The sequence below is a fragment of the Vipera ursinii genome (assembly GCF_947247035.1).
Source record: "Vipera ursinii genome assembly, chromosome: 2".
NCBI lineage: Eukaryota > Metazoa > Chordata > Lepidosauria > Squamata > Viperidae > Vipera > Vipera ursinii.
The window spans coordinates 223,413,040-223,485,128 of record NC_139513.1 but is presented as its reverse complement, the minus strand read 5'-3'; the positions used below and the strand labels follow the sequence as shown (position 1 = coordinate 223,485,128).

General features: G+C 37.8%; 1 protein-coding gene across 1 annotated transcript; it reads left to right on the top strand.

The window, feature by feature from the left end:
• The first annotated feature begins 25,120 nt into the window (after nt 1–25,120).
• Nucleotides 25,121–68,518, top strand: SLC1A1 (solute carrier family 1 member 1). The gene is made up of 12 exons (XM_083352558.1): nt 25,121–25,432; nt 33,795–33,935; nt 56,686–56,778; nt 57,995–58,109; nt 58,917–58,959; nt 59,645–59,749; nt 60,412–60,596; nt 61,875–61,982; nt 62,765–62,887; nt 63,140–63,334; nt 64,588–64,722; nt 66,075–68,518. The coding sequence occupies exons 1-12, from the start codon at nt 25,333–25,335 to the stop codon at nt 66,313–66,315; spliced, it is 1,584 nt and encodes a 527-aa protein (XP_083208684.1). The 5' UTR covers nt 25,121–25,332; the 3' UTR covers nt 66,316–68,518.
• Nucleotides 68,519–72,089: the final 3,571 nt, after the last annotated feature.

Sequence of the window (72,089 nt, the reverse complement as noted above, 5' to 3'; positions counted from 1 at the left end):
AAGAAGGACTTTGGAGTGTGAAGAGGCAGGCAGAGCGATACAGGAGGTCAAGGTGAAGTGGATTTCTGTTCTCTAGTTCAATGGATTTTATGGACTTTAAAAGTGAAAGTGCGTAGCAAGTGAAAGTGGGGGAAGATGGCGGCTAAAACTTCTAAAGTTCTCCGGAGTGCGGGAGCTTCCCCGGTGCAACAGTCCTTGCTGCAAGCCTTATTGCCTCCTGCACCTGCTCCGGCACTGACGGTTAAAGATTTACAGGATGCTTTGGAAAAGCACTCACAACAAATAGCGGATATTATAGATGGAAAGATGGAAAAGCTGGAGAAGTTTACAGCAATGAGGGCAGACATCTTGCCTGCACTTCAAGGTGTGGCTTCATGTATTCAATGCTTGGATGAAAAAATGGAAGATCTCAGCCAAAAGAATTCCAGATTAGAAGCAAAAGTGTTAGAGAATGAAAATGTGATGGATAAAATGGACGGTGATTTGACTCTGGTCCAGTACCACCAGATGGAGTTTGCTATCAGAATCAGAGGTTTAAAAGAGAATCCTAAAGAAGATTTAAAGCAGATAGTCTCTGAGGCTTTGGAAGTGGTACTGGGACAGACAGCAGCTGAAATTGATATAGACAAAATCTTTCGTGTGAATTCATGGATTGCAAGGCAGAGGAAGCTACCTAGAGATGTGGTGGTTTATTTCACAAAGAGAGCAATCAGGAATGAAGTTATCCAAGTTTCTTATGATACTAAGCTTGTGGTTGCTGAGCAAGAAGTTTTGGTTTTAAAAGAGATTCCTCCAAGAATTTTAAGGAGAAGGAAAGATTTTGCTTTTCTGGCACAGGAACTTAAGAAACGCGACATCAAGTTTAGATGGGAGATACCAGTGGGCATGGTGGTGATGCACGAAGGCACAAGACACCGTTTGGTCACAGTGATCCAGGCACGTGATTTTTATAGTAATGTTTTAAAAGCAACCTCTTTACCACTTTTGGAATCTGCAAAGAAAAATGGTGAGGGAAAGCCTCAAGATGCTGAAGGAACACAGACAGATGAGAAAGCTACTGGAGTGGATCAAATTACAGCTTCATCGGAAGATGCCAGAGAGCAGAGGATGACGCGTGCTGCCTTGAGATGAGCGAGACAAGAGCAAGAGCAAGACCAGCAGAAAGTTATGGAACCTCCAAAGCGTACCTATAGCGAAGCTGTGGGAGGGGCACGGCCTAAGGAAGTTAAGGGACTCTTGACAGACGTGCTCCAGAAGCTTCAGGCCACCAAGGATGGCGACTAAGTTTTTAACTTGGAATGTCAATGGCTTAAACTCACCACAGAAGAGAAAGAAAGTTTTTCAATACTTAAAACAATTTAAGATTGATGTTATTTGCTTGCAAGAAACACATATTAGGGTTATGGACCAAAAGTACCTATTGAACTCTAGATTGGGTACACAATTTAGTGCTTCTGCAATGAATAAGAAAAATGGAGTGGTTATTTATGTCAAGAATACTGTGACAGCGGAGCTAATAGAAGCAGATAAACAAGGAAGATATGTTATAATAGATTTGCTGTTAGAAGGCAAAAAAACGCTTTTGGTTGGATTGTACGCTCCTAATCAACAACAAGCTGACTTTTATAGTTCATTACACAGTAAGATTATTCAGTTGGATTATAAATCTTTTATTTTTATGGGAGACGGATATATCTTGCATTGATAGAAATTGACTCAGAAACAGAACTTGTTAAAGATTGTATGATAAAGTGGGCTCAGAATATTCAAGAAGTTATCATAATGGACACTTGGGAAAAGATCTGGGTGAGGAACGTAAAATTTACACAAGCTCAAAACTTAAGAGAGAACTTTTACAAAATGTTTTATAGGTGGCATTTAGATCCTAAAAAGCTTGCAAGTATGTATCCGAACTACCAACTTAAATGTTGGAGGTGTGGTGGCGAAGACGCAACGTATTTTCATATATGGTGGACCTGTAAAAAGGTTAAAGCTTTTTGGATTAAAATCTGGTGGAATATGCAGAAGATATTTAAGTAAAGGATAAAGTTTTGTCCACAATTGTTCTTATTGGGCATAATTACAGGTACTACTGTTGTGGACACCAAGTTGATGCTGAACTTAATTACGGCAGCAAGACTTTTAGTAGGTCAATATTGGAAGAAGGAGGAACTGCCGACTATAGAAGAATGGACTCTAAAAGTTTCTGACCTGGCGGAAATGGCAAAGTTTTCGGCTTATTTGAAAGACCATTCGCAACAACATTACATTATGGAGTGGAAAAAGTGGATTGATTATATTCAGAACAAATATGGGACCAAAAAGTTTCATTTAGCATTTGTATAACTTTTTTTTATGTGATATTAGTATTGCTTGTAGTCATTTCATATGAGCTAGAGTGCGATAGACTTAATAGTTTATTGTTGTTAACATATGGTTATTTATGATTGTTTTTACTTTTATACCTTGTATTTAGCTCTGGGAAGTCGGGGAGGGGGGAGGGGGGAAGGGATGGGGGGAGGGTTAGGGAGGGTTAGGAAGGGTTGGGTGGAGGGAGGGGGGGAGGGATTGTTAAAGATAAAATGTATTGTAAAACTTTTCAATAAAAAAAAGTCTCTCTCAATGCTTTCAGATGCGTTTCAAATTTGCAGACAGTTTAAGCGTTTCAGTTTGGCCATCAGGAGTGGCTGCCTGTTACTAGGCAACTAATTGCTTAATGGCTCTTTTATTGTTGTTGCTCAGCAATCTTTATTGCAAAAGAGAGAGAGGGAAAAATTGCTAACTGGCAAACTTTTTTGTTGGAGCTCAACTTTAAAAAACAATGGCTAATAGCACAGGATGATCTCTGTAGAAATGCTTGCATGGCTAGTCATAGATTTCATTTGCAACTGGCAAATTTTTTTGTTTGAGCAAAAATTCAACTCTAAAGACAATGGCTATCAATGAATGCTTTTCTCTCTGTATAACATCCAAGCTTACAAGCTGTTGCACAGCTCGCATTCCTAAGGTGGGGTGAACCACCAAGAGCTGGTTACCAGGACAACAAATTTTTTTATTGTCTATCCTTATGGCCACTTAATAGCTTAGCCAGAGAGGAAGAGTTCTTTTTCAAAAGGTAAATCTCTGAAACTTCTAGAGAAAGACTATTTGAAAAGGCAGGCAGGAAATTTCTTTAAACTTTCTTTTGGTTTCACAAACTTGAAGGTTGCAAACAAACAGTCATTCTAAATTGCAGGCAAGAACTGGCAGAGAGGCAATGAGATGTTTACTAGCCTTTTCAAACAAAAGTTCACAGAATGTTATCTCCAAAGCCTTTGTTACCTCTGCCTTGCTCAAAAACAACATGCACATGAAGGATGCAGAGAGAAGGAATTAAGATTGTATTTCCTGACTGTTTAAACTTGATTGTAGAAACGTTACAGATTTTAAATTGCAGATTTTAGAAATTAAAACACATTTCTAACTGGACTTTAAACTTGATTGAGGTAAACACATGCAGCCAGCAAGGATTAATTGCTATCCTTGAGTTCTTACTTGTAGACAACACACACAATGCAGCCAGTAAAATTGATCACTGATTTTTCACTTAAGCTTTTGCAGATAACATGCATACACAATGGATTGCAGGCAGTAAAAATTAATAACTGTCTTTCGACTGTTCTGTTACAGGCAGTTGTATTGCGGATTTAATTCCTTGTTAAGACACTTATTGGTCTGTTTAAGCGAATTTAGTCACATTTAACGACCCTTTGCAGACAGTGAACTCATAAAGCACCTGGTTCATCTGAAATACCTTTATTTTGCATGTAGAAGGTGGTTACAGCAGAGAAGGTGTGGTCAGGTGAATCTGGACAGAGCTTTAAGGTCGAAAGACAGTAACAGGATTACTGTCCGCATGGCTTGTGTTCAGATGTTACAATGGAGGATGGAACAGAAGGGAGCAAGAAGAAGGAAGAAGTCCAACCCAGAAGGGGTGGATCCTAGTACAGCATCATGAGCAGGATAGGAAATAGATCACAAAGGGGGAAGGTACTGGCAGACACAATTAGCATATTATAATTTTCCAAGAACAGCCACGTGGTGGCAGCACAGAAGTCATGATGGCAGTGAACAAGGGCAACATACAACTGCTTCCGCAGTTGCAGCTGCTGCAACATCTCCATGCTCACAAGATCGCAATTCAGGCGTTTGGCGATTGGCTCACAGCTACAGTGTCACAGCATCCCACGGTCATGTGACTGCATTTTGTGATTTTCACTGCTGGCTTCTGACAAGGGAAATCAATGGGGAAGCCAACAGAAGATTGCAAATGGTGATCATGTGATCACTGCAAGCATGTGAATTCATCTGATAGTGGCAATTGGGACTGCTGGAATTGTGATAAGTCAGTATGGTCATTTGACATCATACTTTATGCTTCACAACAGAAGTCAATCCCAATTACCATTGGTAAGCAAGGACTACTGTGTCTGTGCTTAAGATACATTGGGGGATCAACTATTTGAGGCTTGCTGGCAGCAAAATTAATGCAAAGCTGGCAGTCAGGAATGTCAATTGCAGTTGAGAACCCAGAAAATCTCCAGCCAAACAATTATGGCGCTGGCCATTTGAAGCCAAGTGGAAAGTCTCCTCCAAGTGGCACAGATATTGGCATTTAGAGGTGGCCTGAGTACTGACACCAGCCCTGCCCAAGTTCCTCTAACTAGCCCAGAGTACCAGTAACCAGCCTGGGTTCTAACATTGAAATGGGGCAAGTCAAAGTGCCAACAGAAGCAACTACAGAGCAAGCAGGGGAACAACACTTAGTGGCAGATTGCCCAGGGAGGGAACAGAGTCCAATTTTATATAAGGGAGACCGATATGATCATTTCAAACTTATTTGTTCTCATCAGTCAGCCATACCCTTCTGAGATTCGAACCTGGGCCGACTGCGTCTTAAGCAGTTGTTTTAACCCCTAGGCCACAGGCTCTCTCTCTCTCTCTCTTTGTTAGCTGAGAAGCAAGGGAGATATGTGTTAAATGTTTGTTAAGCATATATATATATATATATATATATATATATATATATATATATATATATATATATATATATATATATATATATATATATAATTCAGTAAATACATAGATTTTATTTAATTAATAAATAAAGTAAATATACATAGCAATGAGTCATCAGCAGACCAGGGAAGTGATCGTGGACAATCACTAGCCTAAAGGAGATGAAAATTAATTAACATGACTAATGTGTTATTTCTTTAACTATGCATAAGTTACTTTGGTAGAATTTTCATCTTATAGGCAGCCATAAAACATTTTTAAAACAAATAAGACTTCTAGATGTTATTACTGGTCATCACCAATGCTCAAATTGAACAAGCCACCTTTTGGGAAATTTTCAATTTTCAATTATTTTTGTAGTTAATTGGTTTATTGTATTTTAAAAAGCAAATAACACATTGTGTAATTCAGATATTAGACCTTACAGTTTATACAATATAAAATGAAAACTGTTGGCACTACAATAATTTAGGTAATGATTTACATTTAAAGATAATACTTTAAATGTAAAGAAAGAAAAGAAAAAAATGAAAAGATAAGAAAGATAAGAAAAAAGGTTTTATGTCAATGTTAAATATAATTCTGAGATACCACGTAAGGTTGCATAAACTGTACAATTAAAACTAAATATGGCATTGATAAACTTTTTAGAAATGCATTCATTTGTTTAATTATCTCGCAATATGATAAGGTTTTCTTATATTATTTTAAGGTTGATACCTTTAGCTTGATAATACTGAGATCATTGATCGATTATGATTGTGAATGTTGATTGTGAATATTAATAAAAAGAATAAAACAAAAAATAATTTGTAAGTATTTGTATTTCATTACTGCATGATATATTGTATATATGGAAAGCAGTTTTATTAAATTTCTATTGCAGATATATCCTGTTAAATCTTCCATTGTTATCTATTCTCCAAGTTTATCATTCCAATCAAATATCGAAGGTCTTGTATCTTTTTTTACAATATCGGGCAAAGTTTATTCTTGCAGTCATGAGTGTATATCTCAGTAAGCTATTATATTTCTTGTTGATATTCTACAATTATACCTAATTAAATAACTGATTTTACTTCAAATATTATTTCCAAAATTCTCTGAATGGTATTAAAACACATACACACACACCCATAGAAATAAGAGCATTTTACTACATGATATGGACATGTAAAAGAGTCAAAAGTATTGGACAGATAGAGATATAGAGATAAAGATATATGTTTTCTGAGGTTTTCGCGGGTGTTTGTATGTAGATCTTTGGTCATTCGGGTTTTTTCCCACGTAGAATTGGAAGTATCAGGGCAACGTTTCGACGGATGAGATTTCGTCAAAACGTTGCCCTGATACCTCCAATTCTACGTGGGGAAAAACCCGAATGACCAAAGATCTACATAGAGATATATAGCTATAGATATATAATCTCCAATACTTCTGAGTCTTTTACATGCTCCTTCTATTTCATGGTATTTGAGATACATATACCAATCATTATGTTTCTCATGCATAAATTCCTCCTATGTAACAAACACAAATGTAGTGCAGCTAAACAAAAGAAAGATGGCAAAAAAGCAGCTAATTTTCCTACATAGTAGCAACACCAATTATAACTTTGTTTATTTATTTGTTTATTTCTGTTTTAAATAAGAAAGATAGTCAGCAAGAAAAGTATACACAGTGAGAAAATGTCAGTATACCACTCCTGATACCTCACAATTTAAACACTATAAAAGCTGGGTTATTTTTTTCTGAAATATATGTATGTGAATATGCTACTATTACAGTACTATACATTTTTATTAATTGGCAACATATCCAGTACTGTTCTAGTTTATTGAGTACGGTACTTCAGTGTTGAATTTTCTGCCTACTTTTAAGGAGAAGAAACAGGGAGAGCGAGTTTTTGCATCAGGTCCAGACCGACTGCCATAGGTGGCATTCAAACAATTGTACTCTTCACTCCACTTCAGGGCAGATTCTAAAGTATAATGATAAAGAAGGATTGGCAAGACAATGCAAGATGCCTTCCTGGTTTAAATGAACGGGTGTTTTTTCACTTAAGTCCTTGAATGTATTACTTACATCTTACAATATTTTCCTTGCAATTCAATAATTTACTTGGTAATATAACAGCAATAAAAAGCAACAAGTGGACTATGTGTTCTATGATTGAATAATTTATAAATGACGTTCCTTTTTTCTTCCAGTCAATTTTGTTTGGTTCTCTGAAACTGCCTAGACATGAAGCCCTCTTGGCAAGCAAGAAGTAGCTTGGCAATGTGCCTCCTTCCCAACACTGAGATACACTGACTGGCCCAAGGTTACCCAGCTGGCTTTGTGCCTAAGGCAGGACTAGAACTTACAGCCCTACAATTATAAACCCTGATGCCTTAACCACTACACCAAACTGGTTCTCTACATAAATAATTTATGGTATATCCTAAAATTAGCTTGAATTACGTTGATTTTAATGTTTTTGTTTGTATACTCCTCAAGAAATGCATTTCTTTTTTATTCATACATTTGTAAGCCACCCTTCAAAGGGACGTGGTGGCTCAGCGGGTTAGGACGCTGAGCTTGTCGATCAGAAGGTCGGCAGTTTGGCGGGTCGAATCCTGAGTGCCACGTAGCAGAGTGAGCGCCTGTTACTCGTCCCAGCTTCTGCCAACCTAGCAGTTCGAAAGCACGTAAAAATGCAAGTAGGCAAATAGGGACCACTACGGTGGGAAGGTAACAGCGTTCCGTGCGCCTTTGGCGTCTAGTCATGCCGGCCACATGACCACGGAGACGTCCTCGGACAAGCGCTGGCTCTTCGGCTTTGAAACGGAGATGAGCACCGGCCCCTAGAGTTGGAAACGACTAGCACGAACCTTTACCTTTACCTTTAAGCCACCCTTCTAAAGTCAGGTTTCTTTTAAGTCATTTTCAAGATCATTTATCATATCAACAATAATGTATTATGAACTAGTGTTAAATTTCATCTTCCTCCAGGTCTTACAAGACAGGAAACTTCAGAACCAGGTCATAAGTAGCTCTGGAGAGTTATAGTTCCTGAGCAACCAGTCATAAGTTGAGGACTACTGGTAAACATGGTTTTATGACTGAACAATTAGTATAAATCCAGCTAACTGTAGATTATTTCATAAATCCTGGTTCTCCATGTGATGCCTTCAGGAAACAATATGTACCTCTAAATTTCATGCCCACCTGGTTTTAGTTTAGCTTTCTTTAAAAATTATATTCTAGCATGCTACAAAGCAAACCATTAGTCATAGGTATGAAGATTATTTACAAGAATAGTACCTATCCCTTATATAGGGTTGAAATATTCTTAGAAAATCAAATTGCTGGATGACTGCAATCGTATGAATTGTGTACTTATTGAATTTGTATTTTCTCACTTAGTTAAATAGATTCCCAACATAGTTTATAAAAAGTAAAGAAAGAAAAAGAAAGAAAGTATTGTAAAACAAAAATATTTTAAAAATCAATACAAGAAAGCAATAGAAATGAAAACAAATACAACATGGCCCAAAGCACTGATATTACAAAGGCAGGTGTCAAACTAGGAGAATATTTCATAATTGGGGCACTAGTGTATAGCCATCACCAAAGAATAGCCATTAAACTGTTAGTTTAATTCTAGTGACATACCTCTAGAATATAAGAGTTTGTGAAAATTTATATCTCCAATTCCAAATATATTATTTAAAAGTGAACTGCCTCCTATTTTTAGATCAATATGTTGTATAATACATTTTGCACCAGTAGTTCTTTATGATTAAATGTGTGAACACTATTATGTTATTTAAAAAAAGCACTTGAGCACACAAATATCTACAGAGAGGAATTAGCTGCTATATATTTTAAATATTTGAAAGTATTTGCCACCTGTAACATATGTCAGGTTTATAGTTAAGCACTAATGTCTGAAATAATGTCTGTAATATCTAAAAGTTCATTCCTCATTTATAAAACATTTACTATTATTTCAGAAGCATCCGATGGTTTCTTTTGGCTTGAACCATCTTAAGGGGTGGTAGAAAGGTTATAACTACAGTAATTTTCCAGGCTATATGATATATCAAAGTGATTGACTATGTTATAGAAGTATTGGATTGGACCCAGCCATTCATAGATTAGACCTATTAAAATAAACGGAACTTACGTTAACCATTGAAATCAGAGATTAAATCTGAATCTGATTTATATTTGGTTTCCAGATTTCTCTTTTTTCCCCTTCTCTGTGTAAGAATTATCACTATATCTTTCATTTTGCAATCTTTCATCTGTCTTATTTTGCAGAAAAAGCCAACCAACCTTAAGTAGTTGTTAACATTTTCCACTTGCAAAAAAAAAAGACAGGACAGTCTAATATTTTAACATCCATAACTTCTTTAAGGGTAAGGCTGTCAAATGTTGTTTTCTAAACCTACTTGTCCAGCTGTCAAGTTATCTTCATTGTAAGAGTAATTACTGTCAGTGTACTGAATTATATTGCACAAGATGTTTGAAGAGGAGGAATTTACAAACTGTGCTCCCGGGTTGTATTCTATCATTTTTCTCAGATGGATCTTTCTTGGTTTACTTATCACACAGACAAAGTCATTTAGATGTATCATGTGAATGTAACTCTATGACTACCAGACCATTCATTCTTAAACTGCTTTGGCTGCTGACCATTCCAAGTGAGGTATTTCAAATGGTCTTGTTGTCCACATTCACACAAAAGTCTAGGCAAAGGCAACTTTTAATTTCAATAAAATAAGCAGAAAACTTGGCCCTGCTCCAAACGTATGATCAGTGCACTTTTGTGTTTTTCACTCACATCTCCTAGCATGCTTATTTTGTAGTTATGTTTACTCTGTTATTCAATATTTTGTTTATTTAGTCTTTAAATTCTAGCATTACCTCTTAATCAAGCCAATCCCACATTGACATTTGTACAAGGGACATTAAGAGGCCTGGATGCTTGATACTTATAAATATAATAGATATGTAATTGGAAAGCAGAAGTGTACTGTTAAAAGTAAATATATAAGACATTTGAAGTTTTATGTCCTCATAGTCACTGCACAAAATGCTAAACAAACATTAAGCATCGTTATGTGAATTAACACCAAACTAGCAACAAGTCTATACAGTCAGTAAAAACAAGACCAGGAGCTGACTGTGGCTCAGACCACGAGCTTCTTGTTGTAAAATTTAGGCTTAAACTGAAGAAAGTAGGGAAAAGCACTAGGCCGCTCAGGTAAGAATTAAATCATATCCCTGACAAATATACAGTAGAGGTGACAAATAGATTTAAGGAATTAGATCTCATAGACAGAGTGCCTGAAGAACTATGGATGGAGGTTCGCAACATTGTACAAGAAGTAGCAACTAAAACGATTCCAAAGAAAAAGAAATACAAGAAAGCAAAATGGCTGTCTGAGGAAGCTTTGCAAATAGCTGAGGAAAGGAGGGAAGCGAAAGGCAAGAGAGAAAAAGAAAGATACACCCAATTGAATGCAGAATTCCAGAGAATAATTAGAAGAGATAAGAATGCCTTCTTAAATGGACAGTGCAAAGAAATAGAAGAAAACAATAGAATAGGGAGGACTAGAGATCTCTTCAAGAAAATTGGAGAGATGAAGGGAATGTTTCATGCAAAAGTGGGCATGATAAAGGACTAAAATGGCAGGGACCTAACAGAGGCAGAAGAAATTAAGAAGAGGTGGCAAAATTACACAGAAGAACTATACAAGAACCAGCTTAATGTCTCTGATAACTATGATGAGGTAGTCACTGACCTCGAGCCAGACATCCTAGAATGTGAAGTGAAATGGGCCTTAGGAAAGTTGAGCAACAACAAAGCTAGTGGAGGTGATAGTATTCCAGTTGAGCTATTCAAAATCTTAAAAGACGATGCAGTAAAAGTGCTACATTCAATTTGCCAACAAATTTGGAAAACTCAACAGTGGCCACAGGATTAGAAAAGATCAGTTTACATTCCAATTCCAAAGAAAGGCAGTGCGAAAGAATGTTCAAACTATCCCACCATTGCACTCATTTCACATGCTAGTAAAGTTATGCTTAAAATCCTACAAGCTAGACTCCAGCAGTATGTGGATCAAGAACTACCAGAAGTACAGGCAGGATTTCGAAGAGGCAGAGGAACTAGAGATCAAATTGCCAACATACAATGGATCATGGAGAAAGCTAGAGAGTTCCAGAAAAACATCTACTTCTGCTTCATTGACTATGCTAAAGCCTTTGATTGTGTGGATCACAACAAACTGTGGCAAGTTTTTTTTTAAATTCCATTTATATCCCGCCCTTCTCCGAAGACTCAGGGCGGCTTTACAAACTTAGCAGTAGCCTTCATTCTATGTATATGCCTGCTTATTAGGGATTTCACACACACCCCAAGTGGCATTATTACAAAGTCAGCTTAATTGCCCCCAACAATCTGGGTCCTCATTTTACCTACCTCGGAAGGATGGAAGGCTGAGTCAACCTTGAGCCTGGTGGGATGCGAACCTGCACTAATTGCAGGCAGCTGGTGTTACTTAAGGAGGCATTAGCCCACTGCTCCACCAAGGCTCTTAAAGAGATGGGCGTACCAGACCATCTTATTTGTCTCTTGAGAAACCTATATGCGGGCCAAGAAGCAACAGTGAGAACTGGACACGGAACCACTGATTGGTTCAAAATTGGGAAAGGAGTCTGGCAAGGCTGTATACTGTCGCCCTGCCTATTTAATTTATATGCAGAGCACATCATGAGAAAGGCAGGGCTAGATGAATCAAAAGTTGGAATTAAGATTGCTGGGAAAAATATCAACAACCTAAGATATGCAAATAATACCACTCTAATGGCAGAAAGTGAAGAGGAACTAAAGAGCCTCTTGTTGCGGGTGAAGAAGGAGAGTGTAAAAGTTGGGTTGAAACTAAAGGTTAAGAAAACCAAGATCATGGCATCCGGCCCTCTCAATTCCTGGCAAATAGATGGGGAAGAAATGGAGGTAGTGACAGATTTTGTTTTCCTGGGCTCCAAGATCACTGCAGATGGGGACTGTAGCCAAGAAATTAAAAGACGCTTGCTCCTGGGGAGGAAAGCCATGGCAAATCTAGACAGCACACTAAAAAGCAGAGACATCACCCTGCCAACAAAAGTGTATAGTCAAGGCTATGGTCTTCCCAGTTGCAATGTATGGCAGTGAAAGCTGGACCATAAAAAAGGCTGAGCGCCAAAGAATTGAGGCCTTTGAACTATGGTGCTGGAGAAGACTCCTGCTAGTCCCTTGGACTGCAAGGCGATCAAACCGGTCAGTCCTAGAGATCAACCCTGACTGCTCTTTAGAAGGCCAGATCCTGAAGTTGAAACTCAAATATGGCCACCTAATGAGAAGGAAGGACTCACTGGAGAAGAGCTTCATGCTGGGAAAGGTTGAGGGCAAGAGAAGAAGAGGACAACAGAGAATGAGGTGGATGGATGGAGTCACTGAAGCAGTAGGCGTGAGCCTAAATGGACTCCAGAAGATGGTAGAGGACAGGAAGGCCTGGAGGAATGTTGTCCATGGGGTCACGAAGGGTCGGACACGACTTCATAACTAACAACAACAAAGCAACAAGTCTGAGGTATTTGCAAAACATTGATAGCTTTCTTTTCTGGAACAAAGGTTAGTAAGCAATCTAAAATCCAACCCAGGTCTAGGGTCAATATTTGGTATGCCAAATGCCATGTAATGTTTTCACAAGAAAATATAATAATATAATATTTTTTAAAAAATTATTTAGCCAGGTACACATTTTAGTGTCATTTGCAAATCATGTTGAGGAGGTACAGAAACAGCAAAGGTGGGCATATAACAAAATGGATTTGAAACACACCTAATTAAACAACTACTAGGGAAAATGTGACAAATAGCAAGAAAATTTCATAAATTTACTTAAGTAAATTTTATGGGCTAAATTTAAACAAAGGGAAAGCAGAACTTATGGTGGCTTTTTTCTGAATAATATATGGGATCATAGCATAGAACTAAGGAGCACAGTTGAACATGCAAAAGCAACCTTTCAAAAAATAAGTGAAATTGTAACATTGGTATATGGTTGGAGGAAATTATGCCTTTATGTGTTGTCAGTTATTTTGTGATGTTCAAGAAATATGGCCTAGCAGGAGATTACATGTAAATCTATGTAAAGGAAGGCTTATATATTATGTATAGAAAGAGACAAGTATAGGAAAGATAAGTGCCATTGTTTAAGCTCTAGATAAAGAGATATCTGTTTAACTATAATAAGGATGTTTGCTATAACCTTAAGATAACAAGATAAAGAATATAGAAGGAAGGAAGGATCATATAAGAGGAAGATGTGTGTGCCGATAGAGCAGAAACTATTGTAATAAATTAACATTCCATTGATAATGATTGGGTAAATTTTTAAACTAAAAATCCCTATAAAAATAAGACAAAGGGCAGTCCTGCAAGGCTACCCGTCGAAAGCTGAAACTTCTGATTGAATAAAAATATTTCCTTTGACTCTTCAGTGATGATTTTGATTATATTCCCCGCTAGGCAAACAGAGAAAAAAAAGAAAGGGTTTTGTTCTTCTGACACCATTCTGATGCCACTACTATTTCTCACAATTGTGTGATGGGATTTTAATATTTTATTATATTTCAATATAGGCTGGCAAACAATTTTTATTTTGTGAAACCCTCAGAAAGGTTATCTTGATGAATATCCTACACTTCACTTATTTAAGAGATAGTATGAAATATAGTACTATATAGTATTTTGCTGTTTAGACTGCTTCCATCCATCAGAAGACCTGATTCCACTTTCTCTCTTGTGTCCTGAAAATGTATTCCTGACCTCCTCAATCTCCAGAACAAATCTGAGGACATGTAAGGTGCTTCAAGAGGATGAAGACAGGAAAACATTCCATCATATTAATAGATGTCAATTTATCAATAAATGAGAATATTTGCAGCTCAGGATTGAAATGAGATATCTTTAGCGCTCTCTGAGCATACTTGATTTCTTGCAGACATTTCATTACCAAACTATGTAACGTCATCAATATTACAAGGGAGTGGAGTTTGCTTATTTTTATATACTAATGGCTTGCCCTGTCAGTATTGGTGGGAATGGACTTGGTGGTTCCTTGATTAGGCTGTTGTCTACTGTTAGCTTGTTTGTTTGCATTGGTAGTTCCTTGATTGGAATATTGTTCATTTCTTGATTGTTGCTCTAGTATTAGACTTTGTGTTAATCTCTGTCATACGGGTGTCCAATGCCAACAGGGAAATGCTTTGGTCTTTTGTTTCCCTTTTGGCTTTTTGATTGTCTCTTTGGAGTGGTATGTAGATGTTGTTTATCTCTATGTCCCTCCTGATAGCCGATTTGTCTGAGTGCCAGGCTTCCATAAATTCTCTGGCATTTTTGGACTTTATTTGATCAATTATTGGTTTACTCTGTATGTGACCCAACACTAGGAAGTGTTATGTATGAAAGCAAAATTGTCAAGAGGAAAAGACCAGCTCCTCATCAGAAGATCCAATTAAGCTGATTTATTGCTAAAAAGTCTATGCACAGGAATCTTCTCAACTAATAGTACTTGCTTAGAGTTAGATAAGGGTCAGCTGAAGTCAAGAGAGTGATGGACTTGGTCCACTTGTAGCTGCATGGGGATTCAAGGCTCTTTTAATTCCGCCCCCAGATTTTGTCACTCCTTCTCCTACAGTTATAGTTATAACCCTATGCTGCAATCTGTACTCCAAATCGAAATAGATGATACTTATATTTATCAGTTGCACAATTTTTATTACACCATTTCTTCATAAAGATTACATGGATTACTGAGCATTCAAATCACTCTGCAATTTATAATACTGCAGACAATCTTAAGGCGTGGCTTTGTACAGATAATGATAATTTCCTGAACTGCACTTTCTGCTATTTTTGTACCAGGAACAAAACTAGATAAAACTGATGCAGGATAATCAGATACTTATTTTTTTTATCAAATAAGTTAATGCTTATCAGCATTGTTCAAGATACATTTTCAATCAGTAATATTTTATACTAATGTCCTGAAAGCCACATTTTTAGTTGGAAAGCTTAATCAAAATACAAAATCTCTGCTCCACGTGGCCATATTCTTTGTCTGAATTTTCTAGCCATGTTCAAGCCTACCTCAAGGATGCTAATATTACAAACTTATCCTGTCCCTAAACTCCATAGCATCCTCCTTTGGCATACAACCACCCACTCATAGCTATCCTTCTCAATGGGAAGCTCACACAAATTTACCTATGCAGTGCACTGTAAACTCTTTCCCACCTTCTCCAGCTTCCAGCACCTTCTATGTTGGAAGTTGCAGACAGTTTATACTGGCTAAAATTTGTAACTCAAAAGTTCGTAAAGTAGAATAATGTCTGTAAATTCTTCTGATGATAGCTTAAATACACTCTTCTCAGCAACTCCTAAATTCCAATTGTTTATTTTATTTCCCTGCCACACAAAGACAATTAGAAATAAGGATCCAAATTTATATAGCAAAGATACAGTATAAGCATTTTAGAAATGAAGCATCCTTTCTGCTTCACAAAATACAGTCAGAATACACCCATCCTTTGTCCCTGTTCAGCTGTTTGCCATGTAGACATGTTCTAAAATAAGTTATTCTAGGATTCTGTGGTCTAACTAGGTAAATGTTTTGCACATTTGAGCTCACAACAGTTTTGAAGCAAGGCATGAGCTAAATGGTAAAACAGAAAAGAAAAATGGGTTAATCATACTTATCTAAACTCACGCTTTCTGCATCATATTTAAGATCCAACATGAAGAATGATTGTAAATTAATCTGAACACCTATTTAACAAATTATTCCAAACTGGAATAATTAATTCAATCACAATGATCAATAGTTGAAAGCGGAATGCTAGTAGCAGGAAGAAGTCCCCTCCAGATATTTTGACATTCAACACCCATCAGTCCCAGCTACCATAGTCAATAGCAGGTGGGAGCTGTACTACTCAAAATCCAGAAACTGGCTATCTCTGCCATATGACAATAACTATTTACCTATTCACACCATTTAAATCCTACCATTTACAGATGATCCTTGACTTACAACAGTTCATATACTGACTGTTCAAAGTTACAATGTCACTAAAAAAAGTGATTTATGACAGTTTTTCCACACTTATGACTGTTGCATCTCCATGGTAATGTGATCAAAATGCAGACACTTGGCAACTGATACATATTTATGTCATTTGGGGTGTCCCGGGGGTCATGTAATCACCTTTTGCAACCTTCTGACAAGCAAAGTCAATGGGGAAGTCAGACTCACTTAACAGCTGCAGTGATTCACTTAACAACTGTGGCAAAAAAGGTTGTAAAATGGGGCAAAATTCACTTAACAATTGTCTCGCTTAGCAACAGAAACAGAAACGGAAACAGAACCACTGATTGGTTCAAAATTGGGAAAGGAGTCCGGCAAGGCTGTATACTGTCACCCTGCCTATTTAACTTATATGCAGAGCACATCATGAGAAAGGCAGGGTTAGAGGAATCAAAAGTTGGAATTAAGATTGCCAGAAGAAATATCTACAACCTAAGATATGCAGATGATACCACTCTAATGGCAGAAAGTGAAGAAGAACTAAAGAGCCTCTTGTTGCGGGTGAAGAAGGAGAGTGCAAAAGTTGGGTTGAAACTTAACATTAAGAAAACCAAGATCATGGCATCCGGCCCTCTCAATTCCTGGCAAATAGATGGGGAAGAAATGGAGGTAGTGACAGATTTTATTTTCCTGGGCTCCAAGATCACTGCAGATGGGGACTGTAGCCAAGAAATTAAAAGACGCTTGCTCCTCGGGAGGAAAGCAATGGCAAATCTAGACAGCACACTAAAAAGCAGAGACATCACCCTGTCAACAAAAGTGCGGCTATGGTCTTCCCAGTTGCAATGTATGGCAGTGAAAGCTGGACCATAAAAAAGGCTGAGCGCCAAAGAATTGAGGCCTTTGAACTATGGTGCTGGAGAAGACTCCTGCAAGTCCCTTGGACTGCAAGGCGATCAAACCGGTCAGTCCTAGAGGAGATCAACCCTGACTGCTCTTTAGAAGGCCAGATCCTGAAGCTAAAACTCAAATACTTTGGCCACCTAATGAGAAGGAAGGACTCACTGGAGAAGAGCCTAATGCTGGGAAAGGTTGAGGGCAATAGAAGAAGGGGACGACAGAGAATCAGGTGGATGGATGGAATCACTGAAGCAGTAGTCGTGAGCTTAAATGGACTCCGGAAGATGGTAGAGGACAGGAAGGCCTGGAGGAACGTTGTCCATAGGGTCATGATGGGTTGGATACGACTTCGCAACTAACAGCAACAAAAGCAACAGAAATTGTGGACTCAGTTGTGCTTGTAAATAGAGCATTACCAGTATTATAACTAGAAAGGTTTCGTACCCTACATTCAATATAGTCCGATACAGATCATTCATAAAGATCACCAAAGCAATTCTGGAAGTACATCTTGGCAGAAATCTCACTGAAATGCATCCAAATGATCATTATTTTCCACATGTGCCTAGAGTTACCAGCTTCTCAATCTGCTTGGTCATGAATGGTACATTTGGAAGAGGCTGATACTTTATTCACTGCCTTCATAGATAGGAGGGAATATACCGGTAATTTCCTTCTAGGAAATATTAATTACCTTCCTTAACCATGGGGCCAAATGTCTCCTGATTATTTTAATCAGAAACAGCAAGGATGACAGAATAAATGGTAGCCCTTACCTCTACAAATTTGACTTCCTCATTTAAATTCTTAAGCAGAAAAAGAACAGGTTGTTACCATAGTAGCATCATCATACTTTTCCCTGACCCTGAAGTCCAAGCTAACACAGATCTGAGCAACTTCATCCTCAAAGGATGCTGCAAACCATTCACAGTGAGCCAGTGATTGCTCTGAGAACACACACCAAAAAGCAGACAGAGAGGCCTGTACTGTACTGAGACACAATGGAAAGAAAGAATCAATCATCATAGTCTCCACCAGTTCTGAATTGAGCTCCAAAAGGATTTTAAAACATGCTTGATCTCATTCACCCAAGATTTCTTCTGTGGTCCCACCCACCTCATTGCCTGCAATTTCTCAACTTGGCTCTGCAATAGGAGAGAACAGTAATAATGTCTACTACTGAACTGCCATAACCAGTCAATAGTTGCTCCCAAGTAGTTTCTTCTCTCCCAGCTCACATATTCTTCACATAGGCCCAAATAAACATTCATAAACATCCATTAATCTAGAGAAGGAGGGTTCACCTTTCTGCACATACTCCTACATTGATGCAAACAAATGTCTATCACAACCACTCTGTCAGAATGGAAAGAGTAAAGTGAACTCAGCCCTCAGACCTAACAGCTTCCCAGAGGTATCAGCAGCCAGATTTTTCTAACGACCTAGCAGCTTGAGGAGCAAATGGCATAAAATTTGTTGGGCCCTTGCTGTTCTCTGAGCTTGGTAGTTTTCTTGAAGACATTTCATTACCTAACTAGGTAACATCACCAGTGCTACAAGGTGCTTCTAGAAATGTCTTCAAGAAACCAACCAAGCACCGAGAACATCAAGCACCTCACAGTTTAACCCTGAGCTACAAATATTCTCTTCTGTTGGAGTAAAAATCCCTGACTTGGACTGTAAAGACAGGATGTTGACCATGAGCAGCCAAGGATTCCAAAGCTTAAACTACTTCAGAAGAAAACCTGAATAAATAACACGGCAGACAAGTGGCAAGTCAAGTCTCCTTCCAAATCAACTTTCCTTATCTTCTGAGATTGCTGCAAATTGCTCTCTGCTACTTCTGAAAGATAGCAAGGCCAAGAAGCCTAGGCTATGGAAAGGACTTGAAAGGGAATATGAGCAAATCTAGAAGGGTTACAGTGGCTTTTGTAATTTTCCACATAACCGATGCACCATTAAGGCTCCATGGCTGCATGCAGCTCCCCTAAATACCAGGAATCTTTCTCTATTTTAAAAAGGAAACTGGAAAATGAAATAAATCTACACCAAGTTTTGTCCTGTCTATTACTGTTCCTTTTCCTTGTCCCACATACTTTTAGGAAGCCACACCATAAAAAGTCCATGAAAAGGCTCCTGTTAACAGGTAGGCTACATCCTAGAATAAAAGCGTAGTGCTTTTGCTGTCCAAAAACAGCAAGGTGAGCATTTCACAGACAATATACATTAAATACACCTGATTCGGCAATATCAAAAATTGAAATAACTTTAATTCAAAGACCAAGCTACAGATCATTGACAGAGACTATCAGCTGAAGAACTTTGTGTTTATTTACATGATCCGACTTTGGGTTAATTGAACCATGGTTTATTTACCCAGTATTGAGGTTTGAACAACCATAAACTAAACAAAGTAGCTGAGTTTGCAGAATAACCAACTTGACTAGCTTACGTTTTATTTTAATTTGTGATCCCCAAAATTTGGCTCAGTTTTTTATAATCTTGGCAGGATATGAACTTTCCTAATCATTCCTAATAATTTGGCAGATATGGCTACTTCTAGCGCAGTGTTTTCCACGTGTATTATTTTTGGAACTAATTCTCTAAGGTCTTTGTTAGAGAGAAATGTTAAGAGGAAATCAATTCTATATAAAGATTTGGAAAATTCTTAAAAACAATCAAATAAAATATTGCCTTTTGTTTGCTGACCAAGTATATTCATTGAAGATATGATTTAGATAGTTACAAATGTTTCCAGAATAAAAGTTTTCAGGTATTCTTTTTCATTATTGTGTTAATTTTTAAACAACCTCAGCAATTTTAGGACTGGTGCATTGGTTTGTGATACATTTAATTCTTTTTCATTTGACAGGGACATATTTATTACAGATTTGTATTTGGTTGCCCATACAGAAACTGCTAAGTTGAATCTTTACCAGGATAGGTGCCAATATCTTTCAACCCCCATATTAAAACCATTTTTAAAAAAGAACTGCTTATTCATCCAAATGTTTCAAGAACACTGTTTTGAGTTTGGAATTTTTCTCCCCATTCGTAGTTGTTGTCATGTACCAGAGAAAAATAATATATACTCTGATGGAATTCACGTTAAATTGTAAGAAATAAAAGCATTTTTATCCTTGTTATTTATATTCATCTGTGTTTCGCCCTTTTCTTATTTTGAGATAATATATGTATTCCTCCAATTTATCTCACTTATCTTTCGTGACTTTATTTTAGTTTGTCATCAGAACAGATTAGTAGATTAAAAGATAATTATTATCACAGTTCAATTCAATAATCAGTTCAGCAGTTCACAGTTCAATTCAATTGTTCCTGGTCAAAATATTTTGCAGTGTTCATTCCATTCTAGCAGTTCTCAAAATGAGCAGCTTTTAAGGGGTTAGTATTATAATTTATTTATTTATTTATTTATTTATTGTGCCCTTGAATCAGTGTTGACTCTTGGCAATTGCTTAGACAAGTCTATGCAGGTTTTTTTTATTGAAAAGTTTTACAATACATTTTTTTAAAAAGACAAAACCCCTCCCAACCTCCTCCCCTCTCCCCAAACCTCCCCAACACCTCCCTCCCCTCCCACTCCCCACTCCCCGGCTTCCCAGAGCTAAATACAGGGTATAAAAATACAAACAATCATAGTCTACCTTATGCAAACAACAATAAAATATTAAATTCTACCGCACTTTAACTCTTATTAAAATAACTACAAGTAATTTATATATCACATCAATACTTATTCAAATGCTAGGTGAAACTTTTTAGTCCCATATTTATTCTGGATGTAATCAATCCATCTTTTCCACTCCACAATATATCTCTGTTGCGACTGGTCTTTCAAGTACGCTGAGATCTTCACAACCACACCTCCAACATTTGGGCTGGCAGTTCGGATACATACTTGCTAATTTTTTTAGGATCTAAGTGCCACCTATAAAACATTTTATAAAAGTTCTCTCTTAAATTTTGGGCCTGTGTAAATTTTACATTTCTCACCCAAATCTTTTCCCAAGTATCCATTGTAATAACTTCTTGAAAATTCTGAGTCCACTTTATCATACAGTCTATGCAGTTTTTTTGGCAAGATTTCAGAAATGGTTTTGCCTGCCTCCTAAGGCTGGGAGAGAGTGACTGACCCAAAGTCACCTATCCGGTTTTATGCCTAAAGGGATCTCTGAGGTTTTATGCCTCACGGTCTCCCAGCTTCTAGCCCAGACATGTCAAACACAAGGCCCGGGGGCCGGATCCGGCCCACGAAGTAGTTTCATGTGGCCCACGAAGCCATCCTGGAAACAGTGAGGGAACGGCCCCCACTGCCTTGGTCCTGGCCCAGAGACCCTCCTTCTGCCAGAGACCCTGAGATCTGTCTCACTCCTGCCCAGGCCCCCACAGGCACCCTTGATGTGAATGATGTAGAGCTGGCCACGCCCACCCAGTAGGCAATATGCACTCTAGCCACGCCCACCTAGTAGGCCACGCCCACCCTGGCCATACCCACCCAGCCCCCTGAGGGCAACCGCAATGCTGATGTGGCCCTCAATGAAATTGAGTTTGACACCCCTGTTCTAGCCTGATACCATAACCACTATGCCTAACCAGCTCTCCAAGTATTGTAATACTACAACTTTACTGGTTTATTCAGTTCATCCTTGCAATATACAGCATGTTTGAAAATACATGCTCATGTATTTTAACTTCACCCATTCCGATTTTCAGCTTAAAAGATGATACGAACATACTATTAAGGTTGATGTACAATCATATCTGAATTCACTAAATGTATGCAGCAATACACAGCTGTAGTACTGTATGACCTATATAACTTTAAAATACAGATTTTTTAAAAGATGGAAATAGCTGTAGATTTTTTTTACATGCCAGTCAAAGAAGAAATAAGCTAAACAAATATTTTTCTTTTTTTTTCTTCCTCAAAGACCAAAAAAGAAAAAAAATGCATATGGAATGGCCTTTATGGAAAAGAAGGTAAAGTGTCAGTTAAGATGGGGTGAATGACAACTTATGTCATTCTTTTATATCTGCCAAAAACATCATAGTAACAGTCTGACGAATAACAGCACAGATTTCTCTCCAATATCTTTTTGTTTTAATAAACTCTAATATTGTGTGAAATAGGTGGGGGGAGGGAATTCATTTTCATCAGTATTATAGGAATAATACACATGGTGGCTGGGCTATTCAGCAAACAGCCTGGTTCACAAAATACGGCTTGTTTGGGGGTTGTAATGAGAGATGAACTCTAGTGTGTGTGTGTGTGTGTGTGTGTGTGCGTGTGTATCTCCTCTCTGAGTCAAATCACCATTATTTAGTCAATAAACCATTGTTATAAATGATCATGATTTATAATTGGTCCATCAGCTCCCATCTATGGTCCTGATCAATCTTGCCCTTCTATTTATTTATTTTATTTATTTTATTAAATTTATATACTGCCCTTTCCCGAAGGACTCAGGGTGGTTTACAGGGCATTTAAAACAGCCAATACAAAAGTTAAAAACAAATTTTTTTAAAAAAATTAAATCATCCCTAGAATTAAAAACCCCAGTTAAAAATTCTCAGCCTGGGCCAGAAATCCTGAAGAGCCAGCTTTTCAGGTCCTGGCGAAATGTGCGGAGGTTGGGGGCAGTCCTAAGCTCCACGGGCAGCTGGTTCCACAGGGCAGGCGCACCCACAGAGAAGGCCCTTCCCCTGGCTGTTATCCGCTGACAATCTTTTATCGGCGACACCCTGAGAAGACCCTCCCTGTGGGAGTGCATTGGACGAAGGGAGCTTGATGCCGGCAGCAGGTGTTCCCTCAGATATCCCAGACCCAAGTCATTCAGGGCTTTATAAGTCATCACCAGCACCTTGAATCTCACCCGGAGGGCAACCGGAAGCCAATGCAGCTCGCGGAGTAGAGGTGTTACATGGGAGTATTGGGAAACCCCCATCACAACTCGCGCGACCACATTCTGCACCAGCTGAAGCCTCCGAGTGGTCCTCAAGGGCAGCCCCATGTAGAGAGCGTTGCAGTAGTCTAGACGGGAGGTCACAAGCGCATGGGTGACTGTGCGTAGGGCATCTCGGTCCAGATAGGGTCGCAACTGGCGCACCAGGCGAACCTGGGCAAAAGCCCCCCTGGCCACGGCTCCTATATGATCTTCAAAATTGAGCCGTGAATCCAGGAGGACGCCCAAGTTGCGAGCCCTATCAACGGGAGGTAACACCTCACCCCCCATCGTTAAAGGTGGAATAATCTGGTTAGCCCAAGATGCCGATACGCACAGCCACTCAGTCTTGGCGGGATTGAGACGAAGCCTGTTTCTCCCCATCCAGACCTGAACCGCCTCCAGGCAACGAGACATCACGGTGAGGGCATCGCTGGGTTGGTTCGGGGTGGAGAAAAACAGTTGGGTATCATCAGCGTACTGATGATACCCCACCCTGAAACCACAAATGACCTCACCCAGTGGCTTCATGTAGATGTTGAACAGGAAGGGAGAGAAAACCGACCCCTGAGGAACTCCACAAGCAAGAGGCCTCGGGGTGGATCTCTGCCCTCCAGTCAACACCGACTGCGAGCGTCCCAGGAGATAGGAGAACCACTGAAGGACCATGCCTCCCACTCCCAACCCCCTGAGACACCGCAGAAGGATACCATGGTCAATGGTATCGAAAGCCACTGAGAGATCTAATAGGACTAGGACAGAGGAGCAACCCCTGTCCCAAGCCCGCCAGAGATCATTCACCAGCGGTCTCCGTCTCTTCTAAATACATTACAGTAGGCATCTTCCAGATACATTAGACAAAAGTGTTCTGATTTATTTCAGGTAGTTACATCAACGTATCTATGTGGGTTTTTGTTTTTTGGCAAAAGTACAGGGATCATCCAGAATGTTTTAAACTCGTTCATTTAGTTTACTGCTCTAAGATTTCAATAGAAAAGAATATTTATAGCTCAGGGTTGAATTGCGAGGTACTTGGTGCTCTCTGAGCTTTGTTGTCTGCTTGCATACATTTCATTTCATTGTGGCACACTGATGATATTATCTAGTTGGGTAATGAAGTGTCCGCAAGAAAACAACCAAGCTCACAAGAGCAACGAGGCCCCACAGCCCTAAGATTTCCTGTTGGTCTCCCATCCAAGCAGTAAGCTCTGACAAAGACGGCCAAGATTATCACAGCCTTTTCCAACTGGGAAAGAAGCGAGGATGACTCTCTCTTAATAGCGTGGGGAGCGGGGCGAAAGAAAAAAAGGCCAGCTCAATTTCCTCTTCGGCTGCTTTTCTTCATATTTTTATTTTTTATTTTTTTAAAAAATTCCATTTATATCCCACCCTTCTCCGAAGACTCAGGGCGGCTTACAAGCTTAGCAGTAGCCTTCATTCCATGTATATGCCTGCTTATTAGGGCTTTCACACACACCCCAAGCGGCATTATTACAAAGTCAGCTTAATTGCCCCCAACAATCTGGGTCCTCATTTTACCTACCTCGGAAGGATGGAAGGCTGAGTCAACCTTGAGCCTGGTGGGACTCGAACCTGCACTAATTGCAGGCAGCTGGTGTTACTTAAGGAGGCATTAGCCCACTGCTCCACCAAGGCTCTTAGACAATAGATATAGATATACCAATTTACCTCAGGAGAAGGTTGGTTTGGGAAAAGCCCTACAGCCCTACGCCTCGAATTTGCTTCCTCTTTGTGCACTTTCAGCCGTCGCAAGCACGCGGAAGCGAAGCGGGTTGGGTGCCGCCGCCCCCCCCTCCCACTCTCCGCAAACAGGATGGCGCAAATGGAGCGCAGGGCAGCCGGGCAAGGGCAGGGCGGGCGCCTCAGCCCGAAGGCGGCAGAGCGCGGCCGAGGCGAGAGAGAGAGAGAAGAGCGCGCGCGCGCACCAGAGCCGCTTCTCCGCCTCTGCGTCGAGCAGCCTCAGACAGCAGCGGCGGCGGCAGCAGAAGCGGACGAGACCCGCAGAGCTGCGAACGCGCCCGGCTGCCGCGAGCACGGCTGAAGACTTGACGGCCCCACGCGCCTCCCCAAACACGCGCCCAGACATCTCCGCGCTGGAACGCGACGGCAGCCCGGGGAGCGCGAGCCGCAGCCTTGCCGCCGTTGACGCCTCGGCCCCTCCGCTCCTCCACCTGCCCTCCGACGCCGCGCCCACGGATCGCTCCGGGTCCCGCCAGCCTCCCGCGGCAGCCTCTCTTCGGCGACAGCGGCTAAGCGGAGACACCATGGGGAAGGAGCCGCCGGGCAAGAAGGAGGGATGCGACTGCAAGCGGTTCCTGAAGAACAACTGGCTGCTTCTCAGCACCATCCTAGCCGTGGTTCTGGGTGAGTCGCGGGGAGACCCTTTGGGAGGGAAGGGCGGGCGGCGAAGGAGATTCCTTGAAAGACTATGCAGGCTGGACGTTTCCCTCTGGCACTCCGGCTGAAGAAGGGCTAGGGCTCTTGGGAGCAGAGGAAGATCAGTTAGCAGGCTGGGAGGGTTAGGCTGGCTGAGGAAGAGGTGCCCGGGTGGTGATATCACAGTCCGTATGCAGGACGTACATTAAGGAAAGTTCATCAGTCCTGTTGCAATTTGTGGACAAAACTAGATTCTTCGTTTTAAGGACCCAGATTGTTGGGGGCAATTAAGCTGACTTTGTAATAATGCCGCTTGGGGGTGTGTGTGTGAAAGCCCTAACAAGCAGGCATATACATAGAATGAAGGCTACTGCTAAGCTTGTAAGCCGCCCTGAGTCTTCGGAGAAGGGCGGGATATAAATGGAATTTTTTTTAAAAAAATATCCAAATTGCCGGTAATGGTGAAATACTACCAAGCACTGAAGAACTAGTTCAGCACCGCCCTCTGTAAAAGTTGTTCAAATTAAGAAATCACAGCACTTAAATGGCCAAATCTTTCTGGTCTGCTTAGAGATGATTCTAAAGCTATCTGTTTAGAATTGTGTCCCATAGAGTTCAACAGCTCCATGTCTACCTTGGTGTCAGGTGTGATCCAATTTAGAAATGGAAACCTTTTCACAGGACTAGTCCCATTGCTGTTAGTTAACTGAGTACCGTATGTTTATCTAAAGGAACATTCCTTTCTGTTAAAATGTTTCTGCCTTCCCCCAGTCTTTCAACTGTGGGTCATGTTAATGATAAAATTACGAAGGTTTCGGATCCCTTCCGATGTTTTAGAAATGCCTTCTCTAATCTAAAGTGAAACTGGATGAAATTTGTTTTTGGCTAAGTAGATGTAGTAGGGTTGTCAGTGGTGAGAGATTAACTGTGTTTATTTAGAAACAGGTTGTTCTGTGTCTAGTAGCACTTATACCCAAGTAGGACTGCAGAAACCTAAGCAGCAGCATCAAAGTGAAGTTGGTTGTGTAAGATAGTCAGGGTGGATCTAGTAGTTCCTATTTGAAAGGAGGGCAATCAAGACATTGGAAGGCAATAAGCTGTTGGAAAAACATCACAGAAGTAGGTAGTAATGAGCCACTTCCATATTGGCAAGAAAACAATAAATGTCCTTATTTAGTCACTGGGAACATGACTTGAGAATATCTTTAGCTTTTACAAACCAAACCAATGTTGGGAAGAAAATAGATAAAGGAGTATGGTCTCTCTACCATCAGCAAGATAATTGTCTGAAGGTGTAATAGAATGAGACAGTATTTGGTGTGGTGCAGTATTTTTCAATCTTGGCAACTTTTGGATGTATAGACTTCAAATCTTCCCCTGTCAGCATGCCAAATTTGCCAAGTTTAGTATGGAAGATGAAGTCAGCAAAAGAAAGCAAGTTTGAAAATGCTTTCTTTATGGGAGATGCAGTAAAGCAGCAAGATGGAATATTTTTCACCCCCTTCATTATAAGGCTCCCTCCTCCCCTGCGGTCATGTGGCCCAGAGCACAGAATTGGCAATCTGTGTTGTGTGCATACTCAGAAACATTCACTAATGCAACTCAGGAGGAATGCAGAAACTCAGAGACAGCCTATGCACTCCACTGTGATTAGACCCTCACACATGTGCAGAGATTCAATATACAGTATTGAATTAGTTTGCAACACACAACATTGTATTTGTTTATTACGTGGAAATGTATGGCTGCTGATGGTAAAGGAGTTGAAAAGCTTTCAAGAAATCATGGTTGGAATGCTTTAGGATGTAGGTGACCAAAACTTTCATCTACTTTCCATTCCTGAAAATGGTGCCATCACTTTCTATGCTATCCAAGCCATATATAGCACAAACTGGTTTTCCAGCGTGACTGACTACTAGAGATAGATGCTTATTTTCGAATATACCATACAACTAATTTCAGTTTAGATTTCCCCAAATATTTATTATTTATTTATTTATTTGTGTGTGTGTGTGTGCGTGTGCGTGCACACACACACACACTCTTGGGACTGGGGCATTAATTACATACTTATCCATCATATTACTACTTTATGAGAAATGCAAAATTATGAAAAGTTCAGAAAAAGGAAGATAATAAGCCATAATAATGATGTCATGAAGTGGAGAAAGAAATAGAAACATACCAAATCTGCCTTATACTGACATATACTGCGCCATACTTTTCTACCTTTACAAACTAACTTTGTTTCATATACTACTTCATACATTGCCTTTTGTTCTTTAAATGTCTTACTTCTTTCTTTCAGGGTATCTTATTAATCCCATCCAACCATAGCTTTTTGGTCTTCCCTTTATATATTTGTTTTACATGTTGACCCTCATTTGTTCCCTCTGTATGGAGGAAATCTCCTGAAAGTACATTTTTCACACTGGTCACTTATATTTATATTCAATTCCCATTCATTTATTATTCATTCTGCTTCTTTTACTACACACACTTCTTACCTAACCCTTCTCATTGTATTCAATTTATTTTCACATTTTTCCTGAGATACTCAATTCTCAGTTCTATATAGCAAAATGTGTAGAAGGAGAATTTTATTCTCACCACTTTTTACTTCTGTTATGAAATATTTATTCCTCACAACAAACTGGTATTTGTATAGTTTTAAATTTGTCTCTTTTCCCAACTTTGTAATAATGCCGCTGGGGTGTGTGTGTGTGTGAAAGCCCTAATAAGCAGGCATATACATAGAATGAAGGCTACTGCTAAGCTTGTAAGCCGCCCTGAGTCTTCGGAGAAGGGCGGGATATAAATGGAATTTTAAAAAAAAAATTAATAAATTTGCTCTTGTTTTTCACCACATATATACAGTATAATTTCATTTCCCCTGTCTTATGCAGCTACCTTTATCTTTAATGTTAATTTCAAATCTCTATTGCTCACTACATATTATTTGTTCAACATTCCCTATAAATCATTAGTTTCTTAGCTAAGAATCTTTGCATTTCCTTATCATGGAATTTGTTCTCATTCATGTTTTATTTCCATCATATGTTGCTCTCATCTTCAGCCATCAACATTCAACTTCATAGTCAGGAATAATATTCCTTAATACAAGCTCATCCACTTTATCAAATGCTTTATCATTTTTTTTACTAAGATGGTAAACAGCAAACCACACTTCCCTAATTTTGTTTATAGTCAGAATACTGCCATCAAATATTATTCCCTCTTGGTTTTTGCATTCTTTCCCTTTTTGTAGTGGAACAATTATTCTGAACTATCAGTTACTGGGCACAGATTCAGAGTTCACATGTATCTTAAATGTTATACAGTCTGTTTCTAAGTAATATCCATTTTTTACATCTATATAGGCTACACCTGCAGCCTTACCATTTTTTTAAAATTCTCATGGCATTTATAACTTCCATTTCATCAATTTTGTTCTTGGATATATTGTTCTCATTCCCTTACCTAGAACATTAGCATTCTTTCATTTCATTATCCTGTACCATTTCATCACATTTAGTTTTAATTCCTTCATTCTTTTGGAGATTTTTTGTTTTACATTCACTCACATCTAAAATTTTTGTTTCACTCTGCATTTTAATGCACCTTTTCCTTACTGTTTTTGAATTCATTGCTTGCAACTATTTTACACAAACATACACACACACTCACACACACACAAAATGTACTTTATCTTTCAGTTTCCTTTTTGGCAGAATTATTCCCTTACATGTATTTTTTTTTCATCCATAGCCAATATCACCAAAATAACCAAGCATTATATTCATATACTGAAGACTTGTTTTAATGAATCAATTGCAGGGATGGTTTTCCATTATTAACAAATGTCCAGTAAATCAGCATGACATTACAGCAACAACTGGGTGATTATGAAAAATCATACAAATTACATAATTGTGACAATTTACATTATTAAGGAAATGACACAAATTGCAACAAATAAGAGTTTGGATATGTGCAAAGTCTATTACATCAAGGTCCCATGTATCATAGTTTCATTATATTTCCTGTTAATTTTCTCAAACAGAAACATTTTTATTTGAGTAGATGTGCAATGACTTATTACAATCAGCAGTTGGTCCCATTTTTCTTCTCAAAAGCAAAATACTTTGGTCTGGCAAAAATTATTTTTAAGGTAACATACAAGCAAAGCCCCATTTATTTAAATGGGAATGTAACTTTTTGTAACTCAATGTATTATGAAATCTGCAAATCTGTCAAATTTCAACTTCACCATACTTCTTTCAGACTAAAACTCAAAATATTGTTTATTCTTTATTTCCTTAATGTTAGTGAATAGCAGCTTAAAGTGAGTTAGTTGAACATTTTATTTTCCAGATGCAGAGTGTGCATATTAAGTGTGCACTGATGTGCAACCTCATGTCATTATCATTCTCACTATGTTCAAAAGGATTTGCTGATACATCTATGAATACATTTGATTTTTGCAATACTTCATTGCAAAGTATAGTGTAATGGTAGATTTCAAAAGGATAAATTGGCCAATGATAGCCAGGCACCTCCCTCCTCTATCTTTCAACTAGGGATATGAAGGCTTGAAAAGAATCAGGTTCTTTCCAGTGATGAAAGCCTGGAGAAAAAAAACACACAACTCATCTTCTGTCTACTACAAAAAGTTTATAGTTAGTCCTCAGGTAGTCCTCACAATTGGGATTAGAATTTCCATTGCTAAGCAAGATGGTTGTTCAACAAGTCATACCCAATTTTATAACGTTTTCTGCTGTGACTGTCAAGCAAATCACTGCAGTTTTTAAGTGAATCATGTGGACATTAAGCGAATCTAGTTGCCTTCATTGACTATCCCAAATGCAAATAGTGACCACATGACTCTAAGATGCGGCAAACACCCAAAATTTGATCTTGTGACCATGGCAAGGCTTTAATGGTCATAACTTCAAGAACCAGTCATAAGTCACCTTTTTCATTGCTGTTGTAACTTTGAACAGTTGTTAAACAAATGGTTGTATATCAAGCTCCAGTCAGAGTTTGTTAAATTCTTCCTGGAAATAAAAGAATCCTCATTGACCCCAAATTACAATATTGAAGTTGCCTACAGGTTTTTGCCTATAGTGTGCTGAATGCACTTCTCCAAAGATTTATATACAGTACCCTTAACATAATTGAACTACAATGTTTCGAGGGGCATTTGTCTAATTATACAGAAGGAAGGGAACAGAAAACAGAAATATTTAATTGCAGAGTAGAAAATACATTCTTTAGTTATATAACTATATAAACAGTCATAGAGTTCCTAAAAACAAAATATATTCAGAAGGAATTTACTAAAAAATAGGTGTTTATTCTGCATATAATCTTATACTCCTACACAGGTAGTCCTCGACTTACGACTATAATTGAGCCCCAAATTTTTTTGCTAAGCAAGGTATTTGTTAAGTGAGTTTTGCACCGTTTAACAATCTTTCTTGCTAAGTGTTAAGTGAATCACTGCAGTTATTGTTAGTAACACAGTTGTAAAGTGAATCTGGCTTCCCCAATGCTTCATCCACCTTGTTGTGGAAGATTTGACAATTGTAACTTTGGAAATCAAAGCATAAAGAAATTGGGATAAAGAAATTGTAAGGAAATACAGAAAATGGGGTGGGATTGAACGTGAGTAATTCAAAACTCATCTGAGACGTTCTATAGCTGTTTATTTTATTTATTTTATTTTATTTTAATTCCATTTATATACCGCCCTTCTCCGAAGACTCAGGGCGGCTTACAAGCTTAGCAGTAAGTTTACAAGTTTACCAGGATGTCAATTGTTTTCTTCAGTGTCTCTACTGTATTACTCCTTGTTATTACATTAAATGAGGTTTCTATGGCTCCTCAGGTAGATAATGCTAATCTCAAAAGTATAGCTGTTCAGTTTTTACTGAAAAGTAAATTCCTTGTGCTTCTTCTAGAAATCCAATGAGCAATCTAAACTTAAACAAAGGTTAAATCATTTGATACAATTTCTAAATATATTTCCACATCATGCATGCATTGTCATGGTTTCTGGTTTTTTTCATCTTAGCTTGCTTTAATTCTCATCCTTTCAAAGGCTTAACAAATCATTGATGAGAATTCTTTCCTGTTATCAGGTAATTCTCTAGCAAAGAGGAAACTTGCTAGAAAGTAGAAAGGGAAAAGGTGAAAAATATCGCATAGTGGGGAGAGTTATATTCATATCCTTATTGCATTCCACTTGGAAGAAGGAGGCTGGGTTAATTATTTGGTGATCTAGTTTTATGATCAACAGAGTGATATACTGTCCATGATGAAACTTTGATTTGGTTTACATTATCATAAAGAAGTACATATCTTAAATACCATGGTTTACCTTTTTTCAGAATCTGAATTAAAAGTATAGATTTCTTTCATGAAGTACAAAGTCAGTTAGATAAAGAAGTATTTAATAAAAAATAAGCATTTATAAACACAAAACTCCTATTCTTATGTTCCTATTTAAGAGAGAGTCAAGTCACTGTCATCTAGTTCAGTGCAAATATTAACAAAGTAGTTTACATTTATAGCTCTTTAAACAATTGAAACAGTTAAGGAAAATATAGGTCAGTAGAACAAACGTATGGTATAATAAAAAAATCAAGCTGCAGAGATGAAATCTGTGTGTCCATAATGGGTTTTCTAAAAGATATTTTGGCATTTTACAGAATTTATTCTGAGCTATTGCAGTTTCCACCTTATAGAGAGAGTTGGTACTGAATAAACATTTAGTTGACTGTTAAAACAGAGTTACATTTATTGAGTTACAGCTATCTGTTAAAGATAATAGTATGAAAAATCCAAATAGCAACACTTTAATTCATTGTGCCGGAATTAATCTGACTTTAAGCAAACATATATACTTAGGAAAATCCTATGGAAATCAGTCAAGAAAATTCCCAGAAAAAGTGTTACACAGTTGAAACTATATCTGTCTTACACATCTGTCCTGTACCTTTAAAACCAAAAATAAGTTAGCAGTACAAGTATTATCTATGACTAAATTTAGTTAGCTGGATCAACTCACAGACAAAGTGTGTTATTACTTAATGGCTGAGTTAAAAAGAAAAAAGAACCCCACAGATCCAAATAGGGGGTTATATGTAATTTCACAAAAGGTACATTAATCAATCCTCTAATTACATTATAAGTATAATGCTGTAAATTTCAGAGATTTCGGATGAAGCCACATTAAAAAAAAACCATACATTTTGGCTTAGCATATTGTCTGACTCCAGCTATTTTAGTAAACTTGGGTTCCTTTTATAATGAACCCAGTGACGAGGAACCCAGTCTTAACACCTTGTCCCATACTTCCTGCCAATGTATTTTTCAGCAAGAGACACCTACAACCACTGTTAAAATATGGTTCAATCAAACATGCTATTGTTAAATCTACATTCTTTAAAAATAGCCAGCCAAAATAACAAATGTTTTAAGTTAATCTATGTCTGTATATGTGCACACAACCACACACATACCAGTTGGAATGGAGATCTTAAGTTTAAAATCTGAAAACTATGAGATAAAGCAGTAATTTAAAGGTATCCTTAACTCTCAAGCTCTGTAGTTTGGCAAACATTACTTCCATCTGCCCCAGGCTACTAATATTGACGACTAAATTCTCTAATGGCTCTGAGCAAAACTCTCTGATCTCTACCACACATAAGGATCCAAATGGGTGGCAGGAAATAACACTCAATACAAATGATCACGCTAATCTTACTGCTCAGTAAACTGAACATTTGTATAATTCATTTCCCCAGACATAATGCCTAGGTCTGCAACCCGCGGCTCCGGAGCCGCATGCGGCTCTTTCAGCCATCTCCTGTGGCTCCCAGTCATCTGCCACGTGCAGTAAAAAAAAAAGTGGGACTAAAAAAGTTCAACCAATCAATTCAAATATGCAGGGTAGGTGCATATCTCACCTTGGCTCCACTCTTCAGTCAAACCCTGTTCTGTGCATGCGTGCATGTACGCACATGCGCACACATTTTTTGCGGCTCCCAGTTTTTCCTTTTGTGAGGGAAACGGTTCCGAGTGGCTCTTTCACTGTTTCAGGTTGCTGACCCCTGGCCTAGGTGATAAAGCATAATGGTAAGGCCATATACCTTAATTAAAAATTGTTCTTCATATATGAAGTTACGATCTGTGCAGCAAATGTTGCTGCCCCTAATAGTGTGACTGTTTGAGACTGAGGTGGGAAAAGGAGGGGGCAAAGTCACAGTCTTTAACAATCAATCCTTCATTTCCTTTCTCTCTTTTTATTAATATGTCTTATTTTGTAATTTATTTCACATTTTAGGAATAGGACTAGGACTTGCTGTTCGGGAATATGGAAAGCTCTCCAACCTGGACAAATTTTACTTTGCATTTCCTGGAGAAGTTCTGATGAGAATGCTCAAACTCATCATATTGCCATTAATTATATCAAGCATGATAACAGGTAAGAAAAATGGTGTTTGCATTTGTCTTTTTCTTAACAGAGGTTAAAAACTTATTTAGTTAAAAATATTACATATTTAGACTTGTTCCAGTCTGGTACTGTGTCTACTTTAGTAAACGTTTCCCAGTGAATCAACTTTGTGAGGATGAGTTGTGTTATTGAAAAGTATTAGAAAAATCAAACTCTTTCAAAGGCAAGTAAATGATTTCTAAATAATCCAAACAAAATCTTAGTCTAAATATCCAGCAGGTCTGAAAAGCATATTTCTGCCTTTTAAAAATATGTTGCTAATTGAGTCATAGCACGATTGTTTTTTTGATATTTTTAAAACAAGCTTCTAATATATCTTGTTAATTTGTTAAAGAAACAGCACATTTTACAAGAATGGGATGCTTGAGGAACTGTTACAAGTAGTCCTCAACTTACAACAGTTCATTTAGTGACCATTCAAAGTTACAATGGCACTAAAATAAGTGACTTATGACCATTTTTCACACTTACAATTGTTCTCGATGGACATCTGGTTAAAATTCAGATGCTTGGCAACTGATTCATATTTATGATCACATGACCCTGGTGTTCTGGAGTCATGTGATCACCTTTTGCAACCTTCTGACAAGCAAAGTCAATGGGGAAGCCAGATTCACTTAACAACCGTATCATTAACAACTGCAGTGATTCACTTAACAACTGTGACAAAAAAGGTAGTAAAATGGGGCAATACTCACTTAACAAATGTCTCACTTAACAACATAAATTTTGGGCTCAATTATGATTGAAAGTCGAGGCCTACAAAGTCTCTCTTTGTTAATATTTCCAATAAAATGGAATTTGACTATCAACAATTGAAAATAAATACTCAATGTAGAATAAAATCTGGGTTCTCTTCCCCAAATACTTAAAATAAGAACGCACTCAGTGGTAGAAATACACCCACACACTGAATAATCCTATTCCTGCTAAAATAACCAGGGACTTTAAGGTTAGAATAGGTTTAAACAATTAAGGCTTATATTCACAGTTTAACTTCCTCTTTTCCAGACAAGAAAAAATGGATTGGTAAATGGAGAAGATTAAAGCAGGGGTATACAAATTTGGTGGGTCTTTATTAGTCGCACATGACTAATAGATTGTACATTTTTACTTTAAATGGATTAATTTCAAGTAACACACTTTCTGTAGTGGAATGGGGGTGCAGTATAGTAAATTGTAACATGGCTTCTTACCACAAAGCAAGGAACTATTAGACTTGAAATAAACCTGCTGGATTCTGAGTATCTCCTACAACTTTGGTGTTATTTAACGAGGACAATAAAAATTCTATGTAATAAATTGCAATTTATGAAAACACAGATGTGAGAGAAAGAAAAAAGACAATATATAAACCTTGTGATTGAAAGCAAATTAGGAGCAGCATAACTACAAAATTATAAGGTTTGCAATATATTGCTAATCACATAGATGAGGGAGTGGACTCATTCTCTATTATCCTAGTAGACAGAAGGAGAATTGTTATTGTTGTCATTATAGGATTTAGAAACTGCTAGACTCTATTAGGGCTCGTGGGAGTTCACCATGTAAAACAATCAACAAATATTTTTGGGACTCAGTTGGCTAACTTCCTTAACACTAAATAGGTTCTAGCAGGAGGAACTGTCTGTCTATATGAGTTGTCAGCAACAGAACAGGTTGCCACATGAAGTGATTTGCTGGAGATCTTCAGAGGCAGAATGACCATCTGTCAAAGTTGAAGTCCTTCACTTAGCAGGGGCATGGATTAGGTGAATTCTAAGGTCATCTCTAACTCCACAACTGATAAATGGATAGTAATTGGTACTAATCCCACAAGAACTGTATCTGGGTGGGGAAAACCATATATAGTACAAAGCTGTCAGCAGAAAGAAAAAAAAATGAAGCAGAAAAGCTATATAGCAAGGATGATTCAGGCCATGAACTCTAGTAATTCTAGAGTTGGGAAATCACAGAATCATGTATTAAGGCTTGAAGTTAATTAACAATGACTACTTGAAAAAAATATTTGGGTTGCCTTTTTGTAAATATTAATAAGAAACCAAGTCATTCAAATAAATGTGAATTATGGAAGAAAGCTGCCTATGAATACAAGATTGCCAGGGTAGGAACTAGAGAAAGGCAGGGTGTCCGTATGAGTCTCTAGAAATATATTTATGTTGACCCACTTTGGCACCTTTTAATTGGCAGCACTGGAAGGAATGTTTAATAATATATTTATCTTTTGGCAGCAGGAATGGTTTGTTTATCGTGAACGTAATTGCAACCTAAGGTTCTGCAGGCACTTATTTGTCAAATCTAATCTATTAAATCTATAATTTACCTTTACCACATAATCATATAGAATATTGCTGAAGTAGCAACTTATTGGTTTGATGATTTTATTCATTTTCCTTAAGTTGTAATGAGTTTTGATCTGAGCTGCAATTAGCACCAGCTCCTGTTCTTGCTGACTGAATAGAGCCTTTTTTTACTGTGTTTGCAGAGTATATGGTCAGTTTAATGTTGATAGTATGCATCCAGTAATATCCACATATAGATTTGTCTTTTAAGCTAGTGGAGTAAGGTATGGTATATGCTATAAAGACTAAGTTTTCTTGGTAGATTAGTCTGTCTCCTCTTTGTTTTGTAGGCTGGGAAGATTTTTTCCATTATTCTGAAGTCATTTTACTTCCATCATTAACATTACATGAATTAATTAACAATACAGTGTTTAGTATTACATTTGGGATGAAATGATGTATTGACTACTCACTGTAATCCAGCTGCACGTTCAAGTTTTGATTCCTCTGGAATTTGGAGTATTGAATATTGGTTAGCCTACCTTAGATTTTGAGATCATTATATCATTTCTGGGATTGTTTCAGAGCACTAACTTTGATACTCTTTTGTTAATAATGATTTCTTCTGTGATTTTCTTGCCTGCAATAAAAGAGCTGAGGCTATGAAATGATCTATTTCAATCCATTCCAGTTTGCTGAATACTAGAATATTTTTATTTACTTACTAACTTATTTCAGTGTTTAATGTTGATCTTTCTACTGTGAAAACTTGACATTTGCTTTAATTCATGGTTACATAAAGGGACGCGGTGGCTCAGTGGGTTAGGACGCTGAGCTTGTCGATCTGAAGGTCGGCAGTTTGGCGGGTCGAATCCCAAGTGCCGTGTAGCAGAGTGAGCACCTGTTACTTGTCCCAGCTTCTGCCAACCTAAGCAGTTCGAAAGCACATAAAAATGCAAGTAGAAAAATAGGGACCACTACGGTGGGAAGGTAACAGCGTTCCGTGCACCTTTGGCATCTAGTCATGCCGGCCACATGACCACGGAGACGTCCTCAGACAAGCGCTGGCTCTTCGGCTTTGAAACGGAGATGAGCACTGGCCCCTAGAGTCGGAAACGACTAGCATGCATGTGCGGGGGAAGCTTTACCTTTACCTTTACCTTTACCTTTACCTATGGTTACATACCAATGCAGCATTGAACTTTCCTTTTGCTTCTGGGCACATCCAAAGTACTACTCATACTTGCTTATTACTCCAGTATCTTGTTCCATATTTCCTGAACTGGTGTGGGGGGCTCATCTTTTAGTATCATGTTGACATTATCCTGATTCTAAATGCCCATTTATTATTTTGGACTTATTTTCTTCTTTCTTTTCCCCCATTTACATATGCCCCAAGCCTCTACAGTTGAGTGTTGGAAAAAGTTGGTGGCTTCCAAATCTGTATCAACCCTCATAGCTTTCAATGAACATACAACATATTTGCAGCTAAGGAGTTTTGCTGTCATACAATAACACAGATAAACACAAAAACCTGTAGTAAAAATGGTGTGGGGAACAGGAAGTTACAATTTAGTTGTCCAGGTTGAATTGCTAAGATGCCTGCTAACTTCTATCACTACTCAACTTGCCATAAAAACTGGGGGGAGGGGGAGGAAGCGTGAGAAGGAAACAGGAGTCTAAGAAGCCATCCACGAACCATGAGAGCCAAGGTCACTAACGTAGTAGGTGTCTGACAGTGAAGTGGACCATTTTCATAACAAACCAAAGAAGTATGATTGGGCAATGTGAACACTTGGTGGGTGGGGGTTATGGGAAGCTATCGTTAACTAAGCAGATTTTCACGTGGGAAAACCAGAACTGGTTTTGCTTCTTCAGTTCTGAGATGTGTACTCAGTAAAGTTTTATCCTTTATGGCATTTCAAAGCCTTGAAGATTCCTTGATTTTGAGATCGCTAGTCAGGCGGTTGACATTAGTACTTTCCTTTTTCTGTGGAGGGGATGGTGAGGGAATTTTTGTTACTCCAGGAAGCCTTGCCAGTCAGTGGGTGATGGTTTTTATATACTTCCAAGCCAATCAGATGGAGGAAGGACATGTTCTTTCCTGGCTTTCAACATTCCAGTGTTGGCAGAGGTGAAGACAATCACAATGGCAGCTTCAAACTGGTTTGGAGAGGTTAAGAATAGACTCAGTGTTGTGTGGAAGTGGCCATCGTCTAAAGTAGCAATGGGCAACTCATGGCGTAAAGAATCCTGACTGCTTTTCTACCAGATCAGGTTGTTTTTTCTTCTTCTGCTAATGTAACTGTGAAACAAGCCTTGTTAAACAGGATCAGTGGGAAAAGGTCTGTCTCCCTTAGTGGTCCTGCTCAAAATTCCTGGTCTCCTAAGCAGCAAATGAGAAACATCTTCTTTGCTTTCCTCTATTATTGTCTAAGATTGCAAGTTTCCTGCTTCTACTAGTAACAGGATTGTGGGAAGGGAATGGGTATGTGTGGATATTTGTAGATAGGTGTATATCCTGTCATCCAATGCAGCCATTACGAGGCATATTATTTAATTTTTAGATGTTTTTAAAAGGTAAATATTTTGGAAAATTGTGGACAAACTATTTTTTCTTTGTTTTTTTTACAAAAAGGGGAAAACAACTGTCTTAGAAGAATTCATTATATTTTACTAGCCAGATTCATTGTTCAAAAGACAGAAAAAGAGTTCCTCAGATTCATTAACATTTGATCTTCAGTTTCTCACATTTAGACACTGTTTTTTCATCTTTATGAAATCCTTTCCTTTAATATATAATTTCCTTTAAAATTTCTGTTTGTTTTTATATCTATAATTTGCATAACATAATTTAAATGCTAATATTGGGACTTACAATTTCCAAACAGCACTATTTGATACAGTGTTAAAATCAGAGTCTAATAAAAACTCCATTGTAAGATAGTTAAATGTTCAAAACTCTTTTGCTGTGGGTCACTTCCACCAACTGAACTGACCAAGCTAATTTCTGGCATATGTCTAAAACTCATACACTTTTGAAGTTTTGGGCAGGTTACTTTAATGTTGTTGTCACCTCGGGGGCTACACAGTGGTGGGATTGAAATATGTGAACAACCGGTTCTCTGTGTGGATGCCACTTCCGGAAGTCCTTTCTGGGCCTGGGCAACAAAAAATTAGCTACCAGTTCTGCCGAAGTGATGCGAATTGGCTGAATCCCACCACTGGGGCTACAGGACCGCTATTCTAAGCGTTTAACTCCAAGAAGATTGACTAAAACAGGCTTACTCTGAGTCCCTTCTCTTAGGTCAGGGGTAGGCAACCTTGGCTCTTTTATGACTCCTGGACTTCCACTCCCAGAATTCCTGAGCCACCATAGCATAGCATAGCTGGCTCAGGAATTCTGGGAGTTGAAGTCCAGGAGTCATAAAAGAGCCAAGGTTGCCTACCCCTGTCTTAGCTGGTCAGTGTTTCTCAATCTGAGCAACTTTAAGATTATAGAATTTAACTCAGGCAACATGCTGGCTAGGAATTCTGGGAGCTGGTCCATGCATCTTAAAGTTGCCAAGGCTGACAAACACTGTCTAAGGACCCCTATAAAGCACCTAAGAAATCAAATATTTTCAGTCTCAGCCCTCTTCTTTGGAATAGTTTATTTCTCAAGATCAGATGAGCCCCCATTCGGCTGAGTTTTAGGAGAACTGTACAAATTTGGCTTTTTAAGAAAACCCTGCAAGGAAATCTGATATATGTTGGAGCCTCCACCCTCGGTTTTGTTTGTATTTTTAATATTAATCATAGTCTTCATTTTTATGTTGTTTTTTCTTTCAGTTTCCACTTTTCCTAAATTGTTTTACTATTGTCATCATACTGTAGAAAGTATTTCTGGGATGGAGTAGCATATAAATCTCTCTCTCTCTTTTTCTCTGACATGTGTATTTTGTGTTTGTGTATTTCAAATCTATGAGAGGTATGTGTGCATGCACACACACTTTAGGTAGATAGATAGATAGATAGATAGATAGATAGATAGATAGATAGATAGATAGATAGATAATAGATAGATAGATAGATAGATAGATAGATAGATAGATAGATAGATAGATAGATAGATAATCTTTATTGTCATTTTTTTATTGTGAGCACACTGGCACACATTAAAAATGAAGTTCTGTTGCCTGCTCTCAAAAGTGTACACATGCATAACACATATATAAGCATGCTATAAACAATATATGTATATACTTACACCCTTACATGTAAATATATATAAATATTCATCACTGTCCATCTTGAATACATAGTAGAAAGAGGAAGCTTGAGAGATCATAAGGTTAATACTGTATGAAACAAAACTGTGACTGAATTTCGATGTTCTGCTTTGGATACCATGAAGCCTCCTCCCAGAAAGTAACAATGAAACCTTTTGAGTCAGTGTTGACATCTAGCAACTGTCTGAACATGTCCCTGCAGTTTTCTTGGCAAGGTTGTTTTCAGAAATGGTTTGTCACTGCATGTTTCCAAGAGCTGAGATTGAGTGACTGGCCCAAGGTCACCTGGCTGGCTCTGCGCCTAAACTGGGACCGGAACTCGTGGTCTTTATCTTTCTTCCTGACACTATAACCGCTAGACTCAACTGGCTGAGCTTCACTTTTTTTGGTCCCCAGTTTTCTTGGTAGGTCTACCTCAGCTCAGCCAGAGGACATCTTCAAAAAGCTTGCTTTCAAGTTGACTGGCAAGTGGGCAGTCATAAAATTGAATTAATTGATGAATTTCATTTCATTTCATTTCATTTTATTAAATTTGTATACCACCCTTCTCCCGAAGGACTCAGGGCGGTGAACAGGGCATATATAAATAGCGAATACAAAAATTAAAAGAGAATTAAACAAGTGCCCAGATAAAAAACAATAACAATATAAAAAACCCATTAAAAACCCTAACGTCCGCCATCAGGCCAGACCAGCTTGTTCAAATAAATGGGTCTTCAGACCGCGCCGGAAGGAGCGAAGGTCCGGTGCCATCCAGAGGTCAACCGGCAGTTGGTTCCAAAGAGCCGGAGCACCCACAGAGAAGGCCCTCTCCCTGGGGGCCACCAGTCGACATTCTCTGACCGGAGGCACCCTGAGGAGGCCCTCTCTGTGGGAACGCACAGGGCGGAGGGAAGTTGACGCCGGCAGCAGGTGGTCCCCGAGGTACCCCGGACCCATGCCATGTAAGGACTTAAAGATCATAACCAAAACCTTGAATCTCACCCGGAAGACAACTGGTAACCAATGTAGCTCGCGGAGCAAAGGTGTAACATGGGAGTACCAGGAAACTCCCAAGACAACTCTCGCGGCCGCATTCTGTACCAGTTGGAGCCTCTGAGTGGTCTTCAAGGGAAGCCCCATGTAAATAGCATTGCAGTAGTCCAGACGAGAGGTCACGAGCGCATGAGTGACCGTACACAGGGCATCCTGGTCCAGATAGGGCCGCAACTGGCGCACCAGGCGAACCTGGGCGAAAGCCCCCCTAGTCACTCTAAACAGACTTTCTTAATTGATGAATTCAAGTCTTACATGCTTATAGGATATATAAGTAAATATTTATATCTCTCTGGCATTAGTCACTGAAACGTAGTTTGCAAAAATGAGTCAGCCACTCTTGCTATCTAATGAGCTTCAGGTAATAGCTATGACTGTCAAGCTTTCTCATGTAGGAAAGAGAGAAAGGCGGTTGTGATTTTTCATTCAGTCTTGGCTGTTGGGAATTTTTATTTTCACTCAGACTGGTACTAAATTGAGGCAGCAGTTGGCCCTTTTATTGATGGCCTCTATTTATCATCAACTGGGGCCCATTTCACAATTATTTCTGGAAGAGTTACCTCCGTGGCTCTGTGAATTTTTTTTTACTAATTTGTCCGTCACACCTTTGTGGGGATTATAATATGTGTATTGATCCCTCACCAATGGCACAGGAGTTCTGTTCTTTAAAAGTATGGTCTAATTTTTTCATCCTTTGATTTATCATTGTCTTCAGTTGTTTCACATTCCCTGGAAGTACTTTTGTCCTTTTGGTCTTTCTTTCTTTCTTTCTTTCTTTCTTTCTTTCTTTCTTTCTTTCTTTCTTTCTTTCTTTCTTTCTTTCTTTCTTTCTTTCTTTCTCTCTCTCTCTCTCTCTCTTTCTTTTTTCTTTCTTTCTTTCTTTCTTTCTTTCTTTCTCTTTCTTTCTTTCTTTCTTTCTTTCTTCTTTTCTTTCTTTCTTTCTTTTTTCTTTCTTTCTTCTGGTATGGATGTACTACATGATTACTATGTTGAATGCTCACATAGCTCATTTTCAGCTTTTAGAACTGTCTTCACAGTTCTGGGTATTGCCAAATTTTTCTCATCCTGTCTCTTTCTTTTTTGCAAATTCTAGTATTGTGGCTTTTTTAGCTGCTTTGTTTACTAATAGCACCATAACGTTCTGGGTAGGGTTGTTCTTTGTTGTAAATTTATTTTGAGGGCCAGGCTTATCTACCACAGAAGTCTGCAACTGTGAAGACCAAAGAGTCCTGGTTAAATGTTCACAAGGAGATATGCACAGGCTGTGGACATGTGCAAAATAGTCTTTTTACCTTCACTCTGAACAGACTTTCTTTCAAGCTACTATTCAGTCTTGTGGCAAAGCATTATTAGGTTTCTTCCACCTTCTGTCCTTTTTTTCTTTTTCCCCTTTTTATTATACAGATGCTTCCTTTTTTATTATTATATTGTAAAATATACATAGTACATTACAATATTGAATTGGTTCAATATGAATTAACATTTATTGACGTTGTAATGTTTAGAGTGAAGGTAAAACGAGAGAGAAGTACTATTAATATTCGTTAAAATTTAAAGTCACTCTTAATGAACATGATTATTTAGGTGTTTCAGGCAGATTCGAATATAATAAAAAAGACACTGCAGATTGCATCGAAGTATTTGTTGTGCAATAAAAATTTCTATCTTAAACTGATTACTTAGTATTAAAGCTTTCGTTGTGTTGATATTTAGCATTCTTTGTGAATGTTTTTAAAAAAGGAAAGAAAAAAAGATGAACAAAGCAAATTTGACAACAATTAAAATATAAGGGAAAAAAGAGAAGGGTTTTCAATATCATTGTTAAGCTGCTGATACTCAAGTCTATGGGGTCTTGATGACAGCGCATGGTGAGCCATGATGTAAGGCAGGGGTGTCAAACTCAATTTCATTGAGGGCCGCATCAGCATTGCGGTTGCCCTCAGGGGGCCGGGTGGGTGTGGCCTGGGTGGGCGTGGCCTACTGGGTGGGCGTGGCTAGAGTGCTTAAGGCCTACTGGGTGGGCGTGGCCAGCTCTACATCGTTCGCATCAAGGGTGCCTATGGGGGCCTGGGCAGGAATGGGACAGATCTGGGGGTCTCTGGCAGAAGGAGGGTCTCTGGGCCAGGGCCAAGGCAGTGGGGGCCGTTCCCTCACTGTTTCCAGGGTGGCTTCGCGGGCCACATGAAACCACTTTGCGGGCCGGATCCGGCCCCCCGGGCCTTGTGTTTGACATGTCTGATGTAAGGTTTATTAGCTTTTGATCTTAAAGTCCTCTCATTATCACCACAAGATAAATACTGTATGGATAAAACAAAAATTGTGCATCTTTTCCACTCTCCGTTATATTTATTTTTATGGCTTCCATATTGTTCCAAATTCCTCTCCTTGCAATACATTATTGGGAGTTTGGTTGATATCAGTTGTACCTACAGTACTCACTGATTTTACAGCATGTTTTGCACATTTTCATTTGATGAATATTTGGAGGGCGACCAAGGAAACTATGGTATTACTGGTGCATGCTTTTCTTTTTCGTGCTTATATTAAAAAGAATAATTTCCCAATAGGTGTTTCCAATTCAAACCATAGTCAGGAACATGGCTGTTCAAAGTATTGTGTAGTTTCCAGGCCATTACTTTGTTTTGTATATTGCAGAGCTCATCAGTGATTCCCTATCTGGACAGAAAACAGAAAACAGTTCAAGCTCCTGATGCTTATATTTAGAGCCTCCAATCACAGGTCTAGGACAACTCGCCATGGCCATCTCACAGCAGCCATCTGGCCGTGGCCAACTTACCGCCGGGTAACACGCTGCAGGATAATTCCACCTGTGATAATACAACATGATAAATTTTGTAGAAGTTGTCCATTTCCACAAAAATGGGAATAATGTTGAAGAAACAGTGGCGTGTAACATTTATCAAGTTGAGTTATCCTGTGTGGAGTTGTCCCATGGCAAGTTAGCGGCAGCAAGATGGCCACGGCGAATTGGCTGCAGCAAGTTGTCCCATTCCACCAATCACAACACTCCACCTCCCCTTAGCTCTCCCTACAGCCTGATTATCCCCATGGCAGGGTCTTCTTTCTCTTTTTGGTCTTTTAGGAATCTGGCCTCAGAACTTTAGCATCATCTTCTTTCTTCCCTTTGCCTCTGGGAATATTTTATGTCTTTAACGAAGCCTAATGACCTTTTTTTTTACTAGCAGGAATGTGAGATCCACCACTGCCTTGGTGGAGCAGTGGGCTAATGCCTCCTTAAGTAACACCAGCTGCCTGCAATTAGTGCAGGTTCGCATCCCACCAGGCTCAAGGTTGACTCAGCCTTCCATCCTTCCAAGGTAGGTAAAATGAGGACCCAGATTGTTGGGGGCAATAAGCTGACTTTGTAATAATGCCGCTTGGGGGGGGGGCAAAAGCCCTAATAAGCAGGCATATACATAGAATGAAGGCTACTGCTAAGCTTGTAAGCCGCCCTGAGTCTTCGGAGAAGGGCGGGATATAAATGGAATTAAAATTAAAAAAAAAAAAAATTTACCCTACTGTCATTAGCACTGGTGGTTTGTGTGTATGCTCTGTACTGTTGGAGAACGTTGCTTTAAATATGCGTGGAAGCTGTGCGTCGTTTGTTTTGGTTTTCAGTATTTGTTTTATGGGTTGATAGGTTTTGAACTAATTTTATTGGGTAGAATTTTATATCTTTATATTTATGCTTTTCTTTTGAGGTGAATCCTGCATGGGTAAAGGAATGTAATAAATATTATTTTGGTTGGTCATAGTTAACCAGTTGTTTAGACTGGATTTAATATTTTTGTCCGGCTATCAAGTCCATCCCAAGGACCTGGAATAGACAGATGTGGATGTTTGATGATGTTAAAGATATCGTTGCAAGGATGTAAGCTTTTCCAAATAAAGCTGTCTTTTGCAATTGACTTGTGGTGAATTTGTCAATGCCGATGGTGTTCAAGTGTTGTTCCAATTGTTTCGAGATTACAACAAGACACCTTTTACTACTGGTACTACCTTTGTGTTTTTTTGCCACAGTTGTTCTATTTTTATTTGCAGGGCTTTGTATTTTATTACCTTCTCCAGTTCTTTCTCTTCTACTGTCTCTGAGTTGCCCATTTTACACAAAGTAACTCTAGATAGCATGCAATAAAACCCACAGTTTAAAAAGTTCTACAAAACCAGTTAAAAACACTTGAAAAAAAATAAACACAAATAAAACAAGTTTCCAAGTAGGAAAATATTACATAGAACGTAGCCAACGTCAGGCTCCGTATTACCAGGGGATCACCAGACAGGCTGAAAAACATCACATTTTGAGTGCTATCTGGAAAGCCAAAAATGTTTTGACTAGCCTGACTTTTGGAAGGATAATGTTCCAGGTGGTGGCACAAAAGGCTCATCTTCTAGGGCCCATTAGATTGAATTGTTTTGCAGACAAGACCCACCAAATGCCTCTCCTGCTGGACCTGATGGATGGTTGGATATAATTGGGAAGAGGCAGTTCCTCAAGTAACCTGCCTTACATCTGGAGGGGAATCTGAAGGCCACAGTAATGATGAAAATTGGATGGAAATGTTTTTTTTACCCTTGAAGAGAGTGATAGGATTTTTCAGTTTCTAAAATGATGTTAGACGTATTGTAGGGCTTGTGCTATTGTTTTAAATGTTTCATGATTCAAAATAGTGAGACATTGCCACCAGTTCTTTAAGGTCTACAAAGAAAAGATTCAGGGATTATAGAGTGCCTGTTCTTAACATGGGGAAAACAAAATCTCCCCTCCATAATTTGTTTGTTGTCTTTCTTCCCTTGTTCTCTATTCCCCATAGAATATTATTAATGATTTATAAGTCACTACAGTATTTTTAAAGATTTATTGTAGCTCCCTTTTGTACATTCAAGAAAAGAAGAAGTTGTTAAAGAGGAACCAGCCTCTCAATCATATTTTCAGCAAAATGTATTGCTTCTGTCTAAAATCACAATAAAGATGTTAAAAGATTGGAGTATTGTTTCTATTTAACAAGTAGTAATATCTAAGATGCAATTACACATCTACTAACAATTTACATTACGATTGCAAAAAAAAGAGATGCAGATCCATATTCTTATTTCTTAGAGTATATAGGTCAGACTTTAATGTGGAGTATTCTGAAATAACAACAACAACAACTGCACTACTCGGAATATCTTACATTTTAAGGAGATACCTGGTTGATACCTAGGATGCTGGCAGCAACCCATGTCAACCATTAGTGCCAGTCAATTTGAGTGTTCAGTTGACTGAGTTTTATGTTTTAAGAATAAATAATAATAATAATAATAATAATAATAATAATAATAATAATAATAATAATAAGAAGAAGAAGAAGAAGAAGAAGAAGAAGAAGAAGAAGAAGTTGGAAGGGACCTTGGAGGTCATCTAGTCTAACCCTATACCATTTCGGACAAATGGCTGTCCAATCTCTTGCCTAAATGTAGAACCTTACTTTTTTCACCATTGAATTTCATTTTGTTAGATAGCGCCCAGTGAACAATAGTCAACTCTCTTACAGATTTGGAGGACAAACATCTATGAATAAGATGATATATGGGCATCACATGTGTGGTTTGGTTAAGTAATAGCCACATGGACAAAAAAAAGTTACATAACTACTTAAGGACTCATCTTTTGCCTTGATTTCAAGCAAATGGCACAACCTGTATATCTGTCCTGATAACTGGCCAACTATGCAATATAAAATCTATTTCTATAGAGAAAAGCTTTATGGTTTGACCATCAAATATTGTAGTATCAGAGGGAGTAAAACATTTTTACTAGTTTTGTTTAATAGCCGATTTATTGTGTGAGTTAAAATTGAATCAAGAAAGAAATGAATTTTATCAAATTCTCTCTCAGCTAAGTGACTTCTTCTGCTCTCTCTAAACTCTCTAAGAAAGGAAAGAAGAGTGCTGATTCCTATACAACCATGACTTTCAGATTTCATCATTGCTTAATTTCTGAAAACAGCTAAATTTAATTTCAAATTTGCCTAAAAGACACAAAGTTCAACATGAAAAATTAAAATCCTAATTTGAGAAGTGGATAGAAAGTTCTCATGAAGAAAAATATTCAAAGTAACATTATCTTAATAACTCACATTACACACAATTGAAGTTTGCTCAATTAATTCTTAATGTTTGATACTCAGCCTTAGGTTTTTTGGAATTAAATGGGGCTTTTAAAATGCTGAAATATTAATGCCTGACCCTGTAAAGCAGAGGTCCCCAATCTTTTGGGCACCAGGGACCGGTGCCATGGAGAAAGGTTTTTCCGTGGACCAGAGGGGACGTGGTTTTGAATACTGCCTGCATCCCGAGGATGGAGCTTTGCTTGTTTGTGCAGCCCACTTACTGGCATGATGCAGTCCATGGACCAGGGGTTGGGGACCCCTGCTGTAAAGCAATATACTAATGCACTTGCCGGTAATATAGAGCGTATAGCAGGGGTGTCAAACTCAATTTCATTGAGGGCCGCATCAGCATTGTGGTTGCCCTCAGGGGGGTGGTTGGGTATGGCCAGGGTGGGTGTGGCCTACTGGGTGGGCATGGCTAGAGTGCGTGTGGCCTACTGGGTGGGCGTGGCCAGCTCTACATAGTTCGCATCAAGGGTGCCTATGGGGGCCTGGGCAGGAGTGGGACAGATCTGAGGGTCTCTGGCAGAAGGAGGGTCTCTGGGCCAGGGCCAAGGCAGTGGGGGCTGTTCCCTCACTGTTTCCAGGATGGCTTCGGGGGGCCACATGAAACCACTTTGCGGGCCGGATCTGGCCCCCGGGCCTTGTGTTTGACATGTCTGGCGTATAGCATTGAAGATTCAACTTAACTTGCTCTTATTGTATAGAAGAAACTTTGAGCACCACCCTCACAGTTTCAGTTACAAACTTGAAATAAGGAGAATTTGTTAGAAAAACAAGGGACAGATGAAATCTGCCTATTTCTCAAAAGATAGTAGCTTCTAACCCATTGCCCCTTGGGGACAAGACAAAAACATACACCTTGCTTTTATTATAAATAGGGCTTGCATTTGCTGCTTAGCAGTCTCTGGAAATCTTGTGTAACAGCTTCCTGTTTTTTTACAATTAACCTACTTAGCAGATGATTGTACTTTTCAAAGCCTACTTCTGCCTTCTTCCAGTTTTAAGTTGTTGATAGGAACCTAACAGAAACCTCCCATTAAACTGAACTGGCAAATGCCTCCGTGCAATTCAAACATCCTATTAAATTGATCTTGGTTTGGAGGATAGAATAAGACAGGATGGTCTTTGCCTTCTTGTGTAATATTGTTTGTTACATAAAAGAAGAGTGCCACAAATCAGCATTGGTATAACTAAAGAGTAAAAAAAGGAAAAAATGTGTAAGTAAAACATAATTTTTAGCTATTCTTGAAAGAAATGCGACCATAATAATACATTTGCAATGGTGCTTGTGTGTGTGTGTGTGTGTGTGTGTGTGTGTGTGTGTGCAATCCAGGTTGAGAATGAAACAGAACTGCAGCAATAGTTCAAAAACAGCTGCACTTCTAAGCAGATTTATAACTAGTAGTGTGAGGGATTAACAGCATTTCTTTGCAGTGGAATTAGGAGATTTGCACTGATTTAATGTGTTAGAGTTTTGTTCCAAAGCAGTGACGTACCAAGATCTTGCAAGATCTATAGCTGCTGTCTCAAATTACATAATTATATATTGGCGTTGTGGCATGAGAATTGGGAGTAAGATTTTGGCTATTATAATTTAAGTACTTGAGGAACTTTGTTGCTTGAAAAAGTTGCTGCCTATTTGAAAAATCATCAAAGTAATAGAAAAATAATAATTATATAAATATGACAGTACAAAGAGCCCTCAGCTTACAATCACAATTGAAACTGGTACTTCCGTTGCTAAATGATGCAATCATTAAGCCAGATGCACCTGATTTTACTACTGTTTTTGCCACAGCTGTTTAGCAAATCACTGTGAGGTCATGAATTTGACTTCCCCTATTTGGATGGAAACTGGCTGGGAAAGTCACAAAAGGCTATCACATGACCCTGAGATGCTGCAACTGTCGCAAATACATGCCCTTTGTCAAATTTTGATCATGTGATCACAAGGACACTGTACTGGTAATAAATACAGGGATCAAGTCATGTCACTTTTTCAGCACTATTGTAACTTCAAACAATCATTAAACAAATGGTCATAAGTTGAGGACTACCTGTAAGTAGTTGATATTTTCTGACTGAAAAATCCTTGTAAAATTTGAAAGTTGTAGTTACTCATAGTTTGTTTTGAATGGCATTATTAAAGTTATAGGCTGCCAAATAACATATCAACCTTATCTAATGGAGCCATTTATTAATAAATGGGGAAGAAAAAATACAGAAAAGTGAAAAAAAATGGTTCTTGGCAGTTCATGAGGTTGCCTGGCATATTTCTATGATGCACTGTTCTGCTTAGCCTTGTTGTTCAGATCCAGGCTAGCATTTTGAGATTCTAGCAGGTTAGTAGGAACAATGAATCTCTCTTCAATGCTAGAATGTGGATTGTCTGGAATAAATAAATGTAAGTAGCTCTGTGTGAAATGGTTACTCTTCTGCTTATTTCTGACGGACTGCTTCCTGAGGTTCCTATGAGGTTTTCACATTACTTGGAGGGAAGCAAACTCTGGAGCGTAACTAGGTATCTACTCTATGTGAGACTCAGGTTTTTGCCCTGATCAGATCATGAAGCCCCTCCTTCATGTAAGACTAAATCATGTGATGAACTGCAGGACTGAAGCTTCTTTTCATCCTGATGTTATCTATTATACAGAAGGAGCCCACACCCTGGGAGATCATAACTCATTTATAATGGAGCTGTTCTTATCTCACCAGATGGCAAGAAGGATTAACAAATAAATATCGCCACCTCTGTGTTGCCCAGGTATAATTGGGAGTAGTCCTCCCTGCTGAGATGGTAGAAAAGCAACTTTATAAACAAGATCTTTCAACAAGTTACAGAAATCTAGTGGCGCCATCTCAGTTGTTCCAGTTAAAACCCAGTGGCATGAGTAGATGGGATGGAGCTTAGGAGTACATTGTGAATAGGTCAGTTAAGTAAAACCCTTAACTGTCAAGTAGCAGATAAATATTCTTGTTGAGGTTTTTTAAGGGAAAGCTTGACTTGGCCAGAGCAGTATAAAGCAATGGATTTCCAAACCATGCTTGTTTATCAATTTACTTTTCTGATTAAGGATCTCAGTTTTGATTGCTGTAACCCAGGGATGTCAAACTGCTGTCCCGTGGACCGGTTTCATCATACTGAAGCCGCACCCACCCCATTGCCAGCAATGCAAAAAGAGTCGCGACACATCGCAACACGTCACAAGACATGACGAGTTTGACACCTGTGCTGTAACCCCTACACTATTTTGACAAGTCAGATCTTCCTGAAAAAAAGAGAAATATGAAACTGGAACTTCTTTAGTCACATTTTGTCCATAGGTTTGACATAAGGCAGAATCAAACGCAGACAGGTAGAACCAAGAAGTTAACAAATTGGTTATAGGGTACCAGCATATCCTTACTTGAACTGCTTTTTACAGGTTACAGGTTACACTGACTATCCCGAACTGTGCTCCCTTCTTGATCCTGCAGGATTTACTCTTGACATATTTAAAAGCTTAACAAGTCCTTCTGGACCTATAAGGCCAAGTATAAGCTCTTCCATGCAATATCTCCTCCTGTGGTCTACTGCTTTGTTCTTTTTTGTTCCTCTTCTTTTGCCAAGGAAGCCATCCTAGCTAGTTTGAGTATGTGTGGAAAGTGACAGCTGCTCTCAATCGACAAGCCTTTTTTGGTTGGTCATTTCCACTGTAACCTCTCTGGTAGTCCCTTTGCTGCCAGGCCTCTTTGATGGGCTTCAACCATGGGGCACATTTGGTAAGGCCAGCTGTGCCCCCTACTGTTCTGCCACTGGACCTCAGCGACTACTACTGTACTTACTACCACAGGATGCCCTTGGTAGTGTCTCCTGTTGGGCCTCTGACTGCTGTCCCTGCCAAATCCAGCAATTTGGCCATTTCGGAATTTTGTTCCTGCTAGGCAGTTCTAAGCCTGATTGCATCCCTGTCTCTGGGCCTCTTCCTGGCCTCTCTTCGATCTGCTTCAGCTTCTGCAAGCTTTAGGTGTGCTCAGCCAGATCGCCTCATCAAGTGGCATTTGGTAACTAAGCATGGCCTTATCACTGTTCACTAGTGTTCACTGAGAATATAAGTAATTCAGCAAACATTAATTAATTATTAATCAATAAATACATAATTTCTTGACATTCTGTCCTCATGTTCAGCCACAAAATGCCAACTGCTAAGGAGGCTCTAATTATCTTCCATTGAGTATGCTACCCGCTGAAAAGAATTATGCATAATATATTGTTTCAAGAGTCAGGAAGTTTTACAGCCACTTTTATGGTTATGCCCTTGAAATTTGTATAACTTTGCTGTGGCTTTTCTCATATAATAAACCTATATCATCATTCTGTCATCCACAGTACAGAGGTGGAGCCTTAATGCTTTAAACAATAGATTTGTCTACCAGCCATGGTGAACAATTGCAAATATAGTTACTTTCGAGGTGTCTCCTTTTTTGCTTCCAGATTTTAATGTATCTTTTGTACGGAAAAAGCTTATATTGAAATTTTTACCCAACCTACCAATTCAAGCTGATCAGATTGCAAGATGACTTCGGACACCGTAGTAGCTCCTGTGGATGTGAAAAGGATGTTCTGCTGGGGAATCACCATAGCAATTCTTGTCTTTCAGTAGCCAGAAATGTGGTCATTTTGCTTTGTTAGACTTTAGAACGGAGTTTCCCAAACTGTGGTATATACCCACCATTTATTTATATTGTTACAATAAATCCATCTTTCTCCAAGTTTCCTTTATTTTCATTGTTCATTTTGGTGTTTGATTTTTAGGGGAGGTATATACATAAAGATTACACTAAAGGGAGGTGTAATGGCAAGAAGTTTAGGAATCCCTGTTTTTAGAGTGACTTTCTATTGGATTTCCAAAGCCTTCGTATGGGATACTCTTGAAAATCCTACCATTGACCAACGTTCGATGTTACTAATATGCCATTTGTACAACAAAACCATTTTTAGGGTTCAGCGTTGCATAGGAGAGCTGCCAAATTAATTTACACCTGCAAACAGAGTGAAGCAAGAATATATCCTGTCTCTATTTTGTTTATCATCCCTTGACACATATAGAAGCTGGATTTGCACATGCAAAGTTGACAGGGGAGCAGTTGTTACTTCATGCAGATGCTGCAATAATCTTTCACTGAACCAAGTCAGCTTCAGGAAGTTCCCCAGAATCTTGGCTTGGTTTTGTAGGGAGTTGGAATCTGTCATAAATCATCAAAAATGAAAGTAATGTTTTTCTATAGGAGTACCAAAATCCACAAATGATATATAGAGAACCAAGCAACTAAGCTAGTGAAATAGTCGAGTACGTAAGATACTTGAAAATCCTTAGTAATGGTGCCCAATCCACCAATATTGCCTCTATGATCCAAAAGAGTATGGCAGCTCTCCTAATATTCTATCACAGAGGGAAATTTTATTTCAGCTGCCATACTCCTAACGACCCCTGAAACTATTGCACAGCTTTTTTAGAGGGTATACTTGGACCTTTGTTCTAACTACATAGCTTATGAAAAAATAGAGAATAGAAAAGTAAGAACGGTTTTCCCCCCCTGATTCCTGCATGTGTGTTCAGTATGACCTTAACCTAGAAGTTGGACTGCCTACAACAGAAACTAGAGATTGATAATCTGTTTACAAACTGTTTACCTGATTAAGCCTTAAATCTAACCCCTCTGTGGCAACTTGCACTCATCAACAAAAGAAACCTAGACTAAAATGTATTAATTTATGTATGACGTAGATTTCAACAACTCCTGATTCTGGTTGATTACAGGGCCTTTACACAATAAAAATAATAATAAAGCCAGGGCAATAAAATAGAGAAGCAGATGGCATGCAACATAACATGAGTCCAAATAAAAAAATTGAAAGGGCTCAGCCACTACCCTGCTCTAGGGCTTAGAAGAATAGCTGCATTTTCAGCATCTTTTGGAGCATAAGCAGGATGCGAGCTATACAGATGTCTAGGGCAACGCCGTTCCAGAGTGCAGGCACTGTGATAGAGAAGGCATTCCCTCCAAGGCTCCCTTCGGTGACATGGCTTATTTGAGAGAATCCAAAGTGTTCCCATTCTGGCAAATTTACCAGACAGGGGAAAAGATAAACAGTTTCCCAAGTAACCAGACCCTTTACAAACTCTTTACCTATATCCTTTATAGGTAATAAGCAGCACCTTGGATCGCATCTGGAAGTCAGTATTGCTCATAGAGCAGTTGTGTCAGTTGGCATACTGTGGCATACTCAGTACTGCCTGCCTCACTGCCTTCTGGACCAGCTACATAGTCTTATGTAGGGTTAGATGGCAGAAGCGAATAATACTCATATGGTGTGTCCGATGAGTTCTTGTTATTATTAGGCCTAGATAAGGCCAAGATAGTTAATACAAAAGAAGCCAAAGGTACTTAATCATACAACAAATAGAGTGATAGTGTTGTTAGTTTGTTTCCTTCTAAAAAAAACTAGTTTTAAACATTTATTACTTGATTGGGCTTTGAATTAATTAATTCTGTTTTTTATGGAGAAAAAACTGACTAACAGCCATCTAAGTAACTTGCTACCTGCAATTTTATTGGATATATAGATGAACTAATATTCTGGTTTATAAAATGATTTCTCTGATCTCTTAGGCAGTTTAAAAATTATTAATTTCCAGAGGCACAACCGTGTTGGTCTGTTGCAACAAAAGTCACCCTCCTACTCTCATACACAGAGAGAACTTTACAGTAATAGAAAGTATGGGTAAAGATGCTTGGTGGAACGACGAAGTTAAATTGTAGAGGAGAAAAGTGTATTTAAAGCCTGATTGCTGCAAAAAATGAGGATGTATAATGTGCATTAAAATATATGTATAATGATGATAGAAATAAAATGTTTGGAAAGCAGAGTCAAAGGGCTAAACACACAGCCTCCACTGTAGTAACTGAATTTTAAAAGGAAATGATAAAATGGAATATTGGAGGGAACGTGTTAGAAATTTGTAGGGAGTAAGATAAAAATGTATGATGTTATTTAATGTATTTAAGGACAGTGGCAAAAAAGAACATGTCTGGTGATATTAGAGCTATGTTGGTTGGGGGCATAAATATGTATACACTTTTGTATGCAAATAATGCTATATTTAGGGTGAGAACCATCTGCAGTAGACATTACATCATACAATTTACCTAACAAGGAGTATGAACCTAAAATTAGTGCATGAAAGACAAAGATTGTTATGCTCAGCAGAAAAAATGTGGTAAACAATAGTAATTTACATATAAGCTGTTGTATATATCTTGGTTAGATGTTTCCTAAAGATGGGAAAATGAGTGAGAAATTTTAAGACATGCAAATGTGGTAGGAAGGTAATGAATAGTATGTGGTCTGTTGAGAGTAACAAATATTTGTCATAAGAAGGAAAATTATGACTGTGCATTAGTGTTCTTCTCTGACTTTGTTAAATAAAAGTGGGAGTTGATCATGTCAATTGGTTATGTTGGTAATCAACTTAAAAGTAAGTTGAATACACTGAAAATCATTTAAGAATAAGGCCAAACAAGAGGAGTTGGGTGAAAAATGGATGATGAATGAATTTAAGTGCAAAACTAAATTACCACAAGGAAATATGTACATTGAGGTAGATTGTTGACATAGAAAAAAATATTAATCAGATTGCAAAAGATCAGACTGCAAAAAACAACAATGTGAAGGAAGAGTGAATGGATTTTAGAGGAAGAGAAGACCAAGAAATTGATGAGATCTTTAAAAATTGAGGGGTAATAAGTTTGAAATACAAAAGACAATATTTAATACGGTTTATGGCATGGTATGGACATGAAGATGGAAAGGTATGAAGAGGTATTGTGAATAAGCTGCGAATAACCACGTTGCTATAAACTATGTTTAGCTATTTTTTCCTTATTTTTGTACCTCATGCCTTTAAATTTTTTTTCTATTTCTGACTCTGTTACTAAATTTAATATAATACAAGTAGTCCTCAACGTATGACCACAATTGAGCCCAAACCTTCTGTTGCTAAATGAGAGATTTGTTAAGTGAGCTTTGCCCCATTTTATGACCTTTCTTGACACAATTGTTAAGTGAATGACTGCAGGTGTAAAATTAGTAACATGATTGTTAAATGAATCTGGCTTCCCCATTGACTTTGCTTGCCAAAAGACTTCAAAAGGTGATCATCACGTGACCCCGGGACACTTCACCCATGATAAATATGAGTCAGTTGCCCAGCGTTTGAATTTTGATCACAGGATCGTGTGGATGCTGCAATGGTCGTAAATGTGAAAAAACAGGCATGTGTCACTTTTTCCAGTCCTGTTGTAACTTTGAACAGTCACTAAATGAACTGTTGTAAATGGAGGACTACCTGTATAGCTTATCTTGAATAATAGCATGATGGGAATATACATACTCAAAGATCAGCACATTTATTCTGATTTAAGTATTTTGTGATTCATAATAACTGATTGCATTAACGTTCTTTAAGGTTATTTTGATTTTTAAAAAATTGTTGGCTTTTCTCCCAGCAGGTTAAAAGGATAGTATTTACCACAAACAATAAAATATGCATATTGTAAGTGCACATGCACACTCATAGATACACTAGAATACAACAGGAAAGAGAGCCAAGTATTAGATTTGACAGTACAGTCAGATCCCCCTGTTTAGAACAATGTATCTTTGATTATCCATGCAAGAGATAAGCAAGAATGATAGCCATAATATTCTGCTTGTGAACTTAAAATTGATTGTATAGTCAGCAAATATTGGAAGCAGCGTGCAAGTCTACTTGGATTTATGACCCAATCCAGAAAGGTAATTCTTATTATAGGAAGATGAAGAATGCAGTTAAATATATCACAACTATATCACGTTGCGTTTATTTATAAATATATACACTAAAAATTCTCTTTTTCCTTAAAATCTTCCCAGGGGTTGCTGCATTGGACTCCAGTGTTTCTGGAAAGATTGGCCTGCGAGCAGTTGTGTACTACTTCTTCACTACTGCCTTGGCTGTAATTTTAGGTAATAAGTAGTTCATCCCTTGAGTAATTAAATCCTTACATTTGAAATGTAGTGGGACATTTTTAATAAGTTAGCAAACTAGCCATAAATAGTCAATTTTTGTCTAACTTCGATTCACAGAGAACAGACTTGGATATTATCCATCTTAGAGTGTCATGATAAACAGTAAAAGAACTAGAACCTCTTGTCCAGGTTTTAGTCTCCTTGTTCCATTTCACAAGCATACAGGTTTCTCTTTACTATCAAAATTAATATTTAACCATGTGATTGGATATCTGTTTTGGAAGTAACAACTCATTTTGCTTCCTGAAAGAGATTTTATCAAGTTATGTTACAGAAATGGGATAGTTAGTCCAATCATTAGATAACTGGTACATATACTATAGCAAAACTCGGGTACTTCTAAATGGAAGGCTTCTAATGTTATCAATCAAAATCAGTGCCCTTTCTGATTAAAAAAAGAAGCAAAGGTTTTGAAAATTATGAGGATTACTAACTGAAGTAAATTACTGTTAAGCTTGCTAAAGGTTTTGTGAAAAAAGCAGGATGGTTGCACAATAAAAGCTAAGTGGAAAGCAACATGGCTATTTTCTAATGGTTTTACCCAGTGCTTTTTTTGTAAAACAAAAAGGTGCCGGAACTCACGCATGTCATACAACCCACCTTGCCTACCCTACAAGGTTCCATCCAAAAAAGGTGCCGGAACTCCGTTCTGAGCATTCTATGACAAAAAAAGTCCTGGTTTTACCAAATGACAGAGGGGAAACCATAAGGATAGCTGAAACCCCCCTTTTTTTTCCTGTCGGCTGTAAATAACCACATCATTTAGCAAAATAACTTAGGTTTGTCTGCAGCTCTGATTTAGTAGGATTCCTAACTTGTAAGATAAAGAATTGATTATATGCAGTGGTGGGATTCAAATATGTGAACAACCCATTCTGTGTGCGGATGCTGCTTTCCGAAGTCCATTCTGGGCCTGGGCAACAAAAAATTAGCTACCGGTTCTGCTGAAGTGGTGCGACCGGCTGAATCCCAGAAAATAATAAGCTACATATTTGAAAGAACCAAGGCCTGAATTTAGGGCAAGCGTAATTCTCATCTTTCGTTTATACTGTATATCTATGTTGCAATCTTTAAAAAATGTTTTCTGCAAATTTTCAACTTGTTCAGGCTGTGTTCTCTCTGCCCTTCCCCCTCAACCCCACTCCAATTATAGGGATTGTATTGGTTGTGGCTATCAAACCAGGAGTATCTCAGAAAGCTGATGAAATTGACAGGGTGGGTAGCACACCGGAAGTGTCTACGGTGGATGCCATGTTAGACTTGATTAGGTGAGTCTGTAAAACAATGGATTACGTTCACAATTTTAAAAAATGTAATAATGCCAACACCTCCCTCTAAATATTCTCCTGAGAGATGAGCAACCTATTGAATTGTGCTGTGGCAGGGATAAACAGGGAGATAATGAGAATCTCCGAGTAATTGATAGAACCCTTGAGAATTCCCATTCCATTCCATTCCCATTCCAAAATATATAGCCCATTTTGCAATTTTACTTTACTGCCTGTGTTTTCAGAAAGTTGCTTCAGAATATTTCTTCATAAAGAAAATAAATCAGGTAAACCGGCTTTTCAGTTTTGCTCTGAATTTATTCCTCATTTATTTATTGAAAATGCAGAATAAATGACCTTTTCCCAATTTAAGCCACAGGTTTTTTTTAAAAAAAAAGAATAACATCTGCTATAGAATTGTAGAAAAGATGCAAGGCTGTTCAGGTTCAGAAGGCAGTATATTTCTGCTTTCTTCGTGTCTGCTTTTTTCTTTTATTTCATGAAATGATTCCTCCCTTACCTGCTGGAATTTGTTTTTTGTGTAACACAAAGAACAAAGTGCTATAAACTGAAATTTTAAGGTATACAATATATTTGAGAGAAAGTACAGGACAGAGAAAAGACCCAGGTAGTTTAAGTTATCATATCTTGAACCGTTAAGTAACTAAGCCAAAACTTAAGGAATAATTAGGACATACATATGTTCAAAAATTTCAAGTAAAGAAAAAGACTTATTACCTCATGGTCCTTGAATATATTTTCAACAATTAATTATCAACATAATTATCTCTTTTAATCCTTTTACAGAAATATGTTCCCAGAAAATCTTGTACAGGCCTGCTTCCAACAGGTAGATTCTATTTTTGTATTTATTAACAGAAGTTCTGTGAAATTTTGGCATCTTCATTAAACAGTTATGTAATGATTGGACTGTATATTATTACCTATTATTATATATCCTGATCCAAAAGAAATAACATTTTTACTCAAATAAGCTTTGTTTACAAAAATCAAATGAAATTATGTAATCATGAAATATGACATCATAATTTTGTAATTAAGAATCCATTTCTGTTTCCAATAATCAATGTTGAGGAGATAATGCGAAACACTAGTTGCCAGTCAATAAACATGCATATGATTTCTTCTGGACTCTGTACCTTTTGTATCTTAGGAAAAAATCCCACCGCCTTTAACTTTTCTTTCTTACTATTAAAAAAAATATCTCAGTCAAATCCTTAATTTTAAGAAGAACCAATCATCACTGGATAGTTAAATACTCATAAGTTATCAATTTCTTATGGCTCCCTGTCTACTCCCTATACCCAGATTCTTAGGTTTTTTTATGTGTAACAAGCTCTGTATTCTCACATTTAAAAAAATAAGAGAAAAATAGACATGGTACTGATAGTGTCTTAGAAGTGGTAGTAGTGTGTGTAAATCCTTATGTATTACAAACTTTAAAAAGAGCTTTAAAAATAAGCTTTCCCTTCATCATTCTCCACTAACACAACACATGTATTCTTACCTTCCAGTATAAGACCAAACGTGAAGAAATAAAAATCACAAGCGCAGATAAAAACGGAACCTTTCCTACAGATGAACCAATCACAGCTATAATGCCAACTGAGACTACACAGGTAAACAGAAGGCAATTGTGTCATTCTGTTGTGGCAAAACAGAAAGACTCCTGGACCCTTAATTGCTATTAGTATTTAAGATGTTATTAGATGATTCCTATAAAGTGGTTGCTATTGTGTATTATACAGCATTCGCTGTATAATCTACTGAATAATATAAAAATAATTTGTGTAGTGAAATTCGAGTTGTTAAAATGATGGCTAATAAAAAGAAATTGGGGACAGAAGTGTCTGTAGAGGGGGACAATATCCGCCTGAAAGTGGGCCCAGTATCATGATCAAACTCCACCCTTTTTAAATGGGCTGCCTTGGTTGGTAGCAAAGCTGTTATCAAAGTCCTTTAAGATCAAGCTACAGAAGCCCTATGACCAGTGCTTTTTTTGTAAAAGAAAAAGGTGCCGGAAGTCACACATGTCATACAACCCACCTTGCCTACCCTACAAAGTTCCGTCCAAAAAAGGTGCCGGAACTCCACTCTGGGGCATTCTATGAGAAAAAAAGCCCTGCCTATGACACTGAGTACGGTATATAGTCAAATAATTAAGTACAAACAAATCCCCAGCAAGTTAAGTTGCTCCCAGACAAGAGTTTGTTTAATCTTCATCTTTGCAAAATATGTTACTGCTAGTTGAGCATTTCCGTCTTTCCTTCTTAACCTACAGAACAAAACTAAAGAATACAAAATAGTGGGCATGTATTCGGACGGTATTAATGTGCTCGGATTGATAGTTTTCTGCCTTGTCTTTGGAATCGTCATTGGGAAAATGGGAGAAAAAGGACAAGTGCTGGTGGACTTTTTCAATGCTCTGAACGATGCCACAATGTATATAGTTCAGATAATTATGTGGTAAGTGGGAGAGAATCTTTTCATTAATTCCTTTTACAACTTGGTTATACATTTCATCCCAAAGCAGGGAAAGGCTTCAGAAAGCCTGCCACCCTTTGAGAAGATATGGCTGCTTTGCTCATGCACTTTGCAAAGCTCACCTTTTGAATGTTTTGCATTGGGTAGCTGCATATGGGACATATGTGTGTATGTGTATCTAAATAATTTAAAATATATGTAAGGATCCAGTTCAACTAATAATAATAAAAAATAAAGTATCTACTTGGAAGTTTGAATGGTTTGATCAAACAATATATCCTTTTGAGAAGTTGCTTCTCATGCTAAGCTGAATTAATTAACATGGTCATCAAATAATAGAAGTAACTAGTATTTCAGTAAAACCAATCTTCCAAATTATAAATTAAATGCAGGTTTGATCCTGCTTAGAAAAGATGCATGGAAATTAATGAGATAAATTACACATCAGTAGCCATAGTTGAATGATTTCTAAAGATACAGCAGATTTGGATTTAAGATTATAACTCAGTGAGTTCATTGGTTTATTTAAGGGACATACCCTACTTTTCTGTGGAAAATGATACCATTCTTGTTTAATAAATTGAAGTTGAATAAATACAAACAAAATAATTAGCAATCAGAATGAATCAATTGTTTTGATAGCTTCTGATATATTGGTTTGGATTATTTTGTAAGTTTATATTTATTTAATTATAATGTATTAATGGTAATACTGCCTTTTTAAATGAATGGTTAAATACATTTATATTAGGAATGCCAAAATTGAACAATTGGTTCTGCCCAAAGGATTGGTATAACCAATATCTTTTGGCAAACTTTCAATAACCCTCCTAATCTTTACAATTTCTTAGAAATAATGCTTTTTGTTCCTCAGAGATTCCACTGAAACAGCCAGAAGAAAGCTGTCACCAATTATCTTACTTTGTGGGGAGGGCCTTTTGTGGAAAATGTGCTTTCTTTAGCTAAACAATCTACAAAAAACACTGCATTTAGACAAAGAAATCATTACTACATTTCATCCATGGGATGCATTATACTTCAAATTGCTATCAGTCATTCACATCTAAAATTAAAAATGCTACATCCAGAACTGTCTATCTAGTTTTCCTTTGCAATACTGTAGATGTAAGAAAAGTTAGATAAATATCCTGTCTGAAAAATAATACTGCATTTCTCTGCCCTGTATATTCTTCATATATAGAGAGAATTGCATTGCAAATTATCTTGGCATAAATTGTAATGCTTCTTTTTACATTGTAGGTATATGCCTCTAGGTATTTTGTTTTTGATTGCTGGAAAGATAATAGAAGTTGAAGACTGGGAGATTTTTCGCAAATTGGGTCTTTATATGGCCACCGTGTTGAGTGGGTATGTTATTCCTCTAATTAATAACATGTATTTATTTTCTTTTTAATTTGAATTGATAAATCAGGGTTTTCTATAGTTAGGGGAACTTTCATCATAATGATCCTCACTGTGTTTCAGATACATAGAAATATACTGAATTAAGAATACAACATTTTAAATTTAATTGTTAGCTCTCAGGCAATATGTTAAAAAACAGGTTGCCTCAGATATGAAAGATAAGAGAAAGCACTTGAATCTGAGTATTGACATGGCTGGGGAATTATTCTTAGGCTGCATATTCATGGTCTAAAATCCTTATTAGATTCATGTAAAATTGAATATTGTTTGTGTGTTTCACAAATGGGGAAGAAATTCTGGGAGAATAGAGGATTTCCTAATGCATGTTATTTGCAAATACCTCCAAGTGTGTTTCAAGAAATTTGCTTAAAGAAGAGATGGGAAGGTTGCTTCATTCTTGCTTCTCTGTTCCCTACTGCCACTTTCCAGTTATTTTCATAAAGGACAAAAGAATCCAGATTGATTTACATGCATTTAATGATTAATTAGTGACTAATTGGAAGTTTGCTTTTTTTTAAACTAGTGTTTAACAACATTCTGCTGAGCAATATACCTTATGTTATCAAATACAAAAGGGCTAATTTGTAATCTAGCCTAAACGGCTTTATGGATTCGAGGAAAATCTGCTTCTCTCACTGTTGATAAATTTTGAAACCCATCTACATCTGTTCACTAAGACTCTGATGTTAAATATTACAGTAGTTATTGTACATTTCCTATTTCAGACTTGCAATCCATTCTGTGGTAATTCTACCACTAATATACCTAATCATAGTGCGGAAAAATCCATACCAGTTTGCCATAGGTATGGCTCAAGCACTATTGACAGCTCTCATGATTTCTTCGAGGTAAGGATAACAAAAAATTTTTCCCTATGCTTACATTTAGCTCTTGGATAATATAAATGAACCTACATATGAATTTACTTTATACATTCATTTGATATTAATTTAGTCTTTATCACATACATGCTGTATTTTTTATTGATGCTAGCTTTGTCTTGATCTTCCTGTGAAATTAATAAATGCACACATTGACTTCTTACTGACCTATCTCTTCCTAATGTCTTTATTTTTTCCCCATTGATTTGTGTGATCTAGTTCAGCCACCTTACCTGTAACGTTTCGCTGTGCAGAAGAAAAAAATCATGTTGACAAGAGAATTACTCGATTTGTTTTACCAGTTGGAGCAACAATCAACATGGATGGAACCGCACTGTATGAAGCAGTGGCTGCTGTTTTTATTGCACAGCTTAATGACTTAGAGCTAGACATTGGCCAAATAGTGACCATTAGGTAAGGATTTGCTGTATCACATATTTTGCTTAATTTTTTTCATAGTAACCACTATCTTTTTTCATCTATAATATTTAGAATTAGAGAATCTTAATGTTACAAGGGACCCTGAAGGTCATCTAGCCTCCTGAGATGAATCTCTTGTAAAATTATGCTTTGCTGCATTATACTCTCGTAAGAAGAAGACCTGTGGTCAAAGTTAAATTGTGACATGGATTATATTTCAACACTTAACAGTAAAACTCAACTTTGTGCCCAGTGGATTTTCTTAGCACTGAAATCCATTAGCTGTATTCATTACTAATTTACACATTGTGTTGCTAAATTCAGAGAATCGCTGAATTTAACTGTATTATTTAACTAAGATCATCATATTTTGACACTGTACTGCGTTTGATAACTAATTTCAAATATCCTGCATTATAAATTGCTTGACTTGATAGACAACAGAAATAGAAGGAAGATACAGAAGAGAGGTTTGTAGCTTCATGATGGGGCTAAAAGATGTTGGCTTTTCATGTTGGGACATTTTCTCTTCTCTGAATATCATATTTTGTTAAGCAAGTTGGCTCAGCTGGCAGTAGTTAGCAGTGTAACACATATTCTTCAATGTCAAAATATTTTTTATGAGAGAGCAATAATGAGTCTGATTTCATGTCTGGAGAAGCTAGTAACAAAAGGATCTCAAGATGGGGAGCTCTTAAAAAAGGAAGCAATAAAGCACAATTTGTAAACCATTCCTTTGAGCAGTTGTCCAGTTACACCGTTTATTCCTGCAGCCTTCCTATTTTTCAACATTCTTGTATCACTTACGACTTCTTTTCCACCACCTTTTCCTTCAACATTAGTATTTAAAGCATTCATTTTGATTACATGTTACCATCCCACTGCCCCATAGACATCTCTAAAACATTCCTTCCACCATTTCCTACTTCAATTTCATCCAATTATTTTATTATTTTTATTTTTTATTCCATTCATGCTGTTCAGAAGCACCTTGTTTTGCCCTTTTCACCCACTTCCAAATAAATTTTCATTTGTATCAAAATAGTTTTGTATCCCCTCTTTGCCTTTCTAATTGTAGTTGATTACAAAGAAATATGAACCAGTGATATGGTAATGGCTGTAAAACAAGGCAAATGCAGTTTCAGGCTCCATCAACAGAAATAAAGTTTCCAAATCCACTGTACCATTTCATGCTCTGTTGGTCACAACCCTTCTCAGCTATTGTGTCTTTTTGATTTGGGATGCAGTGTGACAGCAACAGCCGCCAGCATTGGAGCAGCAGGGGTACCACAGGCAGGCCTTGTTACCATGGTGATTGTACTGAGTGCAGTGGGACTGCCAGCTGAAGATGTTACCCTCATTATTGCAGTGGACTGGCTTCTGTAAGTTCCTACACTTCTTATGCATCTTTTTACATGGAAAATTTCAATGAACCCATTGCATTTTGTAATTGATATACTTCTAATGAGTGTTTTCTGCTGGCAGCAGTTGAGATATTTCACAACTATGTTAACATTTAATTGACACTGTGTTACAATATTAACAGATATTGGACTGAGTATTCATTCCAATGCTCCAGGATATCCAATAATACTCCTTTTTTTTTCTTTTGCACGAACTTGATTATTTGCACGCAATAGTAACTAAAATTGACACTATCTGAAATATTATTATAAACGTGTAATCTCATCTGATGCATTGTTGTTTAGAAAACATATTCTTTCAGCAAGAAGAAAATGACATAATTATAGACAGAAGGAATGAAATACCAAGCAGTTCATTATTTTAGAAGATTCTCACATTGTTTCACTTATTATCTTAACTGTATAACCTTTCACCTTGTAAAAGTAACTCAGTGTGTAGAGTTCTGTATCGCTGAATTTCCATTAAGTGCTGAGCATACCTTTGCAAAGTAGAAGCACCTTTTCAAAAGAAAGGCCCTGCCAATCTGCTGAAGATGTGTCTTGAGAATAGGAAATAAACACTCCAACACTAAAACATTCATCAGATTTCTTGATTTAATGTTTTTCTTTTCCTAAGGGTCAAAAACGGTTTCATGCAGAATAGTATTATTGCATTTACTAGAACTTGAATTTATAGCAATGGTGACTGACATTTCCCTTAAGTGGGTCAAAGCTTATGATCAAAGTAATGTATAAGAAAGTCAGTGCTTATAAGAAGGCTCTACCATGCAATTACCCTATTTTATTCACAAAACATGATGAAAATCCCAGAGGATATTGTCTTCTACCTGTAGTCCTCCCAGATGTATTCACCACTTCATCCAACTTTTTCCTTACTCTCTCTCACCCACTTTGTATAGCTATTCCGTATTTTCCCTACAGTGTCTTTAGTTCAATGGTCCTAGGACTTGTCAACTGGAAATCTCCAGTACTACATAAGTGATGAAGATGTAGGTATAATACAGCCCTTGAGGTCATTTTTTTTTGTCAAAGCAGGCAGCTCTGCAGAAATGTGGAAGCCAACAGATCCTAGATTAGATTTTGACAGTCAAGGACATTTGAAATTCCAATGTTGAAAACTGAATTATTGAGTACTGTATGAGACACCTCAAAATTTATTTGATCTGTTCATCATGTCCTTAATTACAGTGTCGGAATTCTACACTGACATATTTTTGCCAATATTGATATAGCTGAGGTATAAATCTCATTTAAATATAGGTTGAATTTATTGCCACCTGTCCTGACTCTTCTAAAATGTTGTTCTCTAGGGATCGATTCAGAACAATGGTTAATGTTCTTGGTGATGCCTTTGGAACTGGAGTTGTGGAGAAACTCTCCAAAATGGAATTAGAACAGATGGACACCATCTCTGAAGTTAACATTGTGAATCCTTTTGCTTTGGAAACAACCAACAGTGAGGAAAAAGAGACAAAGAAATCCTATGTGAATGGAGCTTTTGCCGTAGATAAGTCTGACACCATATCATTCACCCAGACATCACAATTCTGAACTTGATTGACTAACAGAGGGCCACATTGGATTAAAGGACATGAGAGACCCTAAGTCAATCCATATATTGGGATCATTACACTATCGATTCCTCATGCTGTTCTTTGTCTTCTGCCTGTATTCCTACAGGTATACAGAGAAAAGAAAAAATCTCTCTCTCTCTCTCTCTCTCACAATTCCCATCTCCCACAGCCACTCAGAAACAGAGAACACAGCCATTCTATTCCTCCTGTTGTGCAAGCTGCCCATACCATATTTCCCTCACAATTGGGAACATGGGCTCTTTCTTCCCAGTTAATTGACGAGAGGCAGCCAGCCATGCTCAGAGCTGTGGAGATTTCTTCAGGAGGCCCAATACAGAAAAATAGGTATATTCTCGAGCCTAGTTATGTTCTCAGAAAAAAATTGTTCCATCATAGTTGAGAATGAATGCTAGCACACTAAGGTTCCTCAGCAGCACCTGTCTAAGATTCTGAAATGAAATCTTTTAGGAAGATTTAGAGGATAATTACATTCCTTAGGGACAGATTGTCTTTGGCTCGTAGCTATCGCAGCATTTGGTCATTATGTGCAGATATATGAAAAAGTCAGATTATAAAAATATGTATCTTTTTAAAAGCTGTGTCGTATTTCTAGGAATTCTAGATGTCAGCTTACTATGACCATTCCCAGAAGTTGGAGCAATGAGCTGGAGACAAGCTATTTATGAGGAATAATAAAACAGTATTTCCAGATGCACAGAATTCCACGCATGGAATTATTTTTTTAAATGATATCCTCACTGTTCTTATATTTCAATTGCTACTGAGACATTTCTCTTTAAATTGATTCTGTTCAAAATAAATACTACTATAGCTAATTAACTGTTAAATAGAAAAGGCAGAAGGATAGTTCTGGAGTAAATGTGAAGTTTTTGAAAATATATGTGTATTTTTAAATCTTAATTGTTGTTGAAATTGGAAATTATTACTTGAGAACTTTATATTTTCATTTCCATTACAAATTATATCTATGGCATAGTGGAACTCCATGACAAATCCCATCACAACAGCTTTGCAGCAAACTAAACTCTAATAATGCAGTTTTCCTCATTTAGTAATCTTCTTTTGGAAGCTGTAAGACACAGTTTTAGAGCTCTCTGTTTGATAGAGGAGATAAAAGAATGCATTTCATGGGTATACAAGCAAACTATAATTTCATATCTTTCCTCCAGTCTCCTGTCCACTCCAATCCCAATTCCTTTTGTGTCATTGCAGATTCTATTCTATCCAGGAAAAGGGTATAATTGAACGCAACCCTAACTTCACAGCTATTCACTGAATGGCTTAGAGAAAGTGTATGTTTTTAAAGTATTGCAATTACTGTATGTGATTCACTGCATGTTATTTGTTTGCTTCTTTGTTTAATCTTATAACTGAATCTGAAAGCTTGCAGTGACCAAGAAGCAGGCTTATGGTGAATATTATACCAGCTTGTCTACCAGCATATACACCTAGACTGGTGAAAGATAAATAGCAGCCTTTTATGAAAGTTCATAGTGTAGAGTAATGGAGATATATTCTCATATGGACCCTATGAGTGTGATTTATTTATGAAAACATTCCATACTGTTAAATAGTTCATCTAGTTAGTGCTTAACACCGATACCTATGGTGCAGTTTTATTCTCCTTTGAAAAACGTTATTGCAGAAGATAAACTTTTCTTTGGACATTGCTGGTTAGCTACGTAACACAAACTGAAATTCATAGAAGATAATGATTTTGTAAATAGGCTTGTGCTAATCTGAGAAAAATGCACTTAATTACTATGAAGAAACAACAAATTTGTAGCCTTAGACAGTCTTACACTGTTCTATTCAATAAATAATCCAGGTACGTGCCAAAGAACACTGAAAACTAAATATTCAGATAATAATGTTTTGATAAATTGCACCTTAATTGTGTGAGAGGCATAATAATGTACTGTATGTATTTAAATATAATACGCTATAAATGAAATGCGCAAAGTGCAAACATTGATCTGTTTGTACAAATAAAGGAGTGTACAGTGTAAATCTTGTGCAAAATTATTTTTTAAAAAACATTTGTACAGCTATGCTATTGCTAGAGGGAAAATGTTCTTAATAGTATTTTGCCTTTTCCTTGCACCCTTCAATACTATACATGTCCCCTTTGTTTGATTTCAATAAATAGTTCTGGTCATTCAGCCTATCCTTGTTCTATGTCTGTATGTAGACTTCTGTATCAACACTGATGAAGAATGTGAGCTTCTGTTCATCTGTTTTAATGTGAAAAGCAGCATAGAAGAAGAATACGGCCATTCTGTCCATACCATATTTCCTCACAACTGAGAACATGGGCTCTTACTTCCCAGTCAATTGATGAGAGACAACCAGCATATTCAGAGCTGTGGTGATTTCTTGTGACATAGTTTTGTCATAAAAGCCCTATTAGGAGCTATTCCGAAATAAGTAGTTCCTGGCGGCTCCCATGTTAATTTGCCTATAAGTAGTAAAAGTTTACTATTAAGCCAGTTGGATTTATTTATATCCTGTCTTTATTACTTTTTTATAATGGCACATAAACTTACTTAATACTCCTTCCTCCTCCTATTTTCCTCACAACAAGAACCCTGTAAGGTGGGTTTGGCTGAGATAAAGTCGACTGGTCCAAAGTCACCAAAGCAGCTTTCATGCCTAAGGCAGGTACAGAACTCATGTTTCTAACCTGGTATCTTAACCACTACATCAAACTGGCTTTATATAATATAAAAAACAAATATACATTTGGCAAATGTTTACCTAAAGGAACAATGGCGGATTAGGCCTGAAGCTCCTAAGAGAAACTTGAAGAGAACTGCTTCAATACTTGGGATACTGAAGTAATTAATCAACCTATGACAAACAATCCTAAACAGTGGAATCAATTATGTACACATCCTAAGGCACGATCAATACATAGTTTCCTTCTTTTTGCTAATGGAGATCCTGAAGCAACAGATCACAGATATTAGCTCTGTCCTAAAGTATATTATGTGCCCAGTCAAAGGGTTTCATCACTTCTTTGAGCTACTCTTTGGTAATATGCTGGAAGCTGACCCACCTTGTAGAGCAGGATTGCTGCTACCAATACCAATCCTGTAGCAATATATAAGGAAACTTGCTGGAGCGAGATCTGTAGCTCTCTCAAATGGGAAAATTTTCAAGTCACTGATAAACATATAAGTCATTGACCAGGATTAACCTTGTGGGATTGGGCCCTGAGTCTTCAGAGGGAAGCAAGCAGGCCCACATATGCAAAAATCAATTATTTCCATTGGAGTTACTGTATATTACCTGAGCATATCAAGTTCCTTGCAAATATGGTATTCCTAGGACATCTTCAGACATGGAATAAGAGCAGCAAGGAATTTCCTATTGGGAGAATATCAGTGTTGTCTTATATACAAATAGTATGTATCAATACTATATTCTAAATATTAAAAATATATTTAAAATACTTTGTGTATGCAGCCCAATTTCTTTATAATGTTAACTAATTTTATTTAAATGTCAGAAAGATGCACAAAGGTGGCTTTCTCACATTCTTATGTCCCAAAAAGAATGTATTATTCATGTTTGAACAATTATACCCTGCCCTTGTAAAAAATGCTGAGCAATAAATAAGTTATCTGTTATGTTCAATACTTTGGATGAATTCAGGGATTTCTAGGCAGGTTCTATCTCTTCTTCATGACTTCTGCCCAAAACCTGTACACTGAGAGGCCTTGCTGAATAGAGAAGAGCTCTGCAGTAGAGCAGAAAACCCTTTTGTGAGCAGACTGCTTTGGGTTGATTCTTAGAGTACCTCCCTTCTCCCTCCTTCGTAGGCTTCCTTCCAACAGGATCTTGTAGGGGAAGAAGTGGCAGAATCTGAAGGTGAAGTTAAAAAAAGGATCAGCTGAGAATCTCTTCATAGCCACAAACAAGTTAATTCCACACACACAGCCCTTGAATTCAGTCTATCCTTATCTAGCCCCTAGCACAGAGTTCCCCAACCTTTTTGGCTTTGCAGGTTGGTGGGGTGGAGAGGGGATGGTTCCATGTGCACCCACCACTTCTGCAACCCAAGTCTGAAAGGCTCAAGGTCCAAAAGTGGACCGCGGCCCCAGGGGTTGGTTAGCAGGTGCTAACAATTAGTTAAGGGACGTGGTGGCTCAGTGGGTTAAGGACGCTGAGCTTGTCGATCAGAAGGTCGGCAGTTTGGCGGGTCGAATCCCGAGTGCGTAACAGAGTGCCTGTTACTCGTCCCAGCTTCTGCCAACCTAGCAGTTCGAAAGCACGTAAAAAAAATGCAAGTAGAAAAATAGAGACCACTGCGGTGGTAAGGTAACAGCGCTCTGTGCGCCTTTGGCGTCTACAAGACCACGGAGACATCCTCGGACAAGCGCTGGCTCTTTGGCTTTGAAACAGAGATGAGCACCGGCCCCTAGAGTCGGAAATGACTAGCACGCATGTGCGGGAGAACCTTTACCTTTAACCATTAGTTAAGATTTCTATGTATAGGCATGAGTAGCGACACATCAGTTCCTTCATGTGTGGACCTGATCTTTTGTGCCTGACAGACCTGCCACACACAAAATAAAATTTCAATAGCAATAGTTCCAGTAACAATATTATCATAGAAAAGGAGGTAGGAAATTGACTCAGGATGTAAATTGGCATCGCCCCACAAAATCATGTTCCTCATTTAGTCATCTGCCCACACATCCAGATCCTTTACCAATATGCCCATAAAGAATTCAGACACCCACCCACCGGGTGACATTTTCAGGTCAAGGAATCAGGCAGATTTTCTAGGGATAAAGGTGACCCAACAAAATCACAAATGTATCTCTTTACATTAGGGCAATACACATTCTTTTGCCTGTCTTGCACCTACTGCAGTTAGGTGGCTTAAGCTTCTAGTGTTTCTCCATTTATCATGGTTAGATTTTTGAAACAATTGATTTTTCATTTATACTAACGGATTCTGGGAAATGAAGCAGATGCAGTGGAGGCATGGGTAGGATTCTCGTGTAACAGATTGTACTAGAAGGGGCATGCTAACCTCAGTAATAAAAATGAATGGGTAATTGAGGGTTTCTATTTATTCTGTTTGCAGTCACGAAACCATGAAACTATAATGTCACATCCCTTAATACATGATTCAGAAACAATAGCTGGATTGGAAACATTCCCCTCCTCCATACAACATTCATATCATAATTAAGACAGGTTTCCTTGCCATTTCTATTGTGTAGGATTTTTTAAAAATAATAGTTAAAAAGAGGGTAGAAATGTTTTAAATGACCCTGGAATTCCTGCAAAGGATTCAATCTTTGCATTGTGTTTTTTTTTTACTTTTATCTAGTTGGAAACCTACAAGCAAAAAAGGTGTTACTACAGTTACAGTGCAAACATATATATCATATTTGATTCAATAGAATTATTTTCTTCTTAAGTAAAATGGTATGCAACTGGAATATTTTAATTGTCTTAATGCCATTAGTAATGTGGGACAGAAACTGGGACTAAGGAGAAAAAGATTTGCAACTCTATAATGCGAAATATAGGAGGAGATAGAGAAGTGATATCCAATTATTAAAGACAGGAAAACCTGAAATAGAAGAGCACTTTTAAGGTGAGATTTTCTTTCCTGAATTCGGGGAAGGGGGGGAGGGCTATAACTAGAAGAATGTCAGATATAATCGAAATATTGCATAGTATTTGTGATAATCAATTCCATATGTAGGT

Excerpts from the sequence above, each read along its gene's own strand:
- SLC1A1 (XM_083352558.1), top strand. The coding sequence starts at position 25,333 with ATGGGGAAGGAGCCGCCGGGCAAGAAGGAGGGATGCGACTGCAAGCGG. Across the intron at positions 58,960-59,644 it reads TACAGGCCTGCTTCCAACAG|TATAAGACCAAACGTGAAGA; the intron begins GTAGATTCTATT and ends CTTACCTTCCAG. Across the intron at positions 63,335-64,587 it reads GGCCAAATAGTGACCATTAG|TGTGACAGCAACAGCCGCCA; the intron begins GTAAGGATTTGC and ends TTTGGGATGCAG.